Here is a 61,832-nt window from a genome sequence, read left to right as displayed (position 1 = left end):
GGGAGCTTGTTAACCTTTGTGAACACCAAGCATTAGCATCATCTGGTCTTTTTGTAAGCCAGAATGAATGGGGTGAAAGAACATGCAGGCAAAGTCAACAGCTGCTGTCTCTATTAAAATATTCTCTGAGGCCCTCAGCCCTGGAAACCACCAAACCTGAAAGCTACTGAAAGGATGATCCTAGTGAAATCAGTTTGTAATTCATTACCAATTTGTTCTGACAAGTGGAAAATACCTGCCAAAAGGTTCTTTCTGTTAAGTGCCCATTTCCAGTTCAAAGCCCTGATTGTGTGGGCTCTCCATTCTTCTACTTGGCTGTCCATGTGTGGTTTATCCCACTGGGATGCATTGTTGGTAGGTAAGAGGTAGAACATAGGCTTAGTGGAACTTTACATCTCAGAGCACAAACCATGAGGTTCTGGCAGCTGCCTGACTCTGTTTGCCAGTCATTGTTTGGATTTATTCTGCTTTATTATTTTGAAAATTACTTTCTGGGGGAGAACAAACTCACTGTGCATTTTTTTCTTGAAATATGTCTGTATGATTAGCATTGGTCAAGAATTTGTGATGCATACTGCAATAATATTTCCTCTGTAAATACATCAAGATTTTACTTCTATCAACAACATTCATACATAGGACAATTCCACCAATTAAAAGGAAAACAATTAAAGGCTGGCTGTGGGGGTTTTAATACAAGCTTATTTTGGTCAAACCAGAACTGTAATTCCCCTTATAATATAAGCCCTGAAGCACTGTGCAGTGTCTTATGCTAGATAACACGGGTACAGACTTCTCCTACAGTACCACATTGCTTATTGACCACAAGTAAAAATACATCTCCATGTGGTTAACAACATTATCACTGACTAAGCCACAAAATAGTTCAAAGAAGTGGGGATTCAAATACATTTGGTGTTAATATAATTTCTGGTTAAAAGTGCTTTCATAGAAATCTCAATATTTCTAAAAAAAAAATCCAATTTTTATAATGATAATAGTTTTAAAATTCAGCAAATATTCTAGTCTGAAATTAAGTTTTCATAGGTTTCTTAAGAAAAAAAAAACAAAAAACTTTTATATCAGAAAATCTGGGCTCCGACTCTTTTTTTTTTTTTTTTTTTAAATTGATAACCAGGAAACATGTCTTCTAGAGCAGAATGTCATGCTCCCGTTTACTCAAGGGTGAGAAATAAAATGCTGCTGACTCTTCCCAGGGACAAATTACAATACTCACTATGCTGTTAGCTGTTTTATCTTTACCACATTCCTAGAGAGAGTCAAGGCATTTGTCACTCCCTGGGAATCCACTTCATATGTTAGTAAGTAAACACTTCTGTTTCCTTCAGCAAACTAGAGGTTACTGGTCCATATCGGGAAAGACAACCTTACTCCCTTTTACACCAAAGCAAGCCAAGCCATGCTTTAGCCTAATGTGATCACACTGGATTCCCATCACTTTCAAACCAAATTAAAAGAAAATCACAGGAAGATAGTAGGATTTGCTGTATCAAATCTCTTGATTTAAGAATCTGCAGTTTAGGAATCATGACAAATAGGATATGTTTCAGGACTGCAGTTTGTTACAGAAATAAGAAGAAACCTCTTAGCACAAAATCCAGCTCAAAATCACCCACAACTAGTACTGTAGAGGAGTACCATAGTAAATGATGAGACACAAGATTAACTGTTTTAGGACAGCATTCATGTAATAGTTAAGGATTTTGACAAATATCTGTTGACCTAAATTCAAAATGTGCTACTGCTGCTGCTTGTGATAGTAAAATTCTCCATAACAAACCTCTGCAATGCCAAAGGCTTATATTTTTCAGGAAGATAGCAAGGCTGGCTGTGTGCTGCATGTCATTTTGATTCTGCATTTGTGCTGTTTAGTGCTAGATTTCATATTTCTTTCTGAAAAAGAAAAACAGCCAAAAAACAACTTTAAGAATTTTTTAGCAATTGCATAAGACCAAAAAGAGGCATGAGAAATCTAGGCACTGGTAAAATCAATGGGATTTTCAAATACTAGCAAACAAAAAATCTTTTATTCTCAAGAGACTTAAAATGTCAAGTAGTATCAGTGTGCTTTCTGATTTCTAAGCTTTAGGCTACACTGTGTTCATACCTCCAAGCTTTTTTTCCACAAACTTAAGACTTTGGAGTACATTTTTTTTCCTTTCCTTTAATAAAAGCTGAAATTTTCCTGAAATCTCTAGACTCAGGGTACTGGAACTTTAAGAAATACATTAAATAGCATAAATCTCATGATAAAATTGTAATATTTGGCAACACTGGTTTTGTGGCACAAATGCACGGTTATTGGCCTGTTTACTTCCCTTGTTACAAGGTATGATCCCCCTGTGGAGCAATTTCTTTAGCATGACAACACAACTTCTTCTGAGCAGGGAGATTTCAGTTCTGTATTGGGACAGTTACAGATCTTGTCATCCAGAGAACCAAACTAGTCAGTGAAAGTTTAGGATCAGGCAGAGATTAGCTAAATTGAGCACTTCCGCTATGCCATGAGATTGCATTAATGAAATGCAAGCCTGTGTTATCAGAGTGGGGGATGAACAGTTTTAAATTCTGTTGTCAGACACACTGTGAAGGTGTGCCTACATTGTTGGGTCACCATTAATATCACGCTAGAACTGGGAGCACAATTCTGTAGGCTTCAATAAACAGAATATCTTTGATCTCTGCCTGGAGAGTCCTCAGACAATTCCTGTGAACTTTCAGGCAGAAGACAGAAGTTACTATATTTATGATGTGCATGCTGCAAGTCTGAAGACCTTTCATTATCGGTACTGCCAGTCCAAAGCTCCAGCTCTTGCAAGGTTCCTGCAACATGTGCACACAGATGTCAACAAACAGAGAGTTTCGTCATTTGGTTAAGGAAGAATCCAGGAGATGTAAATTCCCTAGGCACAATTACTGGAAAGCATAATAACCATGGAGATCAACTAAAAGCTCCCAATGCAGCTCCTGACAGCTTTTTCTGCTCACATAAAACCTCTCAGTGAATGGTCCCCAGCCTTCAAAGTCCTACATGCACCAATACTAAGCAAGTCATACATTGCAGGCAATTATTGTGTCTTCAGTTTTAATTTTCTTAAATTTTCTCTGGCCATAAGCAGTCTTGGAGACTTAGGGCTTTAAATATTTCCAAAGCTGTCTAGGCTTTGAAAAAGAGATGATAATTTTCTGCTGAACAGGAACTGCTGCTTTCACTGCCCAGGTGACTCTTTCTCTGCAATTGAGGCAAAGTCTAAGAAAGATCTTCTTGTGCCAGTCTAGTACACTTTCCAGGATGTCAGAAAAGTAATACAAAGTACTGAAAGAACCATACAAAATATTGATTTCCCTGCAAATCACTGAACCCATCAACACATGGTTTAGTTTAGCCTTGAAAGCAACGCTGTTAGAAAGATTCAAACAAAATATTTCTGTTTTCTCTGGCACAAAGGCTGAAAATTATCACCTCTTTTTCAAAGCCTGCACATACTTTACATTCTCTTCTTGTTCTTCATGCCTGTTTTCCATGATGAGACAGGAAATATTATTTTTTTGAATTACTGATTGAATTATATTATCCTCTTCTGGCCCTACATTCAAAATCTTACACTAACCTGGCAAAACCCAGTTCTGTCACAAGCAGTTAGGATTTGGTAGGTGTTCAGAAAGCAATGTGACCCTACACAGGGATCCTCCCTGATATCTACACCAGGCAGACAGTCTGCTTTCCTGCATATCCTTGGAAACCATCGTTTCTCACAGTTACGACTTCAGGGCATAAATATATTATAAGGACAATCATGGGATATCAGGCAGTGAATTTGCCTACTTCATCAATCAATACATTTTTGAGGATACAGTGCTTGCAGTCCAGGTACAATCTGCAAAGTTAAAATTTAAAGGCATAGTATTGTTTACATACACAGAACTAAATATCACATTTCCATTGTAAGAAAGATCCTCAGTGCCTCCAGTGAGACTGGAGAGAATATTGCAATGTATTCCTTAGACTGGGACTCTATCCTTTCAGCCCTTTTCAGGTATCATCTCGGGAGGTCTCATTAGCTGTTGCTCATGCAATAGATTTGTCTTCTTTGGAAGAACACCTGTGCAACCAAAAGTTAAAATTTTCTAAACGAAAACATGGCCAGTTACTTGAGTCACCCCACTTGCTGCTCTTGTAATCCAATTTTCATTGACTTCTCTGGATCTGTATGCACACTCGACACATCTGAAAAATAGAAGTTGTAAGTTTGTCAGCTGAATAGGCCAAAAAAAAGATGCATTGAAACTTCGTGGAGTTTTTTTTAGAAATACCACTTCTTTGTGACTCAGTTTGCCAGTCTGTATGACATTTACATAAATATTTACCCAACTCACCAATGGCTGTGAATCTTCATGAATCATTGTTTGTGTCACACTTTGTAATCCTTGAATGAAACATAGCATATGCACTCAGAGTATGGATCTGATTAATGGCAGAGGATAAATGAAAAGAAAAATAGATAAAAAGTGAACACATCACATTTTTTCCCTTGTTCAAATTTGGTTTCAAAGAAATTCTCTATTACAAATGCAAATCTTTCTTTCTCAAACAGGCATAATATGGTTGGTACACATCTTAGTGAAGAAGATTAGGATACAGCCTGCTGTTAATCAGCATATTCAAATTTGTTCACTTTTTTTAAGATAAAAAGCAGGTGTTGTTAGCATATAGTATTTGAAATTCATGTCTACATCACTTTATTTTACTCTTTCTATATAGAAATATCAAATAGAATGATTTAAATTACGACGTCCTTTCTGGCAAAATTCTTTGCTTCAAGAGATGGGTAAACTAAATGAGCATACTGGCTGCTTCACTTAGCTGTCATCTCTCTAAAGGCTATATGAGTAAGCCTGACACACTTCATCTCTCATGTTATCATCATCTACATGCTTTTGTTATTGTCTTCTGTGTTAAACTTTATGGCATCTTTAGTCAAAGGAATACAAGTGAAACGAAACGTGGCACTGTAAATTAACAAAATAACTAGGACAGAGGTTTAAGAAATGATCATAAAGCTTGTGTGCAGACTGCTTTAGTTGCTATAATATCAGCACATGAAAGCCATGTAATACACCATCTCAGGACAATTCTGTATTTGATGCCTGTCCTGAGCTAGGCACAAAGATTTGCCAGCTGTTCAATATTTCAAAGTAGAACGTTGACACAGATTTGAAGCATCACAGTGATTATGAAATCATTGTGATACTTGAAATAGATACTCAGACATAGCAAGAAAATAGCTTTTAATTTGGGGAATCAGATTTCTTAAGCAAACAAAATTATATTGGAAATCTATTTTGTCACCCCACCCTTCTGTTCACCGCAGCAGGATGGTTCTTTAAAACAAAATTCTACAGTGTTCCGCAGCTCAATTGTAGGAATGCATTTGCGGGGGGAGGATATCTGCAGGAAGTCCCCATATACCTGTCAGTTGCACAGGACACAGTCCTAGGAATGGAATCAGCACCTACTTGAATGTGCATGGCGATCAAAGAGAGGAATCCATCACTAAATCACATAATTCAGGATCATGCTTAAATTGGGAAAAGAAGTAAAACTTGTGGATTGAGATAAGAACAGTTTAATAGAACAGAAAAGAAGAAACTAACAATGATAATGATAACACTACTAAAATGACAACAGTAATAATAAAAGGATTGGAATATACAAATGATGCGCAGTGCAATTGCTCACCACCCGCTGATCAACGTCCAGTTAGTTCCCTGAGTGGTGATCCCCCCGCCCCCCAGTTTATATATTGGGCATGATGTCCCATGGTATGGAATACCCCGTTGGCCACTTTGGGTCAGCTACCCTCGCTGTGTCTTGTGCCAACTTCTTGTGCCCCTCCAGCTTTCTCGCTGGCTGGGGATGAGAAGTTGAAAAATCCTTGACTTTAGACTAAACACTACTTAGCAACAACTGAAAACATCAGTGTTATCAACATTCTTCTCATACTGGACTCAAAACATAGAACCGTACCAGCTACTAGGAAGACATTTAACTCCATCCCAGCTGAAACCAGGACAAATGGTGACAAGCTCTGCTCAGACAAATGCTGTCCTCCCATCTGCACCTTTACCTGAGCATCCCATTCACATAGACTGTATAACACCTCCCAGAAGACATAGCTGGATGTTTGCTTCATGACATCCTACACCTGAGGTTATCTGAGCTTGATTCTTCTGTGAACAAAAGCTGTAGTGATGATCAGACTCACTAATTACAGCATTCTTTTGTCATCTGCTTGCTACTGGCTTTGGAAAGGCTCCATTTCACCACATACCAGTGTTTGGTGATTTCTTACAAAAAGATCCCATATAGTTTCATATAAACATTTGGGTTTCCAAATGACAAGAGGTGAGATGCCTTTTCCTGTGGAGTGAGGGCAAATAGGTGTTTAAACCAAAATCAGACTTCATGTGTTCCAGTAGGCAAGAGTACTAGGAGAAAGGTATGGCCTTTTTAATGCAAAGCTTTTCCCCACAAGCAAAAAAGTTTGATCAGCTCAAAGTAATAAAGAAACACAGCAGCTGGTCTTGCAGTACTTAATCCACTATTGTTCCTTTGATATCACAAGTATCATTATACTTAGTATGCTTCCATTACAATATTTTTCTTTTAAATGCACAGCACTGTCACTAGTTGCCTAACGTATTATGGTTTCTTAATTTACACTTAGGCTAATAGAGCCAGAAGATCAAACACTAAGAAATAAAAAATAAAAACTTTTAGCTGATCCACAGGTCTTAGGCAAACAGCTAGCAGACTAAAGATGAGGGTGTGGTTTATCACACCCTGATAATGCCCAGCTGACAAAAGGGTCCCCTGATGCCCAGGGCAGGTGAGGAAGATTGAAAGCAGTCTGAGAAGGTTTTAATTTATGCTGAGAGTAGCCTGTTTTATCTGGAGTAAAACCTGAACAGATTGATAGTCTGGACTATAGTTTTTGAAAACTTAGGTAAGAAAGTCCCTTATGTAAATGGGGTGGTGGGGTGGTGTGTGTTTTTATTCCTTCCTTCCTTTTCTTTCGCTACTACAACTTTTAAGACTATTCTGGGAGTACTAGGATTGTTAGGTAAAACATATTCTTTCTTTAGTCTCTTTTAAGTAAAAGAATACAAGTATAGCTAAAGTATTTCTGCCACCATTTGTATTGTCACAAAATGAAAAAAGTTACTTCTTAAAAAGAAAAAAATGCTATAAAAGTATTAACTAAAGTGTAAATCCTTATGGTGCATTTAATAGTGCTTGGTTCTTCACAAGAGCATAGCATGTGGACTTTTTATTAACCTTGTCTTTATCAGTAAATTGTGCAATAAGAGCTTCTATCCACAATAATGAGGGACCTGAGCTTTTGATTTTTAACCAATGTCTGAGCTAGGCATGTTGCTATCTGTTTTTTTGCTGCTTCTGTCACCTTTTTTCCAATGCTAAATTAATCATGCATGTGACCTTGCTGGTTTTTATTATGCATAGCAGGCTGTGTGAGCTATTGCTGGAAAAGTGTGATATTGCTCAACTAGTGGGGTCCTGTATCTAGTTCTTTTAATATGTTTTTCACTGCAACTTCTAACTACAGGCTATATTTCTGCAGTTTCTTTTATTTGCCATAAATTAAAAATAATTATGCTGTTAGAAGGAAATTACAGCATTGTAATATGTTCTGTAAGTGCTTATAATTAAAAGAGCTGGGGGCTTTTTAATCCAGGCTTTAAAATGCTGGTTTGCCTCAACTTTCCATAAGAGCAATGGTGCTGAACGTAGGAGGCATAGTAATCTGGGTAACTTCCATCCCAAGATATTGAGTGAATGGGTACATCAAACTGCAATTTGATAACAAGAGTCTTGTAAAAATCCAGTCAAGTCTGAAATGGCACTGCCTGACTACAGCATAGCTATGTGCTACTACATGATTCCAGAGAATGGGCAGGAGGCCATCTGGAAATTCCAAACCTTTTGGTATGACCCCCTAAATTTGCCATAGCAGTAAGGGACTAGAGTCAATGAGCCTTTCTAGCTTACGTTTTAAATTCCTCCACATTGGTAGACAGGAGTATAGCATCTGGGAAGGTAAGGCTACTTTGTAGCATGGATCTGGCTTTTCACGCTCATGATGCATCTTGCATAATTATGAATGAATTGTCTCACAAAGCTCTGTTCCCAAACTTATTTTGGGAAGTATAATTGAACGCTGCTCCTGAAGCCCCTGAAAATTCCCCAATACTGGGTTTACTCTGTTCAGAGATGTAGTGACCTGTGGTGGCTCCTCCAGTCTTGTGCTAGAGCAGTTCTGACAGGCTCAGGAACTGAGACCAAGTATGTGTGAGGGGGTGGAATTCATTGGGATATAGTAATTGGAAAACTCACCATAATGTACGAGGCAGGAGAAAGAACTACTTTTCTAGTTTCATTGATGCATGGAATTAAGCTGGAAACCTTACTTCAATGTGCAAAACATGAGGCAAATAAGAGATAAGATAGTAAAGCTGCAGCCTGATACCCATCATTTAGTGGGTTCCCTGGAGCATTGGACCTTGGCTGCTAATGGACAGCATGGCTGTAGTGGAGGCAGCTGAGACCTGTCCCTGCCATTCAATCAGCTCTGCAGATCGCAGCATCTGCCAGCCGGGTACATCAGGTGTGCTGATGTCAAGAAGTGGAAGAGGGACTACATAGCTCTAGCTAGGAGGCGGATTAAGTAGCAGTCGTCTTTGCCTTGAGTGTAAGACATGGACAGCACTTCCTAGTTGTTAAATGTTTAACTTAGTGACACTAGTGTTTTCACCGTACTTCTTGAAAGTGACAGTTGATTATAGGATCAAAATGACTGAAAAAGGAGATTCAGAAGAAATTACACCATATCCCTTTAACAGGCATGCAGAAAGCTATTTTCAGTTTAGGCATAGGAAACACTTTGAAAAAGAGCTTAATTAGTGTTTTCAAAAGACGTCTGAAAACCCAAGACTATTGGACAATGTGGGGATGCCAACGTGTCCTGACAGCCTGCTTACAGCTTCAAAGGAACATCTGGACAGATGCATGCAGCAGTAAGGATGAACAGAAGCACAGACTGTTTGCCTAGTGGCAGTAGTTACAGCACTGGGCAACTTAAAATGATTCTGTGGACACTTCAGACAAGGGTCATTATTCTCTTGGAGGGGAGAGCCGTATAAATAGACTAGCATGCCTGTGAGGCTGATTAGCAGATTTTAAACTTTGAAGATCAAAAGCCTTTGGGATATACTGCTGGGGAAGAAAGGACGCTGATCTCCTTGACAGGTAGGTGGGATGGGATATGGAGGCAGGATGCCGACTCGCAGGATACTACCCTAGCTAGCCGGGATCTTAACACCTCGGAGATGTTCCCCGCTCTCCCGTAGGACCTTAACTGTACCCCTGTGGCTGGACTCCCCTCAAGCGCAAAGAGGTATCGCCTTTCCTCGGCAAGCGTGGGGAGAACGAGAGGGAAGGTCTCGGAAATCCAGCTTCGTTTCGGGACAAAGGGAGGTCAAAAGGGGAGGAGAGGTGCATCCTTCACCGGGGATCGCCGGCAACCGGCCCCTCCCCTCCCCGTGGGGCGGGCTCGGGCCCCGCCGCAGCGTCCCCCCGCGCTCGCCGGTAGGCGGCACCGCCACCCGCCTTCCTCCGCCTCCTCTTCCTCCTCTTCCTCACCTTCGGCGGCCGCCGCGCCGGGTCACCCAGATCGCGGCGGCGGCGGCAGCAGCAGCACACCCGCCCGGCGAGGAAGGACGGCCCGGGACGGCGGGGATGGAGCGGCGCGGAGCGGTGAGTGCGCGAAGGCGGCGGAGGGCCCTGCCGCCGGTCCCGCGGGTCGCTTAGCGACGGGAGGCGGCTCCGGGCATCGCATCGCAGCCCCCTCCGCTGCCCCTCCCCCCCCCCCCCCCCCGCTCAAAAAGGAGCGAAGTTTTGCCCCTTTGAACGCGGGACGCTCCCTGGGAAGACCTTGCGGCGTAAGGAAACTGGGGGGACGCTGGGTGGTTTGCGCATTTGGGGTTTTTGCTGTTGTTGTTTTAAAAAATTTTATTCGTGTATTTTTTAACGCCCCCATCCTTTGCAACTGGCGAGGGGCGGCTGGAGGAGGCCGGCGCTGGGCGGCAGCCAGGCGCACGGCTCTGCGGCTCCGCAGTGCGCTCCGCGCCCTGCCCCGGCAGACCGCCCTGCGCCCGGGGCCGCCGGCCTGGCTTGCCCCGCCGCGCGGCTGCCCTGAGATCTGTGGACCTCGGTTACACCGACGTGTGGACAGGATAATGACGATTTCCACCCCCCCCCGCGGCACGCTCTTCTTCCCTGCCTCCCCTTCGTCCCCCCGCATGGTCAAGTTACACCTGCTCCCGAGTTAACTCTAGGATTGATGTCTGCAGGCTTTTATGTTTCTCTTTGTCCTCGCCGTTTCTGCTTTTCTTACCGTTTCCGTGAAAATGGCTAAAAGAGAGTAGCTAAAGTGTATGTCAGAATGGGGGCGCCGGGGAGAACAACACCTTCGTCCCAGTTCAGTCAACTCAACAGTCAGATCACAACAAGCTGGGTTTTGTGACAAAGGCGTTTGAAACAAAGGAGCCATTTTAAAAACTGAAATAAATTTATTTTGTGGCTTGCATGCTTTAGTAAATCCAGGTTTTCATTCTTCTCTCTTCTGCCCCTCCCCTGCTATCCTAATTTATCCTAAAATGAAGTAGAATAGGAGAAATGGCATCTCTTAAATCTTGCATCATCCCTATGCAGTACAGCAAGCTCACAGTTTGCCTTCTGTTTCAAACATTTCCTTATGCATTTTTAAAAAACATTGTTTGGTACTGGTAGATCTGTGAATAGTTGAAGCAGTTGAGTGTGCTTGTGCTAAGGACATCTTGTCTCCCCAAGATGAGAACGGCAAAAGACTCATTAAGTGTAGTAATTTGGTAGGTGTTGCATACTTATGTCTATTTAGCATACTTAGCAAAGTGCAAGTATAGAGATTTATTGATTCTTAGGAGACCCTGCTTTTCTCTGACTTCCTTAAAAAATATGGACCACTGCGTTTCCAAAACAAACAGGTGGAGTTACATCTAGAAATGTCTTTTGACTTGTTCAATTCTCATAATTTGCATAACATTTTAAACAGTATTTCAACTAAAACTAACACAAAACCACATTGCCGTAGTAATTGACTTATCACCAAGCCTAACAGATGCTCAGAGACAGGAAGCCTATGATTTTCAGGAGTGAAATCATGTGACAGCATCAGATGCTGTATCACTCTAGACAGAAAATCGGCACAAAACACTTCCAGGAAAGCACTAAACAACAGGAAAATCATGTAAGAGAAAACAGTTGTTAACTTTCCTGCTGGTTCACTGATACACAGTAAAACATGTTCTGCTAGTGTAAAAACCTGCTAGGGCTAAGCATATAACCAAAGTGTTTACAAATCCTTTGCCTGCTCAGCTCTTGAGACAGGGCTTTATTAGCCATGGGACAGCATCACATTAGCTGCATTGACACTTGTGAACCCAAGAATTTCCTCTGATCAAACATCTTTCTGTCACTCATGCCAGGGAATTACAGCCCCTTGAGCTAAGCTATACTTAAGCAGGGAAACTTTAGGGCTATGTTGCATTAGGTAGTTATTTTGTTATCTGTCATGTCCCCTGCACAACAGAGTCTTGCTACTGATTGCAGTGGTGGAAGCAGAGAAAATGCTGTTGCACAAATGCTAGTGTGTGTAGTGTTCCAGACTGCTGCCTGTATTTAAATCATCTTGTATTTTAAAGCTGTCTGGAGAACTTGTACTTAAAGCTAAGCTGTGATCAGCTGTAACCAATGTTAACAAAAATTCTGTTTAGTTGTACAGACAGGGCATAAGTGCTATACAGAGGCAGGCAAGCTTTATTTTTCCCAAGGGGTCATTTGAAGTGTTAGCAGAAATTGCAATAAGAGCAAGCTTGGGCTGCCTGGAGATTAAATCTTGTTGGATTTAATGCCCTCTGGCTCATGAGACTTTTTTTTTTATGAACATCTGCTTAGCCTTCTTGATTGGAAAGCTTGCTTTATTTGACATTCCTTTGAAATCTTTTGCTTGGTGATGTAGGCCAAAAGACTGCATGAAATATGGTACCCTTCTTGAATGCAAGCTTTGGGAAGGAGGCAAGAAGAGTAAACTCCAGGGTACGGTTTGCTGGAATGTGGGAAGGAAGCCAGGTGGTGAGATTCCAATCAGGAAAGAAGGATAAAGTAGGGGAAAATAAAATGAGACTGATGTAAAGAGATGTGGAGAATGGTTGTAGTAGTGCATGACTGAGGCTGTGGTTCAGGCTTAGGATCCTCAGCATCCACGTAACATGGCATGAGATCAGCCACATAACTGAGCTGGAGTGCTGAGCTGTGCTGCACCACAGGGTTTGCCAAGCCTGAGCCCAAGGTGGAAACACTGCTTATTCCTGCCAGGTGGTGGAAAGAGTAGTCTGATGGCAGAGGCTGTGGGAGCAGCTTCCCGAGTCATTTCTCAGTGGTACATGGGACTGTGTGGGCACTTCTTTTCAAGGCAAAGCAAGCATTTCAGTGGTAAACTGACCTGTTTGACTTTGCCTTGAAACAAATTATGGATATGTTTACACTAGTAATTTGGCTCGTGTCCAGCTTGAGTATCAGACACATCCTCTGGAGACCTTCTCCAGTTGCCTTGTGGCTGTTCAGGTCTTGGAGCAGTCTTGCCACCAGAGACCTGAACTCTCCCAATGAAATTGAACCAGGACCCCTGCTCTGGGAGCACTCCCAGTCAATTACTGAGTCTTGTGTGAAAGATACTGGTTTCTTAAAAGTACCTCTTAGCTGTAATTGAGTGAGCAGTTCTCATCCACATTAGCATAAAACCAATGAGGAGCCCCACACCAAGTTTGTTAGCTTCAGGCATTTCTGGCACTTCATTCTGGAATGCTATTTCCCACTCCCCTGCAAAATGTGAGCAAACGCTTCTCAGCCTTCTGTTACAGTGGAGAGGCCCTTCAAGAAGATGGTTTCCAGCACTTACAGTGGGTATAGTACCTGAGTGGAACCATGTGGTTGGGCATGGTGTTTTTAACATGTCCCAGTCTGTCTGTAGATCCTCAGACTGAGCACTCTAGTCTGGTTCAGCCAGCTACAGTCACAGACGTACAAAGGAGCCTGGGGAATAGAAGAAATATGGGAGGTGCAAAGACTGGAACTGAAAACAATTGGCAGACTGAGCAGGTGAAGTTGCAACTTGTTAGAGCAGATTTAGGAGGTACGGGATACTGCGGTCCTCATGACTGTGTCTATAGGAAATGGCGCGTACCTGTGAGCTCTCCCCTCTTTGGTGGTATTGTACCTAGAGTTATTTCACGGGCATTTTTAGTTTTAATATACTTGTCTACACTAATGTTTTAGCTGAGGCAGAGAGTGTGTTTTTGAAGCAAATGTTCCAGCTGTCCCTGCCTTTTTGTTCTTCACCTCACTTTGTGGACTAGTCTTGGGGCACCTGAGAATAAACAGAAGGAACTGTTTAGGGAGCACACCAACTGCAACCTGGCATTCAGTCCCAGGGACCAGGTTGGAGCTACTACAGCATCTGTAATGGGTGTTTTGTTTAAAAACAAACAGCCTTTCCTCCATCTATGTAGTTTCAATTTCAAATGCTTGGCACCACTTTTTTCATCAGCAGAGCCACTTCTGTTGATCTGTGCTATGCACTGATGTAGCTGTAGGTCCTGTGGTAGGTAGGTATGTATTTTGCCCCTCCAGGGAAGGATGCTTGAGTAGAGAGATTAAGGGACAGGACAAACCCAAGAAAATTAGTTATATGAGGTCTTGTCTCCACAGCTCCCTGCATCGTGCTGCTAATCCAGTCACAGTTAACTGATGTCTTCTGAAGGTGCATAAGGAAGAAAGGCTGTTCCTGTAAAGAATGCTTATTTAGGACTGTGTACAACTGGCTATCAATTTCACAAACATAAGAGTTATTCCTTAGTCTATACACCATCTGCCACACAAGCCCATATTGTGTGCCTGTGTCTGAATCTGCCAAAAGTGAACTGATAAGTTTCCTAGGACCCCAAAATTCTGATGCTACTGGGATCAGTATATTGAGCAAGGGCTCCTGTGGCCAATTCCAGATTGCACAGATAATGAATGGAAGTTTTGCCACTGATTTTTTTTTTTCTTAGTAGTCTTATTTATATATTTAAAAACAAAAATAAATCCCTACCTTTCATTGTCCTCCAGGATGCTTCAGGTGTTGAGACTTGTCTGTGGTGTCACAACAACTTGTTACTGCGTTGATAATATTTGCACAATTAGGTGGGCATGCAGGTGATATGAATTGGGCACCTTAGTGCAAAGCAGTCCTGTGGTCATGGAAACTAGTCCTCTTCCATAGCTCTGGTAGGCAGTTATAAGAGCAAGTCTCTTGTTCCTCTCCCACTCTGCTTTCACAAAGCCACATCCATATCAACATTGGCTTGGATGCTTGCCATCAAACAGGTTGTGCCTCTGAAACACTAAGATCAATGTGGGGTTTGTTAAATTTGGGATTGCTAGGTCTTTATGCTGTCAGTGTTGAGGCAGCCTGACGAGAACAGATGGATTGAAGGAGGAAAAGGGGAGTTGTTGCTGAACTGAGTGAAGAAGGGAAAGGAGTGATGGTGTTCCTATAGGAAGATATGGAAAACAGGACATATCTTGGGCACAAATTAAGAAAAGGTCATGGAATCTGCCCCAATTATTTGGTGGGTTACCACAACAATATTTCCCCTTTGGAAGGGAAAAATGTTTCAGCTTTTTTTTTTTTAATACTATAGGCTGTTTTAGTGAAGTGGCTTTTCTTCCCAGTCCCGCTTATTTATTGTGTTGTAGGAATTATTTTAAATTTGGGGGGAGGGGTGGGGGAGGGTATTTTTCTTCTAGAGTGGGAGGTGAGTGGTGCAGCATGAGCAAGGGAGGGCTCTTGCCCTTGTGCATCTTGAACATCCAATTAACATCATATGCAAACCAAGCTATTCAGGACTAGTTCTAAAGCATAAAAGATGAGATTGTGGTCACCATTCAATCCAAAAACTAACTTAACCAAACAACAACAACGAAACCACAAAACAACAACAACAAAAAACCACTGAAAACAACCAACCCACTGAATCTGGACAAAATTTTGGTCTGCCAGTTGTGCTATATCATACAGGTTACCATCTCAAGGATGAGATCAGTTCATAGTACTGAATTATTATGGGTGTATGTGCTGCAAGTATTCTGGAAACTTGTTTTATTTATTTTCTTTTAGAATTTTTTCTGACTATTGCTTTACATTTATGAGATAAAGGGTAGGACTATAAAAAAAAATACGCCCCATTATTCTAAGTAGAAAGAGATGCTGAAGGAAGACTTTCACTGTTGCATTGTGTTAAGAGTAAGTGTATTATGGCAATGCTGTCAATCGTGCTGTCCTAGTTTGTATTCTTGGCTCTGCTTTGCTCTTCTTCATGCTCAGTAATGGTGTTGCAGGAACAGTTTCCAATGGTCTTCATGTCTCTTCTCTCTTTTCTCTTCCCACATTGTCTTCTCCCCTCTTTCCAATTTTCTGCTATCAAATCTTTGCCAGCATCCTTTTCTGTCTGAGACTGAGCACCTAAAAGAAAGCAAATACCCAGTAGGACCAAGCAGGAAGTGGCAGAGGGAAGGAGAGCACCACGGCACCTCACAATTCCCATGCCACTGACTTTTTTTTATACTTGGTTGAGAAAGGGTATCTTGTGCAATTACCACATAAGGATGGTTCCTGGGCCATGCCTGAAAGTGTTTTGTAAGTCTTGCTTACCAGGTGGTATAACTTCATTGACCTTCAAACCATTCTTTCCATGTTTCGTTTGCAGATCTTCCTCACCTTTTTCCTTTTGGTTCATCATGTCAGAGGGGTGTTTGTGTTACTGTATCCGTCCTTGCTATGAATGTCCCTGTCACCAAACTCCATCCTAGCTTTCTTTCTCCTCTACTTATAGAAGCAGTGCTTGATTTTGGTGCTGCTTGGAGTTAGCTTAAGCTACAGAAGGGTGAAGTGAGTCTTAATACAGTCACTTTTACAGTTGTTCATAACCCTTGTTGATAGAAACTCAAATTTGGTAGGATACTTGCGACTCTTCCAAGTTGAAGAGTCAACTGGTAGCTGCTGGTACACAGCCTTTCTGAACAACAGATTTGGGAAAATGTCCCTAAATTTTCCCAAAAATGATTTTTTTTTTAAACCATGTTGCCATTCAGACTTTTCTCTAAAGAAGGTCTTAAACCTGTTTCAACCGAAGCGTGGAGTTTGCAATACTTATTGCAGAAACTTAAGAAAACTCTCTGGTTTCCATGGGTAAATAGATTATTTCTCCCACTTCTCCTCACTCCAGACATTGGTAAAACCACAGCAATCTACCCTGCACATGTTCTTCTGAGCAGCAAGTGTGTAACCTGAGATTCCAGCAGGGTCATGTATTTGGAGCTGGCCTGGTTTCCTGCCGCTTGGGATGCAGAACATCTCACTGAGCAGCAAACAGCAGGTGAAATAGTAGGCCATGAAGTTTGCAAAAAAAAAACCAAACCTGCAGTGGGATTTTTAGTCCTCTTGTCTGTAGGTTAAGTATGTGGCTCACTTATTGTGGTCCTGGTGCAGATTGCAGGACTGCAGGCAGCTAACTGGTGGTGCATAACACTTGCTGTAGGATGCTCACAGTTTCACAAATATGGTGCTTCATGACATCATCTAACTGGCTTACTGCATGGGAGGTCATTATTCTTGAATCCTGTCTTAGGGAACAGTGCGTCTGTAAAATTACAGAAGGACATGCAGAAACTCTCATATACCCTACTCTTGTGTGTCTGTCTCGGAGATCTGTGGAAAAGTTGTCACTTTCATGCCAAAGTAATCCGGATACAGTGATGGGAAAACTGGGCACCACATGGAACAATTTTCTGTTAGATCAGTATGAATTGTGTCTGACCTTCACCAAGTTCCTGGGTAAATAAATTGCATTATGCTCCTCTAGCCTGAAAGCTTTGTCTGGCCTTTGCCCTGACACCTCTGGTGTGCTTGTCTTAATTTATTTTTTTTTTTTGGTCAGTTAACAAAATAAACCTGAAAGTCCTTAAATATACATGTTTTCAGGCTGGTGCTTGGTGTGAGGTTGTATTGATCTGAATGGCTTAATTAACTCTGCCTGGTCCAAGCAAATATAACAGGTGTTGGAAAGGTAGGAGAAAGGATAGAGAGCAAGCATCTCTGGTGTAACTCTGTTGACATTGCAGATCTGCCTGTGACCCATTGATAGGATGATGTTTCTTCACCACAAAGTACTGTGTGTTAGGAATTAGTAGGGCTCTAAAGCAAATCTAGACTTCAGTTAATTTTCGTGGCAAGTGAATACTTCATCTTTGCCTTTTACCTTGTACCCTCCTCTCATCTAGGCAATGAGGTGGAAACCAAGAAGGGAAGGCAAAAGAGCATCAGTCATTCACTTTTGGAAATAGTAATTTTGGTTTTTTTCCACGGAGCTTCTGCAGTAATTAGTCCAGGAGCTAACCAGTCAGCCTCTCTGGATTTTATGCATCCAGTCCTGTAGGATTTATTCTAAACTTGAAGGAATATCGCTAAAAAGTGTGATGTCTTATTTAGAACAGACTTCCCTGCAGTACAAGCTGTTGTACGGTTTGTCTGGAAACAGAGCAAGCAGGCCAGAAACATTGCACTGCAGACCATGTAAGCACACACAAGTCACCCAGATGATGATGCTGTTCTCCTGGGTGAACTCATCAGTGGTCAAGTGAAAGTTCATGAAAAGCGTCTAAAAGTGATGCCTTTTTATAATGTATGAAGGGGTGGGGGGAAGTTGCTGTGGATTGAAGGCTGTTTTCAAGCACAAGACTTCATTTTTAGCTGATATCATCTACTCAGGCCTCTTTTGGATAAAATACACTTTCCTCAATAAGTAAGCTTGTTAAGGATGGAAACATTATAGACAGAGACAACACTTGGAAGTGTTGTCAAGCATCTGACTAAGTTACTAGAAGTTTACAGTACTCTGGGATATGGAGAGCTTCCTCTGCTTTTTAACTTTGTATTTAGTATTAGAAATAGGATGTACCCAGTTAAGTCTTCATTGGTGACCTGAAGTGACTTATAATTTTGTCCTCAACATCTTTCAACACTGTAATAGAGCAGAGCTAATAGAAATTGGTAAAAGTAGATTATTGCCATAGTTCCGCATACAAAATATGTCTGTATGCATGTACATCTCCTTTGCTGTATTTTGGGGATCCAGTTTGCTTTAAAAAGTCAGTTACAGAACCATAACCTTTTTCTTTTAAAGGGATCAACAATGAACTGTGGAGATGCTTCTACAATGCTGAGTTTTGGTTTGATGTTATCGTCATCAAACTGTGGGTTATCAGTGAGCAAAAATCTACTGAGGAATTGCAGTGTGTAGGCTGAACTGGATGGTGTTAGAGGTCACTTGCCATGTGAGATTTTACAAGTTTTCTTGAACCCAAATGCAGTCCTATGTGACTGTGTCTTACAGGTATTGTAAGACCCTCTTGATGCTTCCTTGTTTCTGTCTCATATCTGTGATGCTGTTTACCGCTTCAAAGAGGCAGTAATGGACAGAAGTGAAGTGCTAAGTTAGGACTACACAATTAGAGACTTTCAAAGCACTGTTCTGTGGCTTGGGGGAAGGGGCTTTTATGCCCTCCTGCCCCCCAACTCTGTTGTGAAATTAAGCTTTTATTCAGGGCTCTTTGTGTTGCTTAATTGTGTTGTATGTGCTCATGCTCACAGGCTTTTTTAGAGTAAAATTCACTAAAATTCAGTGAATTTCTACTTCATGTCTTTCCCTCACTCTCCTAGTGAAATACAGAAACATAAAATGTCAATGTGTGATGGAAATTAGGAGAGGAAAAAGATCTTATTACCTGTGACAGTGTGACTGAAGTCAAGTCTTGCTTATTAGCTTCATCAATCAAGTGTGACATTTTGTTCCAAGGCTTTATTCTAAAGAATGCTTGAAGTTGAATACCTCCATCTTGGGCACATGGAAATGGAAAAACTGTTCTGTACTGAGATGGGAAATGGAACTCACACAGAACAGGCATCCACTGTTGATCTTTGAGGTGGCTTCTGCCAGTGGCTACATCTGTTTGTGTCAGGCAAAGCCACTTCTAAGCCAACACAAAGTGCTTTTGAACTCCATGGAACTGGGGTTTGATACAACCTGTTCCTGAGAGCCTTTTTGGCAATAGAGCCATCTCCCAGGATGTGTTCCGAGCTGGAGAGGTCTATGCACTGTTCTTGCTATAACATTCAAAGACCTTGTTGTGGTTTAACCCGAGCCAGCAACTAAGTACCACACAGCCGCTCACTCACTCCCCCCCATCCAGTGGGATGGGGGAGAAAATCGGGAAAAGAAGTAAAACTTGTGGGTTGAGATAAGAATGGTTTAATAGAACAGAAAAGAAGACGCTAATAATGATAATGATAACACTAATAAAATGACAACAGTAGTAATAAAAGGATTGGAACGTACAAATGATGCACAGGGCAATTGCTCACCACCCACCGACCAACACCCAGCTAGTCCCCAAGCGGTGATCCCCTGTCCCCACTCCCCCCAGTTCCTAAACTAGATGGGATGTCACATGGTATGGAATACCCCGCTGGCCAGTTTGGGTCAGGTGCCCTGGTTGTGTCCTGTGCCAACTTCTTGTGCCCTGGCTGGGCATGAGAAGCTGACAAATCCTTGACCATAGTCTAAACACTACTGAGCAACAACTGAAAACATCAGTGTTATCAACACTCTTCGCACACTGAACTCAAACCATAGCACTGCACCAGCTACTAGGAAGACAGTTAACTCTATCCCAGCTGAAACCAGGACAGACCTATAAATGACTACACTGCAATTGAGATGGTCAAAGATTCTCTGTTTTTACTGGGTTTTTAAATATATTTTTAAGTTACTTTTATTCCACCTTTGGGCATGAATGTGCAAGTTGGAATATGCAAGTAGGTATGTGTCTACCCCATATAAAGCCTGACAAACAATACCTGCTGAGAATTAGTATGGCTTGACCAAACTGGGGTCCTAGAGTCATTGGGGTTTTATTTGTATTTGGGGGTTTTGTGTGTTATGTTAATACTGGCAGGACTCTTGCAGACTCTTATTCTTGAATTGTAGGTCCCTTAAAATGACTTGTTTATGGTCAAACTGAGTGGTGGAGGCTTTTGGGTGGGAGTAGTGGGGAGAGATGAGGTAAAGGGAGTAATCTTGTTCCATCCGCAAGCTAAGCTTTTTTTCATGGGAAACACGGCAAATCATACAGGATTTTAGTGAGAAGGTAGTAGGTCTTAAACTAATAAAATAGCAATGACTTAGGAACGCTGTCTGTTATATAGAGTACCTGGGTATCACTCAGAATATCTGAGAACTCCCCATAAGAATGACTGTGGGGAAAGCAGAGAATCAAAGGCTGGAAGGGAGCTCAGAGGGTCTCCAGCCCAACCTCCTGCTCACAGCAGGGTCAGCTCTGAGGTCAGGCTTCTCAGGGCTTCATTCAGTTGGGGCTTGAAACCTCAAAGGATCTCTGGGCAACCTATGCCACTGCCTGACTGTCCTCTTGGGGAAAAATTTTCACCTTGTTTCCAGGCTGAACCTCTCCTGTTTAAGTTTATGCCTGTTGGTTTTCACCTTCCTGCCCTGCACAGCTATGAAGAGTCCATCTAAAATTTCTCGATGGCTCCCCATAGGCACTGGAGGTGCTGTTAGGTCATGCCAAAGCTGTCTCTGCCCTGGGCTGAACAAGCCCGCCTCCCCCAGTCATCTCAGTGGACTCTGCTTAACTCTCTCCAGTTTTTTTGGTGTCTTTTTGTGTATTGCTGGGGCCCAAAACTAGACTGTGTCTAAATGTCCAAAGAGTGCTGAGCAGAGGAAGATAATGTCTTCCCTCAATCTACTTACTGGCTCTGCTTGTACTCATGCAGCCTAGGCTGCTGTCGTCTGGCTTTGCATGCTGCTGGCTTGTGGCCAGCTTGCTGTCCTCCAGGGCCTCAAGGGACATTCATAATGTATATCAGCTATTCTTCCCCTTTCTAATTCTAGTTATTGCAGATTGGTGTTCAGGATAGAGAAGCATTAATATTCCTATCAGGGAAAACAGAGTAGCAAAACACTTTTGGTGACATAAGGCTCAGGATTGTTGTCCCTCACAAATAAATACACGTAGGCTTTTGAAGTGAGTGAGGGATAGGTAGCAACCCAGGATGCTACTGGAAAGAGAAGTTGCAACCTGAAATCAACATCATGATGGTAGTTGGTGGTATTCAGCTCAGAAGAACCTTCTCTGAGACTGTAGGAACTAAACCTAAAAATAAATGAATGATTTTTTTTTTTCTCTCCACTCAAGATGACTGATGCAATTACTGCCTTCTACTTCAAACATATGTGTCCCCCCCCCCCCCCCTTTTTTTTTGTGAGGAGGAAAGTTTGGATGAACTGTAATCTAATGATCCACATGAAGTCTTATATTCAGCCTGCTCATCTTAATTGTTCTGATCATTTGTCTCTTCAGCACAGGTATTATTTCTTTATAATTAGAATATAAACCTTCCAAAAATGTTTGCAATATGCCAGGTGAGTCATTAGCTTGCAAGACAAAAATTAGGAAGAGAGCTCCCTTGGTTTTGTATGTTACTCTGCAAATATGGTAATTTGTGTTATTTAACACAATTTTTCCCCTCAGCTGTATCTGTAGCTTTCTTGAAGAGAAACAAAGCAAACTCGGATTCAGATAAAGAGGTGACTTTTAAGGCTTACTGTTGACTTCTTTCGGCCTTCAGCAACTGTTAACCTTTCAGATTGATGCATGTTTTGCTGTACTACTTACAAGATCATAAAGTCACAGGAATTCAAATACTTAATGTTTATTTAAGGAAACATCCATTTATATTTTGAGACAGATCTTGCAATAGTGTTGCTGTTCTATGTGATTGTTGTAGTACTGCTTCTCTTCCAAGAAAAGCTGCAGCTAGTTTTACGAGGGGAAACTCCTGTCTAGTTTAAGATAAACTGGATGAAACAATTGGCAGTGAATGGGTACGTGGGTTTGTTGTTGGAGGGAGGAGGAGGTTGATTTTTGTGGAAGTCGTGTGGTACGGGATACAATCCTGCTAGCTGAGAAACTAAAGCATATGGCATATGGGAGACCCAAACAGTGTCCTTGCTCTGTCACCCTCACTCTAGAGCCTTAGAACATGAGTATCTTCATGCCAAAGAGCAAACTTTAAATGTTGGTCCAAGAGGTTTTCAGTGGTGGATCTGTGGTGTTGGTGTGAGCTACTTCTAGGGAATTAATGAAAGATAGTTAATGAAATCAAACCTACTTTTCTTTAGGCTTACTCCAGCTGCATAACTTAAAATCAGAAAAGACTGAAAAGCTGCCTGCAAAAGGAGAAGAGGGGAAGTATCTTGCAGGTTCCTTACTGAGAAAATGTGAGTGTCTATAGCTTAAAGCAGGAACATTTTCTTAGGCTGCAGAAAAACACAGCAGCAAGTTCACATGAGTGAAACCATGCAAAAGTGCAAACTCGGATTCTCAGAGTGGTGGGTGGGTATTGCAGCCAACAGGCTGCCCCCCACTGGGTACCTGCTGGCTCTGGGTGTCCTGCTGGAAGTCTGGCACTTTCTGACAAAAGTAGTATTTCAAAAGTGCAGGAAGTTGAGCCTTCAGAAACTTGTATTTCAGTCTCCCCAAATCCATAACTGCTGTCAAACCGCTCAACTAAATTGTATAATTGTTATCTTCTTTCTTTCAACAAGCTCACAAATATTCATTACCCTGATCATCTGTCACTTGTAGAAATATTTTTCTCATATGTGTCTTCCTTTCCCACAAGTGGACCTTGAAAGCCTTCCTGATCTGCAGACATCCAACTTGCTGAGGAAACTCTTTCCTTAAGGAAACAGGAGACTGTAAGTCAAGTCCCTCTCCCTGACCACAAATGCTTTTTCTCTAAGCACACCTAATGGCAATTGACTGAAACTTTTCAGGCAAACTCCGAAGTAGTGTAAATGTTGTCCAAAGCTATAGCTGCTCTTCTTGTTCACTGAGACGCTGTAACAAATTTACTGGAAGTAAAATAGAGTACTAGTTTATTTTGTATGGGATTCTATTTCTTTTTTTACTTAAAAGAAATCTACTACATTTTGAGAGGAAAAGATGTTGGCAGAAATTGTTGGCTCTACAGGTTTATGAATAGTTGAATTTACTCAGCTGTGAATTGTGGTAACAATCTTTTTAAAGAATTTAAATACTGTTTTCGTCACAGAAAATCTTTACTAAACTCCCCTAGAGGATCACTCATGGAGGTGTATGGAAATGATGAATGCTGCCCTCCAGCCCTGCTTGTCTAAAGATGACTGTAAATTCTCGCCTTCTGATTTGGCTTCCCAGCCTAGTCTGGATGTCAATAGCTTAATGCCATGTGTATGTGTGTGTCCATGTAAGTGATATGTTGCAAGAATCCCAGACCATGGCATGAATTTCTATCCTTGTACTTAGCAGATGACAGCACTTAAAAAGCCTCTCTGCCAGACATTAAAGTAAACTTTTTACCTTAAGAACCAAGACAGCAGCATAGACTCTCCTGTACTTTTGTTTGTGCTGGAAGTCTTGCCTCTAGGTCTCAAACTTTCTTGGTAGAGTCAAGTGGAATTTTCTTGCTTTGTGCTCCAGTGGAGGAAACTGCTTTTGAGGCCATAGCCTTTCTATGGACCTGGTTATTGGCTGGACCTATGCTGTAGGGGACTAGCTGTTGAAGCCTGCAGGGTGAACTTGTCCTTTCCAAGCTGGAGGGTTTTGATGGTGACTTCTGTGGCATCAGGACTTCAGCTGTAAAGTTGCATTCTAGTGAGTCCCCCCACCCCTTTTTAATTAAAAGGAGAGAACAAGGAGAATTATTCTTGTAATTCCAAGGATGGGCTTTTAAAGACATCCCAAACTGGCACTTTGTAACCACTTGTCATGCTTGTTGTATCATTTAGTTATGCTTTTCCTTTGCAACTAACAACCTTCCTTTGAGTTTAGCTTTCTGGGTGGAAGGCAGGGGTTTATGAACAGCAATGTTGACTACTTAAAGTATAGTTTATGAAACAGTTTAATTTTTAATGAGCATTCAAAACAAATTTATAATTGGATGTAGCTGGTAACTGTTCTTGAAGGGAGAGTGTCTTGAAGCCCCTACCATGCCACATTTGGATGAACCAATTCTGGAGTTTAGGCAAGTGGAACTTCTCTTCCCTTTAAAGCAGTAGTGAAGAAGCAGCATAATTTTCAACAAGGACCTTGATCAGAATCAAGAAGGAGCTGACCTCAGAGGCTGAGGCCAGCACACACTCTTAGAGGGGGTTGATTTGACAGCCCCTGGCACTTCTGGTGTGTTCCTTACACTGCTGCCCTTACGGGTCAAATATTGTGGTGAAGCTTCCTTTGTTCAAGTTGATGCCAAAAAGCTGAGACTCAGCTGTGAGAATCTTTCACAAACTGTATCTTTTAAACAGCAAATTATTAGACTGGAGAAGGGGAGTAGTTTACATCCCCTCCAGTTTTTGCTTATCTTCTGTGCTCCCTGTGCTTGCTGTTGTCAAAGACCTATCAAAAGCTGTAGCAGGAAGTGTTAGGAGCCTGCCTATTGTGTTCATTAATGAACCAGAGTTTGATGTTAGCATCACTCTGCCCTTGCAAGCAGGTGTCACTGCAGCCAGCACCAATTACAGCTGTATTCAGGGGACAGCAACATGATTCAGCCAGTCAAAAACAATATAAATGAATGAAGCTTTCACAGTTCAGGGATTATATATTTTTAGAAAGCTGTATGTGATGTAATCCAACAAGATAGCTGCATTTTTCTCAACTTAAATGCTTGTTCTGTTCCTGTCAGCAGGCAACAGCATAATGTGAAACTTGCAAGTTACAAAAAGGAAAGAATATGAGAACAAGGTAGAGTAAGAAGATTTTTAACCCATCAGTGCTGATAGGTCCTGCAAAAGAAAATGCATTTGAGGTCCTCTAGATTTATAACTTTGTGACAAAAGAGGCTAGATTTTTTTTGAAGGCCTTCAGGTACTTTCCAGCATGCTGCATGCAGTGCTAATGAAACATGGCCTCTTAAATGATTTCTTAACAGCACAGCTTTCATTCAGGCCTTTGTGTGTGGTTTGTACCAGTACAGAGCTTGAAAGGGTGGTCTTGCTCCCTTGAAGTCTTGGATTAAGCTGTCCCAATAGCAGATGTGTAGCAGTACCCTGTCTTCTGGCAGCAAGTAAAGATATCTTATTGCCTTTTACAGGATATAAAATACAATAAGCTGAGAAGTCTGCATCTCTTAGTCAAATATCGCTTGTATGTGAATACTTCATTGTAGAAACCTGAAGTAAAGAGGGTGGTGACTGGGGAGAGTCTGCAGTACATGGGCAGGGTTGTATTTATGATGTTCCTGAATTTTTCCTGTTCCTCTCCTCTACTGGAACTAAATGGTAATCGTAATAAAAATTAACTGTAGGACATCAGATTTCAGAATGGATGGGCAACCTGGTCAACTGTATCTATTTTTAAGACACCATATGTATCATTTAATAAAGTTGGTCACCCGGAAAACTGATTACCTGACATCTCTTATAGCGAATTAAATCAGGACCCAGTAGTAGCTCTTTGCTTACATGCTATTTTTACCCAAGGTCTCCAAATGCTGTTGCAAATTCTGGGGAACAGAGGGCTTTTAACAGCAGAGTGAGCCGAGTGTCTCTTGAAACTGCCACTTGGAAGCTGCTGTGAGCCAGACAGGTGTTTGAAGAACATGAGAAGTGTTTGAAGTTCTCCAGATTTTTCTTTGAGCTTTCTTACTTATTTCAGTATTTTTATTCAAATTCTTTACTCCTTTTCTGAGAAGAGACATGGGTAGTGTAGTCTGGTCAAAGTATATGCTCAGGCTGAAGAATGTAAACGAATTACAATTTTTCACTTTGTTTTTATTGATGTGAGTTTTCTTAACATATTTCCCATGTATTTCCATAGATGTTTGTTTTAAGAGTAATTTACAAAACCGAAGTAGCACTTTTTATTTTTTTTTCCTGTTAGTAAATACATCTCAATTCTATTTCTACAGCAGTGATATCACCTGCAAAGAAGAGGTCATCAGTGATCAATAGATTACGGTTCTAGCAGCACAAACCAAACGATCACCATGAAACACTTCCTAAGGTAACAGTTCTATACTTTTTCAAAAATGTTAAATTATTTTAATTACTTCTATGCTGCAGTGAGTGAAGTGTTTTAGCTGTTACCAGTGGTACAGAAGGTGTAAACTAGTTTATACTAGATTGCTTTCTGTTCACCTAGATTTCGCTATTTAAAGTTATTTTAATTTAAAATTTCTTTTCCAGTTCTTTATAGAAGCAAAGAATGTGGGAACTGTCTTCTGGGATTGGAGCAGCGATGTATCAAATCAGTAGTGCCTAATATATCGGGGAAAATAGGAGAAACAGTAACACAACAAAAATGTTGGGTTTTTTCTTTCCCATTCTTGTCTGCTGTCTGGATTTTTGGAGTGTTATTTGTGAAAGCGGAGAAGGGGAGAGGCTTGGTGAAGATGTGCAAATGTTTTTGAAGCTGATTGTGTTCAGTCTGGGGAGAAATGTCTGTTACTTGCTCCTACGTATGACTTGCAGCTGTTTCTCTATAAACCAGGTGTAGAATGGGGAACTTGCAGACACCAGCTGTAAGTACAGAAAGCCCATGTTGTCTTTGTTCTGTAGTCAGTGAAGAGAATTGAGCATTCCTAGAAACTAATACAGATCAAGAGCTTAATTTGTGTATAAACCAAAGAAATCATATTTTCTCTTGATGGGAAAAACCTTTTCAAGAGAGCTGAAACATGCTTCTGTATAGAGCATCTGTCACTATATTTTTCTCTCTTTTTTGACTGTTTATAGCAAAGAATCTAATATGCTATGGATATCGGCATCATTACCTCTAGGCTGATCATCTGTAATGATTTTGCTGCCAAGCCAGCCTTGGCTTAAGCATTTCTGTGGAGTGTTTGGGTCAGTTTCCTCAAGTATCTTGAGCTAGCTGCAAAAGGACTCTGTAAGCAGGATATATGCAGGTTAAAAGTATACAGTGATTATTTATTTGCCAACACCCATAAAAGACAGCTAAGACTTAATGAGCCATTAGGCTAAGTGTTACTGTGCTCACCACCCTGATGGGCACCAGTCAGGAGGGAAAGGATTGGCCCCTGCAGTTCTGTCCCAGATCCTAGATGGTCCCAAGTCTTTCACCAACTCCATTGATACTGGTCCAGTGACCTGATGGCTGACAACTAGCCTGACTAATGTCCCTGCAGTGCTTTTTCCCTTTATAATTTTATAATGTCCCATGTTGGAGCCTTCCTTGGATCCTGCTAATGATTTTCATCTTGGCAGTCCTACCTCTAATTTTTACCTTTCTTTCTCCATACAGACTTGCTCAGCAACCTGGCCCAAGGTCACAAATTGGTGCTATATGGGATCTAGGCTGTGAATCCTGCATAAATTGGACTCTACCATCCTGTGGGAGGGGTGGGAGCCTCTAGCTGGGTTCACAGAGGGTGCTACAGCTTACCCTCATAATAGCCTGGTATCTTTTGAGCATAACGTAATTTTGCTCTTTCCTGATTGAGAAGCTGAGCTGCTGACAACTTCTAAGCTGCCAGCTCTTCCCTGACTACAGTAAATACTTTGCTTCTCCCTTTAAACTGCTGGTTCTGCCCTCCTTTGGCTGTCCTGGCCCCTTGGTGGTTTTTCCATGTTGGAGAAAACATGCTGTTTTGAATGCATAGGTTCCTGAGGCTGTCTTGAAGAAACTACTTCCTACTTCTTTTCATGGTATTTCTAAAGTCAGTGAATCCTAAAAGATTTGAGAAGTCTTGATGGCGTTAGCTTCTCTTAAGTAACCAAGGTAGATCTTCTGAAAAACAATTGCTTATCTAAGTAACACAGTCTAGGATTTTGTTATAGAAAGTCCAACATTCCAAATGCTGAACAGAAAGTTGCATTGGGGGGTCAATACAGAGCACCTCAAATAGGAAAATGCTGTTGAAATAGGAAAGATATTCTGTTTACTTACAAGCATCTGGATTTTCTTATTGTACGTTAATCCTTTGACATGGACTGATATGAGTACTATATTCCTCATATTTTGTAAATATAGAAGAAATATGGGGTGATTAAGAAATAAACTGGGGTCATCCTCCAAGAAAAGCACTTACTGGGGATAGTGAGTTCTGTTGTATGTGTTGTGGTTGCAGTTTTGTGTGATAGGGAATAAGGCAGTGAAGTTTGGAGGTGCAGAGAGATATATGTGCAAGACAAGGATATTAAGTCTTCCAGCTTGGAAATCAGCTGGAAAATAAACAAGTTAACATATAACGTGTCCCCTAGTGTTTGTCCGTTAACAATAGCAGCAGTGACCCAGGAGCTTGCTAAAAGCATCCTTAACTGTTTGTGAAGATTAAATGCAGGGCTGAGTGTGGTGTACTGATGGCAACAACTGCTCAGTGGCACAGTGTTTTCCTTGTTGCACAACATGGAGTATACATCGGATTAGCTGATGCTGATGGCATAGATTATCTCTGTGTTTAAATCCAGTGAGTTAAGTCCACAGGAACTGCAAGTCATCTTGTTGACTGCAACACAGAAAATGCCATAAAACAGATGGAGAGAGGAGCCAGTACAGTTACATCTGTAAAGTTAAGATAATCTCAACTGCTCTCTCTGAATAGTGACTGTAGGTTACCTGCAGCAACTTCATGCAGCAGGTATTCACCTGGAGACCCAAGGAGGACTTTCAACAGTGGCTTTCAAATCCAGCTTGTTGTAAGAGAAGATTCTCACCTGTAGGCAGACTTGCCACTCAGGTCTGAGTTAGGTTTGTGTATTGGAGGCATGCTGTAGTCTCTGCTGCTACTATCAAAGGGCATGCTGCATCAGGGTTCTCTGATTGCTACTGAAGTTTGTCTTCTAAACAAAACACTGTAGATGTGAGTATAGATAATGAGGAGCTAGTGTAATTTGCATGCTGCTTTTGCTGTGCTTACTACTCATCTGTTGGACCATTGACATGGCTTTTTATAATCAGCTTGACATCTCCTGTCTCTCATTTGACATAGTCTATTTTGTATTTAATATCAGTGAATTGTCTTTTTTCCACCAGACTTTTCCATTTAAGAAGCCCTGTTTAGTCTTCAACTATTCTGTGATTCTGTGGTTAATGAGGTTGAAAGACAGGTTTGGAAATCAAGTCCAATCCCCTTGCTCAAAGCAGGGTCAGCTACAGCAGGTTGTTCAGGGCTGTGTCCAGTCATGTTTTGAGCATCTCCAAGGATGGAGACTCCGCAGCCTCTCTGAACAACCTGTTCCAATTGTTTGATGACCCTTACAATTTAAAAACAGTAACAAAACAAAAATTAAAAAAACACCCTTAGATTTAAATGCAGTCCCTGCATTTTTGTCTGTGCCTATTGCCTCTTGTCCTGTCAGTAGGCAGCACCAAGAAGCGTCTGGCTCTGTCATCTTTACTACCACCATCAGGTATTTATGCACATAGATAAGATCCCCCTGAGCCCCTAGCTCTCAGTCTGTCCTTCTACAATGCATGCTCCCAGTCCCTTAATCACCTTCATGGTCCATTGTTGGACTCTATCCAGTATGTCCATGTCTCTCTAGTACTGGGGAGCCTAGCCCTGGACATAGCACTCCAGATGTGCCTCACTGGGGCTGAGTATAGACTACAATCTGCATGATCCACAAATATATGGAGCTTTAAGGGCCTCACATGAAAGGCAATGGAAAAGGTAAAACTTTGAACGTTGACTGCTCTTCCACAATTGAAGCAATTGCTTAGTTTTATACAAGTAACACTGGTACATCCTCAAGTTTAAAGGAAGTAAAAAGATGTTTGCTTCATGCCATTGACAACACTGGCTAAACTGTATTTTACATGAGGGTGATGAAATTTGTTCCTACTGATATTTAGAACAATAGACAAGTATGCAATATCCCTTTAAAAACTTATGGCATAATGTTTTGTTGCTTTTGACATGGGTGTTTACTTGAGATGCGAGGTGGGTGGTTTAGTTTTGGGGGAGATTTTTTGTTTGTTTGTGTATGGTTTTTCTCTAAGATGTACTCTGAAAGGTAGTCTTTACCTGTGGAGAAATGGCTTGACCCTGAAGTTACCCATCTTCGCTGACAGTCACCATTTGTGCTTTAACTGGAAAGTGAAATTGTCATTGTAAAAGTAACTTAAAAATGCGTCTCACTGTACCTTTCTAACACAAAGTTCAGCCATTGAATGAGACAATTAAAAAGATATGAGAAGATACATGTCGTGGTGCCATGCAGTAATTCTGCTTTTAATAAACTGAAGTCCTACAGTATTTGAACAATTGCAAAACTTCAAAATAAGTTCTAAACTGAATTAGTTGCTTGTGCAGTCTTATTTCTCAATCTGAATTGCTTCCTCTATCCCTGCCTTTCCCAGGACTGTATTACACATCTGAATAGTGAAGAAAGGGGCTATCTTGCACAAACAGCAGCTGGTTTGACATCTACATCTCTTATAAGAATATAATTTTTAGACTGGGGGATCCTTAATTAACAGATGTTCATCTCTGGCTTTTCATCTGCCTGCTTTCAACAGCTGGTGATTTCCAGTAGAAGGAGAAGGTTTGTTTGGGGTTTTTTTTAGCAGTCTAATACTTGGAATAACTCTAAATCCCTACATTTAAGGGAGTGCTGTTGGCCAGTAAACTACAGGACTCTTATGCTCATATCTCTAATCCAAGGTGATGTCTAAATGAAAATAGCTGTTCTAGGTTTCTTTTTTTTCTCAGCTTGCTCTGATATGAATTATTCCTAAAGTCTGAAATTTTACTTATGAAGTAATAAAACTGTTTCTCCGTGAAATATTTTATCTTTCAGTGCTTTCTTTTGTTCTAAAGGGGTTTTGAAGAGTCTGTCAGTGACAATTCCACTTTGACTAACTTACCTTAAACATCTGAAATAATAATGACTTGGAGAACCAACTGTAGCAGACACTTAGGTTTTTTCAACAAATCCTTGAAACTTGACACCTTCTCTTGATCTACTGCAAAACAGTCTATAAGCACTAGCAGATTTTCAGCATAAGTTCTGTTTTACTGGAATCACATCAGATAAAATGAAAATCAAGTCAGCAAAAAGTAAGAGCAGGTAAAGTGTGGAAAGCTGCTGTTAAAAACTACTCTTATGTCTTCCTTAGTTGCCACAGTGACGTGCTTTCATGTCTAAATGGAGAGATAAGGTTGATTTCAGTTGTCAAGTCTGCAAAGATGCAGAATGAAAAAAATTTCTTGTGTTTGAAAGGAGCTAATAGCAGGTTTGCCTATGGCAGAAAGGGTGATTGGTACATTACTACTTAGTTGACCTTGTATACACACTGTAAGTTTCACAAAAAAAACCAAAGATAGTCAAGTTAATCAGCTCCTAACAGAGTAGTATCACTTGCTTACTCACCCATTTGGACAGCTTATCATCCATAACTAGTATGTCCTTGACTTCTCAAGCCATAATTAGAATTCTCAGGAAGGAAATACTGATGTGTAACCCTTTCTTCTCTGAGCTGAGTATGTCCTTCAGGAAAAATAGTTGAGTAAAAATCTTTCCTATCCATAGGAACTAAAACAGGACACACAGGAAAGAAAATTATGTGTAAGTAGATAGTGACCTTTATTTTATTCTTTTAAACTAGTGGGTTTGGGGGTTTTTTGTTATTGGTTTTGGGGGTTTGCTTGCTTCCCCACCCCCCTGCCCCAATCTTAAGTCCAGTCACTAGCATTGGGTATCTCGTTGAAGTTTTCATTTTACCCAAAGTATTTGTTCTGTTAGTTACTAGCTCTGAAAATACTAAGGTTCTGAAATTACCAGGGGAGGGAATAAGCACCGTCAATTTTTAGTTTCAAAAATGTTGCACAATAATTAATTTCTACTTCCCTTCAAGTCAGTGAAATACCACGTTGCATTATATGTACACCTTGCTACTTAGGCGAACATACCTCACACAGGAAAGAGCTTCACAAAAATATTAGACAACTTTGGAAAATTTTGCTCAATTTTGCTTCTGTCTCCTTATCAGGAAGAAGGCTGTCTAGACCCAGTCACCTTTAAATAAGGAGCCAGATTTCATGAAAATGTGATGTCATACTGTCGTTGGAGAGATATGTAAATTCTAATGATGATCATGCGTGCCATTCCCATCACACTGACCCGACATCAGTTGGGCTAGTTGAGGGCAAACCTTGTGACTGCTTGTTGAGAACCAATTCTGTCCTTCACACCATGACATTGCAAAGGGAAACAACACGCTCGGTTCTCTCTGCTTCTTGCTGTTGTATGCTTTCTTACCCCAGGCAGAGCAGCATGTGTTGTGGGGAATAGAAGTGTTGTGATTGCAGCAGCAGTACTCTTACTTTGTGCTATTTTTGGCTCTAAATTTCTCTGTTTTGCAAGGATCCTAGCAGTTGTAGAACCCCCTTTCTTCATCCCCTCCCTCATGGAAGAAAGCTCTCCAGAACCCCTAGTGAGCCCCATTGTTGCTGATAGAGATCGGTTGCTTGCTTGGTTTTGCAGTATTCCTGATAGTCCTTGCAAGGTACTGACTGCCTAATTCTTTTTTTGGTTAAAGCTGCTCTTAGCAGAAAATTAGAGCTTGGAAGCAGTGACATACAGCAGGGAAGGTATGAAAGAGTTAAAAGTAGAAGAGCAAGGAAGAAGGAGAGGTGAAATAGGTGCATATATGAGCCTTTAACTGATGTTTGCTAATTATACAAAAGAAAACTTTACATTTCTGTGGCACTTCAGGCTATTGTGGTTGTAGCTTTAAGCACTTGGTGGTATTCTGTAAGTCTCTTCCAGATATGCAAGGGAATACTTAATAGTTCCAGAATATTTTGTTGTTTTGATTTCCACCACCACCACGACCACCCCCCCCCCCCCCCCCCGCATACCCCTGCCTTGGAACCCAAGTAACAAGTACATTTTTCTGTAGTATTGATCTTGGAGTTCAGTGACTTTCTGTAAGCCAAGCTGGGAGAACTATGCTGAGTTGTGTTGGTATTGCTCAGAACCTAACAGCTAGCTTCTGATATCCAAGTGATTGGTATCAACACTGGGAATGTGTAACCCTGACTTCTCATGGGAGGATTGCTGCACATGTTTCCACTCATACGGCATCCTTGGCAAGGGAACTGCCTGTTGATTAGGCCTATGTGCATCAGTATCTTATTATGCAGTTTTTTCTTTGTTTTACCTGAATAAATGTTCATATGAACTTTTGTAACACACTGTACATGTATAAACACAAATCTGTAGGTCTGTGCAACTGTATGTAATACAGGAGGAGAGGGAGCTTGTATCGGGATGTGGAAGAGTAGACTGCAAGTCCCTGAGGAACACCTTCATTTCTCTAATGCTTCTGTTATTAAAGCTCACCTCGGGATCTGAAGTATTGCTGTACATGACTATGCAAACTGCTGGTGAAGCACACTATTTTCTGTGCTGACAAAACCTGCAAAGGCAAGCAGGAAAAAAAAATAAAATAAATGCCGAAGAGATTGAGTGGAGAGGACGTTTGGCATTGGACTCTAAAACAAAGCAGAGGTTAATGCCACCATGCTGTAGTAAAACGTGGCTCATGATACATTTCCATGTGGCTTCTTGTTCATATATGCCGTGTTTTGTTTTATAGCTGCCAACATCTCCACTTTGCTTACGTGTACTGAAGTGCATAGTGGCTAACATAAAACTTGTCTTAATCACTAGTGTGCTTTTATTACAGGACTTCTGCAAACAAGAATTCTCTTTTATAAAGAACAACCCTTTGAAAACAAACTTGTTACTTTTTATGCCATTCATGTTACAAATGGAAGATTTCAACTGTTGTAAGCTTGAGATGGATGAGTAGTAGAAAATTGAAGGTATCCACAAAGGCTAAGTTTTTTTTTCTATAAGCTGCCTAGCCAAAACTAGTGTTTGTTTGCTTTATTAGTAATAGCTGCTAAGTCTACTTTAGTGAATCACAGATGTAGTGTTGGCGTGCTGTAGTGACATGTTTTTAGTAGATGCATTTTTATTAGTTAACCTTTGTGTAAATCACAGCCAAAGCAAAACTTAGTGGGGAAGGTGGTTGCAATCGTGGTCACAGCTCTATCCCATTTAGAGTTTTTCCTTTGATTTGCAAATCTGTCACTGAGCTTAAAGGCAGCAACATATAATTCAAGTGCACCTAACACCTTCCCTGCCACCCCTACCCCAAAACTTATCCACATCACAAAATATAGTAAGAAACAAGGTTTTGAGTAATGAAATGGGTTGTGATGTTTCAGCCCTGGAATAAATCAAGTGTAGGCATGAGCTTTCTTAAAGGACATGGGGTTTTTATGGGAGCTATCTTGCTCATTAAAAGGAGATCTTACATGGGTTGTTAACATGAAGTGAGTCATTCATCACTTCTTTCACATAAATGAGTTCTCTGGGTAGTGAGTTCCTCTAATAGAGACTTAATCTTTGGAAACAAAGCAGGCCAAAAGAAAGCACCCCTAATTTCTGCTACAAATGTATGGTGAAAACCTGGAACTTTGTTTTACCACATTCCACCTTCCAGTTTGCCATTACTCTTGTATTAATTTCTCTAGGCCTTCAGCCTTACTACAGAGCTGGGGTGTGCTGAGGAGGCTGAGGGATGGCTATAGGTTGTGTTTGGACTCTTCAGGGATGATGGACTAGTTAAATCTGTGAAGGTTGATACCAAATGTGTACTGGAAAACCAAAATGCCCAATGTTAGCCTGTGGCTTTTTTCAAGCCCCTATTAAAGGTTGCAGCTGAAGGCATTAGTTGACTTTATATGAGATTGGCTCTTTAACTGACTTACATTTCTGACTGTTGGAAACTTAAATAATAGCTGCTTGGCTGATGATGGACTTGCCTCCTGGTAACTGGCCTAGTTCTTAATACTGAAGGTGATAACCTGCTGTGAAGCACGTAGGAACTCCTCACAGTAGCGTGTTCTGGCACATCTTACAGTGGATGGTGTGGGACAGAACACCCAAATATTTCAGCGTCAGCAGCTGAAACTTTTTTGCTTGTCTAAAACTTGATTCCAGTGTGGGAGTGATTGCTCATTCTTTAGGTCTCACTTTGTATTTAAAATAGAGGCTTCCTGTTGCATAAAGACAAGGGAGTTGCCTGCATGCATTTGGAGCATTAAGTGAATTAACTAGAAGTGAGAAGATAAAGTGGATGCTTTTAAAACATGTTAAATACTCATGTGGATGCTCTCCATTTAGACATAAAATGGCTTTAGTTCCCCTAGCTTAATCCCCCTTCAAAGGGGATTAAGCTAAAGTGAACATAAAGCAGATTAAACTACTGTGTGGACGTTAACATGAGTTAACTTATCTTCCCTTCCCTGAATGTCTTTCTACACCATGCCCTTCAGGATGTTTTTAGGAAATGATTGAACTCTTCAAACTTTATTAAAGCTATAACAGATTTGAGTATCTGGAATTCAGTATTTCAGAATAACCACCAAACTCCATTGAAAAGAATAATACAGAGTCTCCTAACAAATAACTGTCCTTTGAAAGGCTCAACAGCATGTGGAGGAAATAATGGGCTAATGATGAATACGCATACATACAGGCTTAGAACATAATGGACCAAATTATTTTTGACCATTTAGTGGCAAGCTAGCATATCAAAGCTGTATTGATGTTTTTCTATAATGTAATCATAGCATGTAATCATATGAGGTTGGAGGGGACCTCTGAAGGTCATCTAGTCCCACCCCTGCTCTAGCAAGGCCACCTAGAACCAGTTAACCAGGACTGTGTCCAGATGGCAATGTTCCCATTGTCAGGTCTTTGCAGTGTAGCCTTTTCTGAGAGGTGCTTCTTCTGAACCCAGGGACCCTTGGTGGATCCTACCCCACCTCAAGTCCTGGTGCACCCCATGGGGGTTGACATTTGGGTAACATGGCAGGATCTGTGCCTTCATAGCCACAGAAACAAGAAAGCTAAATTGTGTCCAAATAAGTTGTAGCCCATGTAATCTGTCTTTGAGGTGTGTTATGTAATTGTGGTAGCAGTATGTGGACTTTGGTAGCAGCTGCAATGCTAACAAACTTTAAAATAGAGCGTTTCTCATATATGCAGACTTTTTCAGGCTTTGATAGGATTATAGGCTAGTTCAAGCTGGGAAGGGTGTCAGCAGGTCTCTGGTCCAACCTCCTGTTCGCAGCAGGTCAGCTCTGAGGTCAGACTGGGCTGCTCAGGGCTTCTTCCAGTCAGGGCTTAAAACACTCTGAGGAAGGAGGTTGCACAGCCTCTTTGGGCAATCTGTGCCACTACCTGAGTGTCCTCATGGGGGGAAAAATCTTCTCCTTATATCTAGGTTGAGCCTCTTATTTTTCAGCTTATGACTGTTGTCCTTTGTCTTCCTGCCCTGCATCACTGTGAAGAGCCCGGCTCTGTCTTCTCTATGATCTTCCCACAGGCACTGGGGGCTGCTGTTAGGTTGCCCTGAAGTTCTCTGCTCCAGGCTGAATAATCCCAACTCTCCCAGCCTCTCCTCGCAGGGTCTGTGCTCCAGCCTTACCATCTCGGGTGCTTCCACTGAAATCCATCCAGTTTGTCAAAGCCTGTTTTGTATTGCTGGGGCTTGAAACTGGATGCAGTGCCTAAATAAGGGCTTTCTTGGCTTACTGTCCATTCTGTACTTTGAGAAATTGCACAGCGTCAGTGCTGTGTAACAACTGATCTTGGGAAGAACTGGCAGTCCTCAGGACAGGTTCTTAAACACCTTCTCCCCTAAAGCGGGGGAAGCTTTGGTTTCCTTAATTGTAGCTTTTCACTCTTAGTGACCAGACATGAGTGTTGATTCGTGTTTGTCAGGATAACCAGCCACTCTACTTGGAGCAGCTGGATGCAGAGGCAAAGCTAAGCCAGGGTGTAGTGGCTCCCTGGATCCTCAGCAGCCATGATAACAAGGTGAGCTGTGCTCACTTCTCATGTAGTCCTGTTTGCCCAAAGCATTAGTAGGACCTATATGGCCCTTTATTTTAAGGGGACAAAGAGTTTTCCAGAAATACTCCTTTGAGAACTCTGGAGTGGACTTATTCTGTCCTTCCAGTTCTGGTGCTTTGTGTGTGTTTTGGTTTTGGGTTTTTTTGGGGGGTTGGGTTTGGGGGTGTTTTTTGGGGTTTGGGTTTGGGGGTGTTTTTTTGGGTTTGGGGGTGTTTTTTTGGGTTTGGGTTTGTGGGTTGTTTTTTTTTGGGGGGGGTGGGGTGGTGTTTTGTTTTTGGTTAAGACTAAAAAAGCATGATTTAACACTTACCAGGGTAAACATTTGCAGTGTGAATGCTGCTTTTGCTTTAAAGCTGCCATTAGGCACTGGGAATTTGGGGTGAGGAAGTACCTTCTGTTTGGGTGGTGACATTGTTGAAGCAAACTTTGCTCAAGACTCTTACTTTCAGGCTTCTTCTTTTGCCAGGATGTTTGTCCAGGTATGCCTGTACTTCTACTGCAAATGCTTGTGGCGCTGCCTGAAATTCGTGGTCAGGAAACTAACAGGTCAATGTGAATTGCAAAGGATCTGTTACAATACCAAACCTGGAGCTGCCAGAACTATGAAAATAGGTAACTGCAAAATACTTAGTTCTGCATGCCTTTGTACCTTTCTGCGTGAGATAAAAATAGTATGACTTCATTCTTATAAATAAATAAATTAAATGAATCTAATATAAACTTAGCTTGTCTGACATGATGCTTTCAAATACTGTTCTCTTACAGAGGCATCACTGAAAGGTTCAAAAAGTAAGGTGAGTGAAAGATCTCATCCTTCACCTTTTCTGTTGTGCCCTGTGCAGTTGGTTTGTTCAGTCTGCTGTTTGCTCACCCCAAAAAATTGCTTTAAGGTTTGATATGATTTTACATTAACACCATCTTCTGCTGAAGAGGGTTTAGTGTCTGCAATAGCAGGTGATCTTGCAAAGTTGGGGACAGTGTCCTGTGCTTCAGGGACAAACACACTGTGAAACTGATGGAATCAAGGGGCAACAGGCCATGGTGGAGGGAGATGACAAGGGTGATGTGTTGTAATTTGGGGTTTCTTGGCTTGTTTCCTCATCTTGTCTTAGAATTTCTGTATTCTGCAGTCAGTCACACACTTTACACCTCAGGTTTTTTGTCTGGAAAGGAGCCATAAAAGAGGCTGAAGACAGCAGTACCTAAATAGCCAAGACAACTTTGTTCTCTGCTTTCCTTTTAAACACATTAATGGAGAACAGCCTCTGTCACTTCATCCTTTCACTGTAGCACTGGTGGTGCTAACCTAAATTCTTCTCACAAAGCATGTGTGTATACATTAAACGGCATTGTTCAGCCATTCATTTCTCTTTGGCATGAGAATCAATGATGTTGAAAAGCTTACCTCAGCATTAGCAAAAACGATGCCACACAGCTCATAGTTCAGCATAGTGCTTCCAAATGTACTTCTAGCACAAACAGAAAGGCAGAAACTTATTTAAAAGCTTGCATTTAAGCAACAGTGTAGTTTTGAGACAAAGCACCAGACAGTTCAACCTCTTTTAATTTTTGGAAGGCGTGTTGATTTCTGAATACTGAACTTCCAGGAGCATTTCTACAAAGTGCAATGACATGCAAGAGAAAGCAAGAATGTTTTGCTGTGTTATTGCAATGTGTTGGGAGAGGGGATGTCAAATGAAGGCTAGCGATTCCAGTGTAATTAAGTGGATGGTCTGAAGCTGCTTCTTGATCAAAGGCCTCAGTGCAGATCACCTTCACTAGCTGCTGCCACAGAAATATGATAGACTGACTACGCGGGCATGACAAAGCAACTCAAGTTCTTGTAGAGCTAGCACTCTAAAACTAGTCAGTAGTGCTGAATAGACTGGAAAGGTGTGTATATATATTGAATTGGGTCTTCTGGGCTCTTAATCTAGAAGTTTTTGGGTATCATATTTACCATTGTTAACTTCTATTGAATAATAGCTTCCATAAGAATTAATATGTGCTTAAAACCTCTTTTTAGCGGCTGCAAACTTCAGTAAGTGTTCAACCTGATGCTATTGAAAAAACTATAGATGACATCATGGAGCTGAAAAGGATTAATCCAGATATAAATCCACAGTAAGTTCATGGTTTTCTTACAAAACAAATGGGAGTTATTGATTTCTTCAGTGCCTAGGTCCATGGAGAACTGGTTCTCCATAGCTATTGTGGCACACAATTTGAGGATGAATTCTGTCTCTCAGCATAAAACTTCAACTTAAGTTTTGCTGTCAAAAAGCTGATGGAAAAATGAATGATCTTTTATGGTGACTGTGATAGGCAAGTCCTGAGTCTCTTTCTGTAGCTGCTCTCTGAATCATGCTGTCTTAGTATATTGTTGATGCATTGATTTATGGGGCCCAATTCCCCCAGGGTTAAAATACCACCAAGGCAGGTGGTCCTGTCAGTGACAGTGATGGCTTCTTAGCGAGGCTGTGTGGCCTTTTGAGTAGGAAAGAAATCATCCTGTTGTAACTGATATAAATGGTATACTGATTTATGTTTTAAAACTGCCCTTGATTATCCGAACACAAGTTCTAACAATACAGCATAGCTGATATTCTTTTAATGCTACAAGGTCTTGGTGGTAAGAAGAGATTGCCAACAAACCATTAAATTTACAAGTATGTATTTCAAGAGTAAGTGGTAATGCTTTTGTGGTTGCCTTACCTAGCTTAAGACCCTAGCTTAAGGCACAAGATGGTCTAGATCAGGAATCAGTAGGAGAAATGTTGAGGGCTGTGTTCAGGTACAACCTGCAGATCAGTCCGAGGTTTGCTCCTCTTCCCAGACTTGAAAATGATTTACATAATCCATAATGGGCATCTACAAATTGATAGCTGCTTTTCTTTAAGTGGTCAGCAGCATCAACAGGTAAGGTGGTCCTAAGGTCTTGCTGCAACAACAAAACCCAAAACTTCAGTTGGAAAAATATAATTTTTTTTGTCTCATTATGGGAATGACCCCCCAGCCCTACCCCCCAGTGAAAAGGACAGTAATTAGTCAGTCTTAAAATGAGGCTTCACTGATCATAAAGGACATAGAGTATACTGGGTATCTCTCTAACTTGAGAGACAACTATTGTGGACATGACCACCGTCCACCTGGATTGAAAAAATGGTGACCCAACCATTAAAGAAGGGAAGAAAATAAGAGAAACAAAACAAAGAGAATACCTCATTCTCATAGATGAGAAGCTCTGTGAAGTTTTTCTGGGAGTGGGCCCAGAGCTTTTCCAGGGATGTCTCTTCCCAGGACCTTGCCCACAGGACCTTCAAAGGGAGGGTGATGAGAGAGCAGCTGCTTCAAGTGGATGCGAGGCCTTGCTGAGAGGCTGCTTGTCTGAGGAGGATGTCACAGCTCTGGTACTCTTGTATTGCACAGGATGCTGATAGCAGAAATTCAGAAAAAAAAATCAGTCATGGCAAAATTAGTGAAGGTGTCGTATGAGGAAAAACTGCAGGATGTAAATGTGCACAGCTCGGAGCCTGGCCTGTGGACATCAGTAACTGCAGCGTTAGCAGTCGGGCTGATTCAAGTACTCGCTTCTCAGTGTTGGACCCTTGGGTAACTGGGTGGAATAATTCCAAGAAAAAACAAGGAATTCGTTACAGTAGTATTTTGTATGACTCCAGAGATCACCATCTGATTCTCCTCATGGCATTGCCTTTGGCCTCTGAAGAAATGCCGTCTTCCAGAAGAGAGAGCAAGCAGAGGTGAAAATGATTTCTGCTTGTTTGAATCAGGCCCCTGAACCTTAAGTTACATTTTGAGTGATCTGGTCCTAATATTAAAAAAAACCCAACCAAACAAAACCAAATAAACAATAACAACAAAACTTACACAAAAAAAAAAAAAAAAAAAAAAAACAAACAAAAACAAAACAAAAAAACCTTGAACTGTTTTTGTTTAATGCAGGTGGTGTTCATATGCTTAGTACAGAACAAATGTTTAATTGTTTTTCAACTAGAACCCTTGCACTCAACATTTTACAGGACTGAGTCTTTCACCCCCATAGCCCATTATACTCACCTCAGTTTGAAGTATCTTTTCAAAACAGTGAGGAATGGAGGCCTGGGATGTGCAAGGTGGTGCCACATCCATAGAAACACACCCTGCCACTAAATTGCTCCTTATATTAAACTAACCATAGTTCTGCTAAACTTTAAGCATCTGCACTGAAGTTTTACATGTGAGGCACTTATTTTATACTAAAGTTTTCTGGAGAAATTTCAGCAAAAACAGGTCAGCTATTTCTTTAGTCAGGATTAAGGAAAATCAATTGACCTGCCTACTCCTAAACATAAAAAACCTGTACCCAAACTGTCTTGTTCAGAAGCTCTGTCCTTCCCTTGCACAGTAGAGACTTGAAATCTCCTGGGGTAAGGACAAGGGGACATGTGTCATGCTATATGTGTTTCTGCAAATCTGTATGCAGTCATTTTTGTTAATGTAGCATCTTTGCAGAGCTGAACTAGCATCCCAGGCGTGTCCGTGCCAAGCTGTTCTTGAAGGCTGTAGGCTACTGTGACCTGAAGAGGAGGAGGCGACCCACAATAATTTCCCTTTATCAATGTCTCTGAGATAAACGTGTATATTTAGTGGTGGGAGCAAGTAGGTTGAATAACCAGGTGGTGCATGTGCAGTCTGCACTAACTATGGAAGCAGTCCATTAAATATTCCCAGTTTTGGACTTGCCTCTATCTGGTGGAGCACCTGGAAATGAGCGCAGTGGGGGTGCAAGCCCAGGTAGGTTGCTCATGTGCTCTGAGAACTGCTACCACCAGCACAGGGATGGCCAGGAGGAGGTGCGGGGCATCAGCAGCTCACCCACATCCTCTGTTTGGCAAGCAGGAGAGCAAAAGCTTAATGACAAGGAGAGTGGGGAAAATAATTCTGTATTCCCCTCACCCCCCAAATAACATTGCATGGAGCATTTGACTGCCTTTAGATAAAGTTCAGATGTGACTTGCTTTGTGTATATTGTGCAGCCTGGAACTTAAAAATATATTTTTTTTAATATAAAATTAGTCTGCCACTGCCTATAGTGTTCTGCTTTAAATTACTCTGAGGTTATAGACTAGTTAAAAACATTATGGCTGTAGTTTAGTGATGCACTATAGCAATTCACGTGCAGTCTTGATAGGCTTTTCAGCTTTCTTTGAAATGCAGCCTTTCTGTAAAACTGTAGGATACAGCAAGTAAAGCATGTTTTTAAAAAAACCAACCAACTAAAAAAAAAAACCCCAAAACCCAACCAAACTAACAACAAAAAAAAACCCCCTAAAATCCCAACCACCAAAAACCAAACCACAAAGGAAGGAAAATACTGCATAGGTTACTCTGAAAGGATTATAGCCACAAATAGCATGAAACTGCAGCAAGAGAAATGGCCTAGTGATGACATCTCTGATTCTGTAGATTAACCTCAAAAGATAAGCAGTGAAAATCCTTCTGTTCAGAAAATTTAACGGTATTATGGAATAAACAAAATGTTTCAGCATATCAAACAAGACAGATGAGGAACCTGTACAGCTTAATATCAGTGTAGCCTGCGTTCCTGGGGAAGAATGAGGGTACAGATTTAACCGTGCCCTCCAAATTTGTACTAGGACTTCAGATAATCTCAAGCATTATTAAAAATTAAAGGGTTTATTTCCATATTTAATTAAATATTCTTATGAGCGTGGCATTTGTGTACTGCATTAATTGTATTTAATACTATAAAATCTTATACTAAAACTGAATAAGGCATTGTAATTTAAAGCCTTGGAAGCCACTTGTTTGGGATTTGGGGGTTTCGTTTTTGGTTTGGTTTTAGGGGTTGGGTTTTTGGTGTGGTGGTTTTTTGTGGTGGTTTGTTTGTTTGTTTTTAATGATGATGCATCAGGAAATGTAAAACCTGTATTATAATGAAAACAGAGCCATTATGGTGATTCTTAACAAAAGACCCCAAAAAAAGCTGACCGGAGGCAGATCATTCAACTATGTTACTTTAGGGTTTTGTTGTCTTTATGCTAGCTTTTGTGGCACAGAAGCAAAATGAATATTTTTAGCTTTTTGCTGAGCTTTCTCTCCCCCTCACCCCATTTATAGTTCACATCTCTGGTCTCAGGGTATTGCTTGAGAAGCTGCTGTTTGAGTGAGGGGAAGGATTCAGTGATGTGCATATGGCAGGCATTTAACACTGCTGTGTATAGTTATAATGGGATTTCAGTGTGAAAATTCACCGTTCAAAGTTTTGAAAAATCCCAAATTTTATCATCTAAGGCAGGCGCTAAATAAGACTGCATTTCACGAGGCCTTGTTTAATGTAATATTGATCTCTTGGAAATCTTCCCATTGTAATTGAAGTGTTACATGAATTCATTGTAATATTACTCATGTGAATTACAGGTATATATGCAGTAGTGCTGTTTCATGGCTACATATGATTGAGTCGGATTATGTTGCTCCTTCCCCCCCCCCCCCCCCCCCAGGTTGGGAGTATCTCTTCAGGCATGCCTGCTGCAGATTGTGGGGTACAGAAATCTGATAGCAGAGGTTGAAAAGCTGCGCAGAGAGATGTACGATTCAGAGAATCCACAACACGAGGAAATGCTTCTGAAGGTAGGTGCTTAAGAAGTACTTAGAGGGCATCCTTTATTCATGTCAGCTCCAAACAGCCTGGTTTAAAAGCCTCTTTAAAACATCGAGAGGTATTTTTGCCTTCCTCCATTGTATACCTGTTTTAAGATAAGGCTATACAGCATATTAATCTGGCCACGTGTAACACCTGCCAAGCAAGCAGCTCACTCCCTGGCTGATGAATGCGTGTCCCTTGACTGGACTGTATCTAAGCACTGGATACGCAGCTCTTACTGCAGATAACAGCTCTACACTATGAGCTCTGTAAAAATAGCCTTAGGTCCTACTTCAGTACACCTTTCTTCAACATGAGAAGGGTATTTTTCTGTCTTAACCAGAATAAACTTTTTTTTCTTCAGTTTCTTGTATTTTTTTTAGACATTGTCTTCAAAACCTCCAGCTTTCATTGTGTGGGATGGAAGGGTGGGAGATGATGACTTACATGTTTATATTTCCCAAATATATTTTCAAATGGAAACAAAATAAAAACATTCTTTAGATAATATACATGGAGTGATGAAAACCATACCAATTGGGTTTTACTTACTTCATGCTTTCAGGAAAGCCTTGCACTGGGGCAGATAATAAAAGTATTTTTTTCAGGAAGATGATCTTGAAGCCATAAGGAGAGAGAGAGCTAGAGAGCTCTTAGAAAGGAATTGAGGAGAGAATAAAGGGGGTAGAAAATAGCCTAATAGCAAGTCCTAGTATTTCTTCTGATCCTGTTTGTGACTGTAGCTAGTGCAAGATGCTTCAGAGAAATGGCAAGAAACACAGAATTGTGATAATGAGTTTATCTACAAGCAAAATGCATTCTTACAGAGTTTTCAGAGGTGTTATAAAAACATACCACCTGTTTGGGGGTTTTAAAATTATTTTAAACAAAAATATTGGAAACATCTACACTGCCTAGAGAGCAAGAAGTTGGGTCTGAGGATGCAATCACAGGTGAGAAGCACCAAGGAGCTGGCTGTGGTCTCCTTCCTGGCCACCCAGCCTGTGAGGGCAAGGTCCTGGTTCTTAGACACTCCTGAAAATCATGTCAGCAATGACATGTACCCACATAAGTGGTTTAAAAACATAACTGCATAAGAATAAAAGCAGAATAAAAACTGACCGTTTGTCTGAGGGGAGACAAAACAGTGCAGCTTAGGCTTTAAAATTTGTAATGTTGAACAAAGTATCAGTTTCACCATCTGCCTCCAGTATAACCTGTGTATTAGCACCTGTTTACAGTAGGCATTTTGCTTTTGCAAATTTTCATGTCAAATGGAAATATGTCCAAGGGTTTAATTTGGTTTCCAACCCAAGCTGGGAAAGAATAGGCCAGTTGGTTTTTCAGTCCTTCTAGATATTCTGCTAAGTGATCTCTGCAATGGGTAATTGAAGTTCCTAATGTCTATCACTTATTCATGTTTACCAGGAGGGCACTTTATGAATGAAAGATTAACTTAATGTGAATGAACTAATGAATAATACTGTATTTACTGTTGATGGATGAACAAGAAAGACAGCAAGTATGACTTAAACAGTGATGCTTATGTAGTCATTACAAAGTGAAATCATTAAAGTTCTAACCTTCCTAAGGCACTTCATTTTAAATGTAATTAGAATAGCTAAAATTAATACAATTTCTGGGTTTTCTATTTGGGAAATGTGCATACACCTGTTTCCCTTAGGTAGGCTTTGTCTAAGTGCATTTCTTGAGGCCCTACTTACCAACTCATGGTTTATGATCTCTTAATACACTTTAGAAAGGGTGAGTTTGTGATATGGGGCAAGATGTGCAGAAAGGTATGTATTTGTCAGACACGTTAATTTAGGCTGCTTTTAGGTGCCTAGCAATATATTTAGGCACTAACATTGCTGGACCAGTGTGGCTAAGTGGATTTATTCCAGATGAGGATCTGGCTTGTTAAATCACTTTGTCCTTTTTCTTTATGTGAGATCAATGAATGATTCACCCCTCAGTTAAATATGGAGGTGGCACATGCTATTCTTGTATGGATTTTTTTTATGTTCTCTGATTTGCTTTTCAGCACTGTGGTAGCCAAGTCAGCACTTTTGATTTATAACCCTTCCAGAGACTTGCAAAAGATGCCTGAGAAAAGATTGCTGCAGAGCCTCAGGGACCTGAGGGCTGATTGCCTGCTGCTCTGTCAGTGATTTACAACCAAATTCCAGGCCATTCCTCTCTCTGCGCTTAGGGACACAGATGCTATTTTGTTTGCGCTTTGTGCATCAAACTAAGTCCTTGTGTGAGACGTTACAGTGGCTGCCGATAAGGTTGGAAGGGCCTTGTAGGGCTGAACCATCTGCAATACTTAAGAGTGGTTTGGGATTTTCCCCCCACATCCTCTTTACCCCCCAGGAATTTAATTTGATTTTTATGTTTGGGTTGCTGGGATAGCAATGCTGTGATGTTACATTGGAACTTAGCTTGGTTTAAAAAGAAGAAAAAACCATACTAATGTGTGGAAGTCTAATTATGTTTTACCTGTAATCTTCCTAGTTGTGGAAATGCTTGAAGCCCAATTCGCCACTGAAAGCTCGGATTTCAAAGCAGTGGTGTGAAATTGGTTTCCAAGGTGACGATCCTAAAACAGACTTTAGAGGAATGGGTCTCCTGGGCTTATATAACTTGGTGTAAGTATGTTCCTCTGTAGATGGGTTTATGTGTGTATGAAGTCATGAAAAGCAGCATTACTTGCAGATTTTTTGCAAGTCTGTGGGAATAACTTATAAAAGTGCTAGGGACTTCATATAAAAAAAATGAAATAATTCATGTCCTAGCCCAGTTTTTTTAAGGGTTTCCCTTCTCGAAGGGGTCTCCTTTCGTTCAGTATTCCTAATTCAACTCAGTAATACTGTTTGCTAAGCCCTTGTTTTAGTTTCTCTGTGACACAATAAGTTAGCACTCTCTTCCTACAAGAAAGAAACTGAAAAGTATATTTTCGCCAATGTCTATTTTCTCCTCAAACAAAATGACCTGGAAGTGGGCAGGTGAGAGGGTTGTGTTACTGCTCAGCTTTTGTGTTTGGGAATTTCATGCTGAATTCTTAGGCAAAATACTTGAAATGCAGCCACTGATGGCAGACTTCTGTAGTTGGACGACTACTTCAATTTCTGGTGATACTCAAAATTAAGCAGTGAGTTTATATCACTTTTCCCTTCCGCCTCATGCATACCAGGTGTTGGTACCATATCTGTCTGGTAATTTGGAAATCGATCAATGCTTGTTATTTCCTCCAGCCCTTGTATCTACTGCAGATAGTTACATAACTCAGAAACATTTGGTAAAATAACCTCTCCCTGTGAGGGGAAAAAGAAAAATTTTCTGCTTTTACAGATTGAAGGACATGAATCATCCACTGTCCATATGTCGTTCTATATCAAAGCTCAGTTGAGGATCTGGACTCTTGACTCTGGCTTTGAACTTCCGTTGGAGATGAATCTTATCATGTTTTTCATTTCTTAGTCTCCTGTGATGACTCTTATCTTGCTTAATGAATCTGCCAGATCAAGAAGCCTGAACTGCTTTCTCTTGAGCTCAGCAGCCAACATGCTCTAGTAATAAGCAACTGACTTTCTGTAGGGTGGGTAGAAAGGGGACTCTGGTAATTTAGGTTCACTAAGTGCTTATAGGATTGCACTTGTAATTTGAGGCTGCTTTTAACTTTCATGTTGGGCGTCTAAGTAGCAGTTTAATGAATTTAACATGTTAAATACTACTTATTGCATAGCACATGTAGTAACCTTTTAAAAGGGTGTGTATGGGCAGCTTAGTATGCCTTAAGACGCTTTTTGTTGTTGTGTTTCTTTAACAATTCACCCTAAACTTATATGTCTGCAGGTATTTTGCTGAATGGGACACTGAGATAGCTCAGCAAGTTCTCTCTGATTCTCTTCAGCCTAAATACAGGTAATGCTTGAGATCAGAAAAAATAACTTGAGAGCACTGTGCTGGCTGGTGTTTGGGGGAGGGGGCTGGTTTTTTGGTTTTGTTTTCTTTTTGTTGGGCACATGCTTGGGTATTGCCACATGCTATCTGTTTTCAAGTACTGATCCTGAAAAACTGATCAAGAGGCAAACTTGTATACTGAATCTTAGAAATAGTTAAACTTAGTGTTAAATGTTTTCACTGATACTTCTAATTTCAAGTCATTTTGTATTTTTATTTACCTTTCTTTTAATTCTTTTGTCTTTTCATAATGAAGGGAAGTCACTAAGAAGGAACCAAGGTATTTTTTTTTCTTTTCTCTTAGTTTTATGAGACCCTACATGTAAATAAAGATCAAACCATACTGTAATTTGGCGTGTTATAAACTGAAAATCTTTGTTGCAACACCAAGAGTTCTATATTCCTTTCTCTAAAGTTAACTCAAACATAGCTGATGGTGCAACACTGGGTACATCTGAGCATGCTTATATATAAAGAATGAGATCAACCTTGCTTAATATAGTTAAAACACAGTATTTTAGACCTATTTAGTACCAGGATAAAAAAAAAAATTGGGTGACTTTTACCTGAAGGAAAAAGGTCTAAGCAGTGCCACTACGGTCACAACAGCTGTAACTGACTTGATAATAAAAAGTAGTCTAGGCCAAGGACTTGTTAGCACAGCTGAAGAGCCCCTTTACTTATAGTCACATACTCTGTCCACCTTGACTAATGATGGGTCTAATCTGGCTAGTCCATTGTCCTGACTGTTGAGAGATCAGGTACCTTCAAGTAGCAAAAATTTTGTGTTGTGCATGATTTGTGATTAGGAGATTTAGTCCATAATCGGGGGGCGGGGGGGGCGGGGGCGTGCTTTTAGCCAGTTAGATAGTAATCACTTGCCTTAAAAGACTTTTTTCTTCTGCCAGTAATGTTAGATATCCATATAGCAGATCCACATCTGCATCCTGTGAAGCTTTTGATCTCCTCAGTATTTTGTGGTTGAGTTCTCCCAATGGTAATTCTGTGACAAAATGCACTTAGAACACACTAGGGTTCTTCATTTACATGTTTGATTACCAAGGACCATCCTGGAGCACTGTGTGAGCATGTGCACTTTCTATCCCTTGAAAGACCGTTCAGTAGAAGATGGATGCTGTTGGTGATGCTTATGGTGTTCTTCCTGATGTGGTTGTTTAGCAGTCATGCTGGTTTCTACTGTGATCATGATCAATGTAATTTCTATTTCTGTTGAACTGTATTGCTTGTCCATGTACTACATGTGCCACCTTTATTATTCACTGTTTGCTTGGGGTTTTTAAACTGATGTTATGCCACAGCCTACAAAGATGGTTGAGATTTTAGAGAATGGGTGAAGACTGATGTATTCCTGTATGTTAAGCCACTTAGGAGGTAAAGTTTTGTCCTCATGCGTACCACCTGGTAACACTCAGGTCAGGATGGGTATGAGCCGATTAGCATCTTAAATACTTAATGGCAACAATTTTTAAATACTATATTTACATGAAGCTCAGGGGATTGTTTTTAATGTAATATATACTTCTTGTAGTTCAAGTATAGTCCAAGAACACATACATAGCTGTCCATAATTTGGTTTCTAAAGCTTGCAAACTCTGATCTGCCCTACCAAGGCAAAACTCCCACAGGCATGTCTAAGTTGTAGTCTGCTGGTTAGGGTAGGTTCTGTGCCTGCTTTTAGCTGCTGATAAATGTAGGCAATGATTTCTGCTAAACTTGCTCCATTTGAGTAGATTAAAACCTGGTTAGTGGGACCAGCTGACTGATTGCATCACACAGCTCTTTTAAATGAAAATGTTGTTAAACAGCACAAATTTAGTCTAAAATCAATCTGTTCCCTAATGAATTTTGTTTTAAGGGAGGGACCTTTTGTGTCCTTAAAAAGCTCTGCATTATTGTGCCAAGTAATAGGACACACTGTTCCTTATTTTTGGCTGTCGAGTGGTTTCTAATTTGTCTGGATATAAAAACTTTCTATCAGAGGACTATTTTTCATGTTTGCTGCCTCAGGTGAATCATGCCTCCAGTGATGAGTGTCATGTGTATCTTTGAAAACACAAAAGGCTAAGCCCATCTTTGATTAGTTAAAAGAAATGTAATATTTCCAATTTTTGTATAGCTCAGACTTAATCGAAGTGGAACATCTTTGTGGCCAATACAGAAAATATCTGGTTTTTACTGAGAGCATTGATGTAGGAGCATACTTGGTAATGATGAGAAGTTTATCAGCAATGCTATAAAGCCAGTTACCCATTTCAAGTCTTTTTGTGCCAAACCATTCAGTCAGAAGTGGAGTTAAATGTGACTAGCCATATCGATGGAGGTAAAATACTATGTTCAGTCAAGGTTATCATATCAAAGCAATTGAAAGAAAATACTTGTCAGTTAGTAATTCAGAGCAACATCTGGATTTTAATTTTTTTTTTTTTTTTTTCCCCTTCAGCCAATTCAGCAAAGCCGAATGGGAGAAGAAAAAGCTTGATAAGGCAATTGGGTAAGTTTAAAAATCTTTTTAAGGTTGCCACAAAGACAACAGTTAACAATGATGCTGTATATTTGAGGGGAAAAGGGTGTTTCCTGGTTACTTTTTAAATGAAATTTCAGTGTACATACTAACATGTGTTGTCTTAACCACACCTTGGTTTTGATCAAAGATTACAGGGAGAATAGTTTAAAGTAAGGATTAGGAAAAATAACACAAAAATGTAGCAAGGAGAAGCTTTCTCTATATGCCATGAATAGTGCAGTGATGAATAGCTGTTGAATTCTTCTTAACACATAATGTGATCAAGTCTCACTTCCTACTGTCAGAGCCAGGTTCTGATCTGCTTTCAGGAAAGTATAATAGGGAAGAAATAGTAGTGAGGTTTTTTCTTCTTAAGCAGTGAGTTTGGTATAGCTGCATTATTCATGAGTATGGAACTCTGGATGTTCCTTCTGAGTATATCTGAAAATCTGTAATACAACATTTTAATGCCCATATTTCATTTTTCTGTGAAACTTACCATTAGGCGTCATGTTGCAGTTAACTTCTGAACTATTATTTATTATTTTTTTCTCCTGAAATATTATCAAAAGTTAAAGAAAAGGAAAGTATTTTGGTTTGCTTGATATAGTTGGAAAAAATACCCAAGACATTCTACAAGACAGCTGTGTTTTAAAGGTGGGGGGGGAATCACTGAATAACTAAACAAGATTGCTTTTATCACTAAATGTCAGTGTGGGATATTATATGTTTTCTTAGGAAATAGTGACTGCCAGAAATGTCAAGTTCTTTATTCAACAGGCTCACAAATTAAGAAATAACTTCCAATTTCTGAGTTCTGTTATGCCTAAATATACTTCCCTTGTCTATATCCCTTAGCAGGACAGGAGTTTGCTTCATGGGTCTGATTTTCTTATTTCTGTTTCCAGCATGCTCTGATTTAGGTTTTTTACCTGTTTTCTGGCCTGTGTATCTAGTTCTGTTAGGAAGAAATTGAAGGTGACTCAGCTGGATCTTTTTCAGAGGCTTTTAAGCCATATGAATGTCTTTATAGGACTGATTGTTGAAACCTGATGTTCCTTACTGTGGGTAATAAATTCCAGTGGGGTAGGTGGGTTAAAATAGCAAATGATGGGTCACCCTGCAGACACAGCCACCGTGTGGAGTGCTTGCCCTGTGTCAGAGGCGGGTGCAGGAGCACAGGGATGCCTGGGCTTGTTCTTATTCTGTAGAAATGAATCTGTGCTGCTCCACTGAAAATGCTGTCACAGTGATGAAACTCCTGTTTTTACTGTGACCATATGTTTCACAAGGGAAACACTGCCACTACAGTGTACAAAGCAGGCAGGATAAATGTTTTTCTTGTTTTCCATCCCCCCACTTTGGAAGCTCACAAAGGAGTGAATTAATACACCTCAGTGGTACACAAAATCTGCAGTGTCAGTGTCATCAGTGTTTCTTAGAGTGTGCTGAAAGAAGACAAACTCTCCACAAATGTTGCTGCTTTTTTTTTTTCTTACAGCTATTCTTTTGCTATTGTGGGCATTAACATAACAGACCTCGCATACAACCTGCTTGTGAGTGGAGCTCTGAAGACCCATTTCTACAATGTTGCTCCAGAAGCACCAACACTAACTCACTTTCAGCAGACGTTCTGTAAGTGGCGGGGGAAATACATAACTTGTACTCCTGCTAACACTTTTGTACTACCCATATGCTTTTTTTAAAAACAAACAAAAAAATCTGCTGACACAGCACAGAGACTATCATGCTAGTCTTGCTATCCTGTCTTTAGGATGCTCAGATTCAGTTCTTAGTTGTGATGGATGCCACTGCCAAACCAAGGGGTAAAACAAACAAAACAAACCCCCAGTAAACCCAAACAAAAAAACACCAAGTGCCTGAACAAGTGGCCTTCCTATCTTCTTAGACTGGTTTTAAATAACAATAATAAGAAACTAAAAGTACTTCAAAGAGCTTCTGGAGATAGCTTCCCCATAAATCAAACTGTCCTAAGATACTTGCATCTACATTCAAGTGTTACCCTCCACCCTTCAGTAGAGTTGTCCCTGTTCAAAATAATGCTTTCCCAGCCCTTTCCACTGTATTCAAGCATCCTTTCTACAGCACAGTCCTGCTATGCATCCTTGCACCATGGGAGAAACACTTCTAATATTTTTCAATGTATAGGCAAGAAACTGATAACAAGAAGTCAAGACACACTGTTTTCCACATTTATGACAATTGCAAAGGTTTTTTTTTGGTTGGTTGGTTTTTTTGTCTGGCTATTTAGGTAAGAGATTTTTTTGTTTGCAGCTATAATAATTTCTTACTGCTCAACTGGATAAGTGACAAATATTAGTGTCATGTGCATTTCTCTCATTAAATAGTATAGGCTTTTCAGAACAAGGATGCTATTTAATAAGACTCATTCACCCAAAATCTTATGTGGGCAGATATCATACTGTAGCAGGGCTCTCCCTTTTGCAGTGGTTTCTGGGCTGCTGTTCTGGATAGGCTACCTGGTAGGAACTCTGGGCAGTTTAACAGCTAGGCTTTTGTCTTTTCGTGGTGCTTGGCTTGATTAAAAAAAAAAAAAGACAAGTATTTACCTAAATATACACTTATGTATCTTCAGGTCATCTTTTCATTGGAAGGGTTACTCTGTCTTTTCACCACATTCCAGTTGTGCCCATGGCCTTGTGAACGGTTATGTCTAGTATGATTGGTTTGGCTCCCATATTTCATGATCACTAGCCTTGTTCTCGTGGGGGACTTCAACTTACCAGATGTCTGCTGGAAATGCAATACAGCAGAAACAGCCTATGAGGTTCCTGGAGTGTGTGGCAAATAACTGCCTGACACAGCTGGTGAGTGAGCCAACTAGGGAAGGTGCCCCGCTGGACCTGTCTTTTGTGAACCGTTGTCCTAGTTTCAGCTGGGATAGAGTTAACTGTCTTCCTAGTAGCTGGTATGGTGCTATGTTTTGAGTTCAGTATGTGAAGAATGTTGATAACACTGATGTATTTAGTAGTTGGTAAGTAGTGTTTAGTCTAAAGTCAAGGATTTTTCAGCTTCTTATGCCCAGCCAGTGAGAAAGCTGGAGGGGCACAAGAATTTGGCACAGGACACAACCAGGGCACCTGACCCAAACTGGCCAATGGGGTATTCCATACCATGGGACGTCCCATCTAGTTTAGGAACTGGGAAGTGGGGGGCGGGGAATCGCCACTCGGGGACTAGCTGAGTGTCGGTCGGTGGGTGGTGAGCAATTGCCCTGTGCATCATTTGTACATTCCAATCCTTTTATTACTGCTGTTATTTTATTAGTGTTATCATTATCATTATTAGTTTCTTCTTTTCTCTTCTATTAAACCTTTCTTATCTCAACCCGCAGGTTTTTCTTCTTTTTCCTGATTTTTCTCCACCATCCCACTGGGTGGGTGGGGAGTAAGTGAGCGACTGCATGGTGCTTCATTGCTGGCTGGGGTTAAACCGTGACAACCATGAAGAACTTGTGGGTGATGTGATAGTTGGAGGCCGTCTTGGGCATAGCAATCACAAAATGATAGAGTTTTCAGTTCTCAGAGAAGTAAGGAGGGGAGTTAGCAGAACTGCTCCCTTGGACTTCTGGAGGGCAGACTTTGGCCTCTTTAGGAGACTGGCTGACAGAGACCCTTGAGAGACAGTCCTAAAGGGCAAAGGAGTCCAGGAAGGCTGGACATTCTTCAAGAAGGAAATCTTAAAGGTGCAGGAGTAGGCTGTCCCCATGTGCCAAAAGACAAGCTGGCAGAAAAGAAGACCAGCCTGGCTGAACAGAGAACTTTGGCTGGAACTCACGAAAAAAAGGAGAGTTTATGACCTTTGGAAGAAGGGGTAGGCAGCTCATGAGGACTACAAGAATGTTGTGAGTTTATGCAAGGAGAAAATTAGAAGGGTCGAAGCCCAACTAGAACTCAATCTGGCTACTGCCATAGAAACATTTTTTATTGTCTTTTATAATATTTATAGCAACATTTATAATATTTATTAGCAACAAAAAGAGGGCTAAGGAGAATCTCCATCCTTTACTGGATGCAGGGAGAAACATAGTGACAAAGGATGAGGAAAAGGCTGAGGTGCTCAATGCCTTTTTTACCTCAGTCTTTAATAGTAAGAACAGTTGTTCTTTGGGTACCCAGCCCCCTGAGCTGGAAGACAGGGACGGGGAGCAGAATGAAGCCCCCATAATCCAAGGGGAAATGGTGAGTGACCTACTATACCACTTAGACACACACAAGTCTATGGGGCTAGATGAGATCCACCCAAAGATACCAAGGGAGCTGGTGGAAGTGCTCACCAAGTCATTTTCCATCATTTATCAGCAGTCCTGGCTAACCAGGGAGGTCCCAGTTGACTGGAAGCTAGCAAATGTGATGCCCATGTACAAGAAGGGCCAGAAGGAGGATCTGGGGAACTACAGGCCTGTCAGTCTGACCTCAGTGCTGGGGAGTGTTATGAAGCAGATCATTTTGAGTGCCATCATGCAGCACGTACAGGACAACCAGGTGATCAAGCACAGTCAGCATGGGTTTATGAAAGGCAGGTCCTGCTTGACCAACTTGATCTCCTTCTGTGACAAGGTGACCTGCTTAGTGGATGAGGAAAAGGCTGTGGGTGTTGTCTACCAGGACTTTAGTAAAGCCTTTGACACTGTTTCCCACAGCATTCTCCTGGAAAAAAAATGGCAGCTCATGGCTTGGACAGGTGTACTCTGCTGGGTAAAAAACTGGCTGGATGACCAGGCCCAGAGAGTGGTGGTGAATGGAGTTAAATCCAGTTGGTGGCCAGTCACCAGTGGTGTTCCCCAGGGCTCAGTACTGGGACCAGTTCTGTTTTGGTATCTTTATCAATGATCTGGTCAAGGGGATCAAGTGCACCCTCAGTAAGTTTGCAGATGACACCAAGTTGGGCAGGAGTGTTGGTCTGCTTGAGGGTAAGAAGGTTCCACAGAGGGATCTGGACAGGCTGGATCGATGGGCTGAGGCCAGCTGTATCAGGTTCAACAAGGCCAAGTGGTGGGTCCTGCACTTGTGTCAAAACAACCCCATGCAATGCTACAGGCTTGGGGAAGAGTGGCTGGAAAGCTGCCTGGTGGAAAAGGACCTGGGCATGTTGGTCGACAGCTGCCTGAATATGACCCAGCAGTGTGCCCAGGTGGCCAAGAAGGCCAATGGTGTCCTGGCTTGTATCAGAAATGGTGTGGCCAGCAGGAGCAGGGAGGTGGTTGTCCCCCTGTACTCAGCACTGGTGAGGCCGCACCTTGAGTACTGTGTTCAGTTTTGGACCCCTCACTACAAGAAAGACATTGAAGTGCTGGAGCATGCCCAGAGAAGGGCAACGAAGCTGGTGAGGGGCCTGGAGCACAAGTCTTATGAGGAGCGGCTGAGGGAACTGGGGTTGTTAAGCCTGGAGAAGAGGAGGCTGAGGGGAGACCTTATCGCTCTCTACAACTACCTGAAAGGAGGTTGTAGTGAGGTGGGGGTCGGTCTCTTCTCCCAAGTAACAAGCGATAGGACAAGAGGAAATGGCCTCAAGTTGCACCAGGGGAGGTTTAGATTGGATATTAGGAAAAATTTCTTCACTGAAAGGGTTGTCAAGCATTGGAACAGGCTGCGCAGGGAAGTTCTTGAGTCACCATCCCTGGAGGTATTTCAAAAATGTGTAGATGTGGCACTTGGGGACATGGTTTAGTGGGACTTGGCAGTGCTAGGTTAACAGTTGGACTTGATCTTAAAGGTCTTTTCCAACCTAAACGATTCCATGATTCTATATCCTATTCTTCGTTCTGGTTTCTTGCCATGTCTAAAATGCCTCACCACTGAATTTGGGGGAGAAAGAGACATATTTCTGTACGTTCACAGTGTTGTCTTGCTATTGTCAAAGTCTTGGCTGCAGGAGGGACTGTTCTGCTGGCTAAGCCTGGGACAGTACCCCAGGACCAGTATGCCTGCTGACCAGCACGGCCAGTCCATCGTAACACTGGAGGGAGACTTGATTTTGACACCTCTTCCATCTACAGCCCATGCATGTATGAGTTATGAAGCATGATAAAACTTGCATGGGTCTCTGGTGTAGTAACAGGCCAGTAAAGGTGGTGGATGTTCCTACACGCTCTGCCTGCCATCCTAGGAAAAGCTTGAGGTTATCAAGTGGACTTTATTGTAGAAAAAGCATCAACAGACAAACTTCTTGGAGCAAGAGCAATTCATCCAGAGATTGTCTGTCTGAGTCTGACAAATCCCTGCTCTTATGCTCTCTTACACTCTCTCCTCTCTTATGCTGTTACGCTCTGTCTTCTCCCTACCACAGACATCCTAGGTTTCCTTCAAATTTCCTTCAAACCCAGACATCATTAGGTTGCATTAAATGCCTACGGTCTGCCTGACTGAACTGGAAAGTCAAAATTACATTGCCCAGCCAGCAGCCTTGCTGGTAGAGGAACACAATGGTTGTACTGCATGGACCTCCTAAATGCTCATCCACCATGTCACCTCATCTGCACACTTCTGCTCCCTCAGGCTACAGGGACACACGTGAAACTGAGAATTGCATTTGCCCCACTGCTCCTGGGCTCTGTTGCCTTGTCTGGCTGTACAAGCAATGCATGGAACTGTATTGTTCAATGGCATGCTCAACACAGTCACTGCTGAAGTACAGAAGGTACCTCTTGGAAATCTAGATTTTGAGGGTTGAAGATCTAAAAATGTTTTACATTTTATATAGAGATTTTTTTTTTAAAGGTGTTTTACTGAGCTTTTTTTTTTTTTTTTGAAAGTAACATCTCTTGGAATGAAACAGCCTGTGGCCTGTGGAATATATGGTGGAGATTTGAAGATGTACTTAAAGTACCTTTTGAATGAAGTTTCTCAAATTGATGGTGGCGGGGGGGAAATATGACTGCAAATATACCTAGAAATTTAAATTAGACGTATGTGTGTTGTAATTGTCATACAATGGAAATAAATGGATACAAGCAATTAAGCCTTTTTTACAACAAATACCCTCACTTTCTGGAATACAGAAAACTTACTTGCACATTTTACTGTGTTGGGATGAAAGATTATACTTCTTCAATGGTTCATCTATTGTGGTAGTTGGGATCAAGAGATTGGGTCCAGTTTGTTGAAGTCCCAGTGCTGGATGTAATGTTTTTCCTATCAGTGAAACTCTGAGTCCAAGGATGGCACAGAACTGAGAGGGTAGAGGCCTTAATCGGAGCCTGTATATTAAACCCCCTTTGGAATCAAGTTTCTTGCTATAACAGGGATGTCTTACCAAAGCTAGTGGTTCTGTATATCACCTTACCATTCATCTTTTCAGGATCATAGACATAAGTGTTACACATTTCCAGCAAGGTCATGCACACACGAGGTAGAATTGTTCATGAGGAGCAAGTGTTAATACAGAAAGATGTGATGGTAACTGTTACATTACCTACGAGTACGGTCTTTTTTAGTGGAGAGTAAGCAATGTTCCCATAAGGAAATATATGTGAGGCAGAATTTGAATATAAACAAAAGGCTGGTGGAACAGCATCAGTAGCATGTTCCCCAGCTTTTATACTCTGTAGTTTAATGTTTTAGTTCATGTAACCGTATGTCAAGACAGCTAGTAACTTCTTGGGCGGTTTTTTTGGTGAGAATTTCTGTCAATGTATGATATTCATCAAATTTTGGATTTATCCAAAACGGGTTTAGTCTCATCCCTGCATAGTGTTGTGAGGTGTCAGACCTCAGTGACCAGGATACTCTGTGTAAATCTTAATTGTTTACTGCAGGTTTCTTTCTAATTTTGTATGTGATCTTTACACACTGTATTTATTTCTTCTACTTCTCCTTTTTTTATTATTTCATAGGCTACTTAATGCATGAATTCCACAAATTCTGGATTGAAGAGGATCCACTGGACATAATGGAGTTCAATCGTGTCAGAGAGAAATTTCACAAGCGACTCTTGAAACAGCTCCAGAACCCAGAGATGGCTCTGTGCCCTCATTTTGCTGCATCAGAAAGTTTAATCAATATGTAGTTACTCACTCGATTTTATTTGGAAACACTATCTCACTCTTGTGTTAGATCACTGTTTAGACCATCACTAGCATACTGAATGACCATGCCGATTGTATGCATGTTTTTGGTGCAGTATTCATCTATTTTTGTCACAGGTACTAGATCCCCTTATGCTTCTCTTTTGGGGGATTTCTCATTTTAAATGGGTGCTCATATTGCTGCATTATGCAATGTTACATTCTGAATTGATGTCCATGTATCAGAGTTTTTCTATTTTTTTAGACTTCCTCATAATTCAGCATTGACAATTGAATTGTATTTCTCTAGCTGTGTTTTTTGTATATGTGGAATAAGTAGCTGGATCTTGTATTGTGAAAGCTTTTTAACTTCTTGGTATGTTTTAAGGTAACTACTGGCATTTCAAGCAAAATATATGTTTGGACCTCGTCTAGAAAATAATGTGTGTAATTTAATCTGGTGCAGGCACACACATTAAAGTCCAATTTTCTCCATGCAGCCATTATATGCTTAATACAGAATTAGTGAGGCTTATGAGATACAAGTTTCAGTGAGAAGAGTTTATGCAGAATTATAATCAGACTCCACAGCTGCATGAATACCAAATGGTCTGGTGATGCTAATACATTCACAGTGAACTGCAAACACACTCACAACTACTGGATACTGGCAGGGACCAAAAATTATATCATCAGGCTGTTGTCACCACCACCCCCATGCTGAAGCATGGTCTAAATTCCTGCACATTCCTTGGAATATACAGGAGTTAGTATTTTGTGTCGCATGTTGGAAGGCAACGTGATTTGGTCACATTGTGCTTGGTGAATTCAGGGGAGCAAAAATCTGTATATTTTTTTTGAACTACTGAAAATGTTGTGTTGGTTGTCAATTCAGTTCCTAAGAACTGGGAGAAATAATTGATTAGAAGGTTTAGAGCAAGACCACTTGAGTTTCCCAGACTACTTATAAAAAAAATTAAAAATGGCAAACTGCCTTTTTCTAAAAACATAAATGGGTAAAAGTGTCTGACACTAAGATTGTGTAGTATATTGAACAGCATCTACCATGGCATTTCATACCCATGGTATTTTTTTACCTTCTAAGCAATCAATTTTAGTATTATATGTTTGTGTAAATCACTTGCATATGGAGATTAAATTGAGTAGTGTCCAACTACTTGTGAATTATATGAATAAATTATATGTCATTCTAAACTGAAGCACTGTGGGTTTTCTTTTGGAGATACGTAGTAATACAAATGAAAGCTATGTAACAGATCAGGTAAAAGGGGATGTTTTTGTGGTATTTCCCTAGTCTGAAGAGTGATCTGAACTTCCTCAGATCGGGTTCTCTATACCATTTGTGGTTACAGCTTGGGCCACTTTTTACTTTAAGTGAAAAATAAAGCAATGGGAGTGGTAAAAGTTCTTGGGGAAACTCCTCCTTGGGTTTAAGCCCTCTCATTTCTTTGCTAAAATGTAAGATAGGGATCAGGATGTCTGTGGAGGGCTGGAAACTTACACTCATTGCAGTTAATCAGCAAAACTCTACGGGTGTTATGATAATTGGTCTTCTCCAATGAATTTAGAAATATGGAACTGGAAATACTAACTATTGCATATTTTGCATGAAAATACAAGGAATAAAAACTGTGCATGTTTAACTTACTCCTATTGATTTTGGAAAGTGGTTATTTACAATCATCAGATACTGAGGATTTCTTTGTGTCACTCTTGAAGTTTCTAAAATAAGTTTCTAGCAACAGTTTTTATTTGTCCAAATCTTAGACTCTCACTCTTTCCCTGGCCTACTCTGACTTAAATACCTTCTGCAATTTGTTAGGCTATGCTGGTTTATTTTTAATACCCTGCACTGGAGTTCATGGAGTTGGGGGGGAGGGAGGCATGAAGGTCCCTGCTACCTTCTTATTGGTGTGATCCTCTCAGTTGTTGTGCCTTGTTTCAAGGTGTCACTTTCAAATGAAATTGGAAAATGTCATCTGGCTGAGTGTCAGATTGTATCACCATAATCTAGCTACTTTGGGTGATTGTTTTTTCCTGTCTTGCAGGGAGATGGATTTAATGAAGCTAAGTGTGAAATTCCTCCTCCTGTGGAGCCCCTGCATGCTGGTGCCTACCAATCTTACTATCTTGCTCTCTCATGCTTCCTTGCTCTCAAAATCCTTGTCAAACCTGGTGCAGAGGATGACCCTGGTGGCTGCCAAACTGGCTGTGTGCTGCTGAGGGAGGATGCCTGTCTGGCACTGCCTTCCCTCCTCCCCAGGAATGGCCTCTTACCATGATGCAAACTCAAACTTTTCTTTAAAAAATTAAAATTTACGCTATCACTGATGCATCTTCAAACTGACCTGTGAGAAACTGGATGCTGCTTTCCCTAGGGTGGAGAAAATGAAAGAAACAGGAAAAAAAAAAAGTAGTATAAAAAGTTGTTTCAAGAAAGTAGAATCAATATTTATACTAACCACAGGGTGCAGATTTTGGTTTAATTAAAAGTAGAGAAGATTTAGGTTGAGTCTTCTGAAAAACTTTGCACAGCCTCATGGTTGCTGCACTTTACCTGACATCTCCTCTTCTGGAGGCTCCCGTGAGGCCATATACCTGCTGTTGGGAAAACGTTACCCCTAGCCCTGCGTGGCTCAGGCAGTGTGGGCAGCAAGTGCTGCCTGCCCAGCCTGTAAAGCTCTTTGGCACCTTTGGATTTTTAACAGGTGTTTTTCTCAGGCAAATAATTTACATTGGAGCACCATGCAACCCAGGTGTTTTAAAAAGGCACAGCCATCTTGTAAGTCTAAGCTGCTAATGTACTTTATCAAATACAAGATAGTGTGGTGCTATACAGAATATGTCTTGCTTTGGGTAGGCAGATGAAAATATAGTTGATGAAAACATTATATTGGCAGGTTGTATGTGATTTAAAATGCAGAAACGTTTACCCTGGTCTGCTTAAAGCTGGAAAGAAGGGCCACGTAGTGTTATGGGTCTTTAATTCTGTATGCAAAAATTATACAAGGGTGGTCTGTATTTCTCAATGTTACAGATTTAGCCACTTCCCGTAGCACAGCACTTCCTTATTCCAGCTAACATGAATTTGAATTGTTGCCAGGGCTCCTTCAACAGCACAGGTGGGTACAGATTTGTCTTCAGTAACCTCGGTGCTCTGCCAGCATCTGTAGTGCTGGGGCTGTGAGCACTGGCAGGATCTGTGCTTGGGGTTTTGACTAGAGCTGGGAGGAGAGTGAGTGCTGCTCCAGCTTCCTGTCACTTTTTTGGCTTATAACTTTTATTCCTCTCGGGAAGGGAGAATTGTTTTTGCTGAGGTTCTTATTGGCTCTTTTGGAAGGTACTTT

At 41.0% G+C, this 61,832-nt stretch overlaps 1 protein-coding gene across 4 annotated transcripts; it reads left to right on the top strand.

The window, feature by feature from the left end:
- The first annotated feature begins 9,750 nt into the window (after positions 1 to 9,750).
- On the top strand, positions 9,751 to 59,630 carry ELMOD1 (ELMO domain containing 1). Of its 4 annotated transcripts, none has more exons than XM_075050001.1 (12): positions 9,751 to 9,856; positions 26,268 to 26,362; positions 37,727 to 37,872; positions 38,026 to 38,054; positions 39,287 to 39,384; positions 43,785 to 43,914; positions 46,445 to 46,578; positions 47,786 to 47,854; positions 48,150 to 48,173; positions 50,355 to 50,405; positions 51,919 to 52,052; positions 58,294 to 59,630. In XM_075050001.1, the coding sequence occupies exons 2-12, from the start codon at positions 26,346 to 26,348 to the stop codon at positions 58,464 to 58,466; spliced, it is 1,005 nt and encodes a 334-aa protein (XP_074906102.1). In that variant the 5' UTR covers positions 9,751 to 9,856; positions 26,268 to 26,345; the 3' UTR covers positions 58,467 to 59,630. The 4 variants fall into 4 exon arrangements, with proteins under 4 accessions (XP_074906102.1, XP_074906105.1, XP_074906103.1 ...); XM_075050002.1 differs by having other exon boundaries at positions 9,758 to 9,856; positions 26,271 to 26,362; XM_075050004.1 differs by lacking the exon at positions 48,150 to 48,173.
- Positions 59,631 to 61,832: the final 2,202 nt, after the last annotated feature.

This window comes from Buteo buteo, chromosome 18, assembly GCF_964188355.1.
Source record: "Buteo buteo chromosome 18, bButBut1.hap1.1, whole genome shotgun sequence".
Lineage (NCBI taxonomy): Eukaryota > Metazoa > Chordata > Aves > Accipitriformes > Accipitridae > Buteo > Buteo buteo.
The sequence above is the reverse complement of the archived record's forward strand: the minus strand, read 5'-3'. Positions and strand labels throughout refer to the sequence as shown.

What these genes read in the sequence shown, in the direction of transcription:
- ELMOD1 (XM_075050001.1), top strand. An exon ending in TGCCAGAACTATGAAAATAG is followed by an intron (nt 37,873 to 38,025) that starts GTAACTGCAAAA and finishes GTTCTCTTACAG; the next exon opens with AGGCATCACTGAAAGGTTCA. An exon ending in GTCACTAAGAAGGAACCAAG is followed by an intron (nt 48,174 to 50,354) that starts GTATTTTTTTTT and finishes TTTCCCCTTCAG; the next exon opens with CCAATTCAGCAAAGCCGAAT.